At 29.8% G+C, this 67,321-nt stretch overlaps 1 protein-coding gene across 2 annotated transcripts; it reads left to right on the forward strand.

Moving 5' to 3' along the window:
- The first annotated feature begins 18,311 nt into the window (after positions 1–18,311).
- On the forward strand, positions 18,312–60,312 carry LOC129963873 (uncharacterized). Of its 2 annotated transcripts, none has more exons than XM_056078453.1 (2): positions 18,312–18,429; positions 59,391–60,312. In XM_056078453.1, the coding sequence occupies exons 1-2, from the start codon at positions 18,399–18,401 to the stop codon at positions 60,188–60,190; spliced, it is 831 nt and encodes a 276-aa protein (XP_055934428.1). In that variant the 5' UTR covers positions 18,312–18,398; the 3' UTR covers positions 60,191–60,312. The 2 variants fall into 2 exon arrangements, with proteins under 2 accessions (XP_055934428.1, XP_055934427.1); XM_056078452.1 differs by lacking the exon at positions 18,312–18,429 and adding an exon at positions 46,931–47,175.
- Positions 60,313–67,321: the final 7,009 nt, after the last annotated feature.

Here is a 67,321-nt window from a genome sequence, read left to right on the forward strand (position 1 = left end):
TAATTTTGGAGAACTTGCATTTTTTTAAAAAAATAAAACTAAATATATGCATTGAATAGTTACAATCAATAAATTTCCTTTAAATACGGTGTGTGTGTATGCGCCATCTCCACTTAAATGGTCTTTCGAAACTTATTGCCTGTCGCTCAATCACCTTGAAATGATAAAATATAAAAATATCTACTAAGGTTTAGAACTTCTCAGCTAGACAGTCAAGAAAAAGTTTTGTCTTCTCGGTTCACCTTCTTTGTACAAAAGAAAATCCCGTCTTCTCGCAAAATGAAACCCAGATGAAGACATACCGCCGCACAAATTCCAGCAAACTGAATATGTATAAGAATCCATCATTCCGTTGATATATATTTCAATTATGCGCGTCTAGTCCCAGCATGCTCAAACAATTCAGAGTGACTCCCATTAGAGCTCGTTGAAAATGTTAAGTACACACAGTTGTTCCTCAATAGAAATATGTTACGAAATCACAAACTGAATTTGTAATGAGGGTTCTCTTTTGGGGCATACGTAGGTGGTAAAAAGCAATGAAAAAAAAAAAAAAAAAAGAACATATTGACTTAGCGAGACCGGTTCCATTTTTTTTTTTTTTTTTCCTTAAATTCGAATTTAATGAAGCTTCCGGGACAGAGTAACGAAATTGTGGAAAGACGTAGTTTAATTTTGCAATAGTAGTGTAAAGTAATTCATCTTCTTTTGTTTTCAATGATAAAATTCTAAGAGTTTTCAAATGTGGCGAATATATTTAAGGTGGATGATCGGGCTAAAATTACTTTTCTATGTAGTGTTTTACTTTGACAAGCAGTGTATAAAGAAGTATTTTAGACGAAAAAGAGGAGAGATTTCGTTCGTAACTTTCGATTCCTACCCCTCAAAATTGTAATCAACACAAATTATAGAAGTGAAAAAATAATCAATATAAATTATATCAGTATGAAAATAATCAATATAAATTATATCAGTGTGAAAATAATCAATATAAATTATATCAGTGTGAAAATAATCAATATAAATTATATCAGTGTGAAAATAATCAATATAAATTATAGCAGTGTGAAAAACTCTCAATCCAAAAAAAGAATATTGTTCTTTATTTTCTGTTCATGAAAGGAGACTACCGTATTGTTAAAAAAATCGATTCCGATTTGCGATACTCTTTTACTATCAAAACTGCAGATCCGCACGAAATTTTAGATTAAATCTTTAAAATGCTTGACCAGTTGTCAATTTTTTATTTGTGTATATATAAATGTGAAAACTGAAAAAGATAATGAGCTAAATGAATAATTTTATATGATCTTAAAAATTGTAGGCATATAATTAATTCTAGGCTAGGTTTGTCAAAGAATAGTGTGTCTGTATATTTATTTGTGCCAAAAATTTTAAATGTAATGAGTTACGTAAGTGAAACTTGACATCAAATTATAATTTAATATCATATTTTGTATCCAGTCGGCAAAAGAAAGATATTCAAAAGGTATACCTGAAAATCAGTCCCACTTTTTTCTTTTATTAAGACAGAAAATAATAAGGCATTTAAATAAATTTCTATAATCATTTTGTTCAACATTTTTTTTTCAGTTGCATATGACCTTATGTGACCATTATAATATCACGAAGAGAAATCAATAATTAGTTTATTTCAAAATGTTCGTTTCAAAGATAAAAATAAAAAATATATTCAAGTGAACTATGATATTTTCTTAAATTTATACATCAAGTTTCTTTAAATTAATATATCAAAGAGAAGATTCTGGAGTTTTATAAAATAGATAACATACCAAAACATTATGAATAAATTTTTAATAGTTTATAGAAAACTAATTGAATAAAAGGGCAGAAACTTTTCGTTTATATGCATTTAATTTCGCAGTTGCAAAGTAAGAAAGTGGAGAAGTTTTATTCCATATAAACATGGGAATATTATTCGGTAAATTGATATAAAGATGCTATGTCAATATTGTTATGAAATTTCCGGGGTTCGTTTGGATAGTGGGGGGTTATATGGTGTGAAGAACGCTCAATCACCAAGCGGCAGTAGAAAATAAAACAACGACGTTTATTTACACGAAGACACACAGGACAGCACAAAGACGACAACTGTATACAGCACAGAAGACGATTATCTTCAGCCAAGACGTGCAGCATACAAAACTCTACTACAGACAGTAGCACACAGCTTAGTTCAGCACTAGCTTCACTCCGTCGCTGCTCCGCTTATCTCTGGAAGGCCAGTTCTTTATCGTCAGTTCCGACTACTCTTCGACTCCACTGGTCCACGAAGACTACTCAATTCACCACTACTCTCTCCGATCTGGTTCACCACGACGACTACTCTTTCGCTTCCGACTACTCTTCGACTCCACTGCTTAGCAACCCAATTCACCACCACTCCCCGGCAGCTGCAGCTCCTTTTATAGGTCTTAGGAGGCGGGGCTAAAAGCCTCTCAATCAATCAGGAACGTTCGCGGCGTATCTCCGTTCCTACTGGACGGATCGGGAAAATTCTCGATGTTTCGGGTATAATCTATTTTGGCTCCAAAGTCGCCAAATTCGTCGCCAAGCTCTGGGACCTCCCATGGAACCAGCTATGCTGGGAAGCCGCATCACAGGTTCGTAACAATATAATTTTTACTTCTGCATATGCTGCATCAGTACAAATATCGCTAAACTTGTGTAACTGAAACTAGCTTTTACTGCCATTAAAAGACATTTTCCATTTCATTCCACTTTGCTGTGTTGGTCGTTAGTATTCACATTCGCAGTATCATCTTTTGTAATCTAATCATCCGGTTTATAGTTTTGCTACTTCTTTTTAAACAATTCTTTTTTATATATAAAATAGTCAGCTAGATTTATATTAAAGAACGAAATTAACGAATAAAAACACATACTAAAGTTTCGTAGATAGAGGTAAAAGCCGAATCTGTAGTGACTCGCTTCCTCCTCGACATAGTGATTTTTTTAAAGAGAGAAACAGCGCACATTCCTCCAAAAAAAGTTTATTGGGACTAAAAAGTATTTTTGTGAAGACAAAACATTTTTTATGAACTATAATTTTACTTAAAATATTTCTAATGTATGACTTGATGAATATTTTAAACCCACATCAATATCTACAACAAGATAAACAACAACTACATCAACCCCACCACATTTTTGCAGATTTTGAAAAGATGCAAATACATTCAAGGTCTTCTCGTTCTTGGACCCTTTTTCTGATGGCTAGAAATGAGGAAAGGCATTTTCATATAACTCAAAATCATTGTAATGGATGAGATTATGGATGAGTCGAACTACTTTAAAAACAAAACAAAGAATTTTATTTTATTTTGACATGAGGAAACTAGTAACTGGAAGTTATTACCAATATTGGCTTTTATATATGCACAGATACATATTACAGTTACAGCTAAAGATATACGGTTACAGCTAATATATGGGTATGAAAGAGTTAATTGGAATGTTGATGGACCACAGATGGATAATCACTAAGATTTCAATTAAAGTTCGAATCTTATCCCCCCCCCACATCACATCCCCATGATCATCATCATTTATGTCAAAGTACATTTTTTTTTTCAATTCCATCTGGTATAAATCAGAATCATATACAAATTAGAACTTTGAAGGAAATGTTGGTAGTTAAAATGCAGAGTATCATCCATTATGAGGTAAAATTGAACGGTTGAGAAAACATTTTTCACTAAGCATCAAACAGGAGAAACTTGGATGATGCGATCAAATTTAGGTTTTCTTAATCGAGATATGTTGAAATTGAGTAGAATATAAAAAGCATTAGAAAAATTAGCATATTTTCAAAAAAAAATCCAGATTTTGTTATCTAATATAATAAAGGTCAATTTAACAATTTTTATTCAGCAGCGAACAATATAAATGTCATAAATCACTGGCACTCAGATCAATAATCGCTTGGGAATTATGAAATGTATAAATTCCATTCACATTAACAAACCTACTCATGTTGTTGTTGTTGTTTATAATGGCACTTGCCATGGACAAGCTCGCTAATAAAGTCAACGATTTTAAGCCAAAGGAGCGTCTCTTGTTTCAGTAGCTCCAACTAGTGTAAAGCAAACGTCTTTGCTACTCGCGCATCACATTCGCTTGCACAACCCCTTTTTACAGGGGGGTACATTCACACATGTCACAGATAGAACAGATGAAGAACAACCCTGCCCGAACGGGGACTCGAACCCAGTATGCCCAGATCACGGGGAAGACGCGCTACCCCTATGCCAGGTAGGTGGCAATTTACTTATGCCAAACATCTTGTCACAAAGATAAATGCAATGGTATGTTTCTAGAATTGTACGTTTCCTATTTATTTAATATTGAAAGTAAAAGCATGTGATGTGAACCTTTCGTAATATTCGTATGATTTTTAATAAATGAATTAATTCAATCCTCTGGATTTCTGAAATATATAATGCCTTATAGAATTTTGGTAAATGAAGATTGGGCATGGAAAATATAGCAAACAATATGTTGCAAACATTTTGTTTGATGTTAATTTTGTTACTTGCAGCGCTTTCCATGTTATTATGGTTTGCGGTAATTATTATGGCGTTTACTATGTTATGGTTATTACTATATTCGAGATACTTTTGCCACTTGCGATATCAACCAATGAATTCTTTCATTTATTAGTAAATTTTTCATAATTTCATTACTATGGTGTCCATTTTATTATGATTCGCGACGATGATAATGGAATTTGAATTCTCCAGGTATACTTATTATATCCCATATAATAGGGTCCGCGAGGAGAATTATAGCATTTTCTACATTCTCCAGGTTGTTCATCGCGATACGTACTCGATGCCAACTGCAATATCAGCTAGCACAGTTTTCGACTTTAAAAAAAATGTATTGGTTGCTTCGTTTTTCAGGTAAAAACAATGGCATTTACTACGTTTTGATGCTAAAACAAAATAATTTTTTATATATTTATTGCATTTTTTACATTCTATCTGGATTTGAAATAATGAATAATAGAAATATTTCAAATGTATAGTAGAGATAATTTCCCCAAAATAAAAATATGCATATGCGAAAGAGTTTGTTGTGAAGGATAAATAAATAATTCAGAAAAAAAAAATATTGCTTAAAATTTTTTTTTTAAATGTATAAAAAAATTTATAAAATATATACTTGCTTTTTTCTATTCAGGCCTTCCAAAAATAATATTTTGAAAGGTTTAAGAAAATGTTTAAGGATACAAAAAAGAAATGTATCTTAAATTTTATGAAAATTATTTTTCATTGACGTTTTGCGCAAAACCTTTAAAGGAATGTAGTAGTTATGAATAGAAAACACGTGTAGCAATCGTTGAAATTATTTTCAAAACAAACTTTTAGCAACTCATAAAAATAGAAGGAAGTAAACACGATGCATCATCGTCATTTATCTGTTATCGTACTTTTTATATGGGAAAGAATCCTTTTCCTAAAAAAACAAAATTATTTTTGTGAGACACAATCTATTAACAATAACAAATGAATTGACTACCGAATTATTTATATTTTAAAACAACTTTTCCCTCGTTCTTATTGCTTTTTCTTTTACTTTTTTCAGTTAAAAGTCAGCTAATATAGAATTTTTTTACTAAAGTGCGGGGCAAATATATCCAACTTAACATTTATTTCTATATAGATCTTTTTTCGATTTTTTTTTCTTTTAATTCTTTATATGTGTTCTTCTCTTTCTATAATTTATCTTCCTTCTTTTTTTATATACATATTAATATCTAATTTTATTTTAATTATCTTAATTATCTTAATTTTAGATCCTAGAGTAAAGTTTTTGTTTTATAAATATCAATCAGCTTCTGTCCATTTTTTTCTGACTATTTTGTAATTAAATGAGGAAAAGAACAAAAAGCAGTATAAATGGCACTAAATAGAACAGGATATAGAACCTGAAAGCGCGCCATCAGAAAGGAAAACGACGAACCATACTTCCAATATGAGCTGCGAATGTCTTTGTTTCCATAACAAACACTTTGCGGGGGCACCTCAGAAATAGGTATGAGATGCTGCTAATTTGGTGGTTGGTCCTGGTGGGCATAGTAACAATGTGGGGTCGACTTACCTCCAGCTAATGACGACACGTGCCTCCTATGAGAAAGTTTGTACTGTGCTTGGTGGACTCAGCCATAGATATCACTTACTACATTCTGTTCAATCAGTATTCCCTTAGTCCATCGGGTGGGGCGCGGGTAACGTATTTATGCCTTTGTTTTCGTTAAAAAAAATATTAAAAAAAAAACGGTGTAGTTTACAATAATTCGTAAGGAACTTACATAGTCAGTTATAGTCGTTACTATCTAAACATTGTTTGCAAAAAAAAAAAAAAAAAAAAAAGAAGTCCCTGCCCTCGAAAGAAAAAAATTCGTTCGAAATTAAAGCTTTAAAATGGGTCGATGTTCTGCAGAAATATTGCGAATGCATTTCTAAAATTGATTAAAACAAGATATTACGGAGGTCTTCGATGTATCTTCTAGTCATTTCAAAAACTGATGAAAACAGCTGTTACTTAGTCGTGTCGAAAGCAGGGTTTTCCAGATCACAAATTATTGTTTGATTTTCACCACTTGGTTTTTTTAAAAAAAATTAGATTTAAAAAAAAACATTTAGTAGGCAGAAGTTGAAATATTCAAGAAAATTTAATGGACCAAGAGAATTTGCACAGATAACAGGGCTGCTCATTAAAAAAATAATATGAATTCTTGGCTTATCAATCTTTTCAAATAAATTTAAAGAAAATAATGGGCCAAACCTCTAAAAGCACATCCTAACATTTTTAACAAGCCATTCTAATTACCGTCATCATAATTATTTTGCCATGAATCATGTCCTCCGGTTTCTATCCACCCGAAATTGTTTTGTTGAAAGTAGCAAACACTTATCAATATCGCCCAGGACCTCGACCTCAAAAAGCGAAGTAACGTGCATATTACCTAAGTGTAAAAGAGTTTAAATTGTGAGGGGGTCGAGAAGGGGGAGGGAGGGCAGACGAATAGCAGGTGTGAGGGTGCTTGAACCCTAACCGCACACCTGCATGGTCCTTCATTTACTTACTGTGTCAGTAGATGGAGAGGAATGTGGAGTCGCAGGCAACAAGGCGGAGACCTTAGCAGACACACTCGCCACTTACCTAAAATTCTTTTTCTTTTTTTCTTCTCTTTTCACTCGGTTTTCCTCATCTTATTATTGTTATTTTACTTCTTTCTTCTTTAATACTTTTTTTCGTTCATTTTTATCCTAAGTGTTCTGGAGTTCGAATGAGAAAATAGCTTCTTGATTATTTTATTTTCAATACTTCTTTTTTCCTCCTATTTCTTATTTGTCTGTCACAGGGTGGTTTGTGCAAGCGGATGGATTTAGATTAAAAATATCAACATCGATGAATTGATATTTCTTTCTAGTCCTTTCTCTCTCATTGTTTATGTCGTATGTTTTGGTTTGAACTTTTTTTTTCTTTTTAAATGTCGTTATATCTGTTATTTCGGAAGTTGCGCAACTGGTTGAAATCGAGAGTATTCTCAAGAAATATTTTACTTGTTGTAGAAGAAGATTAGTCAAATTTCTCAATATTGGTTTCACGTGCATTTTCTTTAATGTCAAGTTGTCCTATTTAAAATTATATATTATTTATTATTAAAGAATCAAGTTATTCCTATTTAAAATAATTAAAAATTGTGTATATTGAATATTTTAACGATGTTGAAAATGGTGTGGCAAGAATTAAAGTTGTGAGACAAGTTTTACTCTAAAAATTTATTAATTTAAAATTAAAATAAAATGAATGCATCTGAGAATAAAACACTTTTGAATGAAAGGGAGCAAATAACATGGTATGCATTTTTTTTTTCTCATATTGGTAAAAATGTTTAAAGTTTCATTTCCAAGAAAATGCATTCAGAAAATTACGTGTTGTTAAAAATTGTGAACATAATGGATTTGAATTTATTCCGTAGTGAAATATCATTTTTTCAAATTCTACTATTCTATTCTTTTGTCATTCTATGCAAAATGTATCAAGTTATAACATAATTCTTTCGGATTTAAAAAAAAATTATTGTATTATTAAATGATAATCTTATGAAAACGTAAGGACCCTATAACAAACGACAACAAAATGGCATTCACCCTATTCAAGCCGAGTTCTCTGGTAATATAACACAATTTGTTGTTTGTTTGTAATGTTTAGTAAATAAGAATTGTCCTTTTTAAACCAGTAAACTCACATAAACTGTAGCTGTTTACATACAGTTCATAGGTTCCTGTCAAAATATAATTTCATTTAAATACAATAATAAATTCTACTGAATATTATTTGCAAAAAAAAAAAAAAAAAAAAATCTTACTGTGGCAAACCAATTTTTTAACAGTTTTATCTCTCTTAGATAATTTGCCATTCTCTACATCATAATTTAATTCTTTGACATCGAATGATTGACTTTTAATCATTTTATGTTCTTCAAATTTATAAAATCAGTTTTTTTTTATTTATAAATCATTCGAAATAACGTTCCATTATTAAATTATTCACTGTGGGATGCTAATCTAAAAAATTACCTTCAATTTTTGTTCTTTATTCTGTTATTTCTCTCAATTGTCCTCATTTCGTTATAAATTATTCCTTTCATTCTTACTTCTTAACTGGCATTTTTTCTTTCATTATGACTTCAGTTTCCAGTAGATAGTATCTGAAGTTTCTACGTTATCGATTCTTAGTTGTTGTTTTTTTCGATGTCATTAAAGGATATGTTTAAGAGATTGCATTTAGATTACAGATATGGATATAATTCAGACTTTCCGTATCTACCTGCTTATGCTCTTTCACACTGTTTATGTCTTCTCCTTCCCTTCTTCTTCTTCTTCTTTGCCATAGCCGCCTGAAATAAAATGAATATGGTCAAAAACAATACTCGACATTTAATTTGAGTTTTAGAAAGTTAAGTTTCTATTCTTATGTCTTTTACTAAATAATAAAAGAATATGAGTAATCTTTTTTCTTGGCCAATGAAAATTTAAGTTTTAAATTGAATGAATATATTTAATGGTTCACAGATGTTAGCACTTTTTGTTTGTTTGCATTGTTTGTGAGTAATATTTCGTAATTCATTTTAGCGATTAAAATACACACATTTTGAAACAGAAAAAATGAACTTCCTTCCATGTTAATAATTTAAGCCTTATTATTTTGTTAAAGTTTTTATTTGTATTAAGTTTTTGTTTGTATTAAGTTTTTATTAATACAAACGAACATTTGTCATTCCCTATCTATTTGTATTTAACATCTACTTGACCGTTGTCAGTAGCAAGTTTTAGAATGCAGCTATAAACAAGAAAAAAAATGCCATTTTTTTTAATCTTAGTGAAAAAGAATTAATGAGAAAAGTTTATTATTCTATTATCTCTCTTTTTCTATGTAATGCATTCATTTCTTATATTATTTCTTGCATTACAACTAAGCTTAGGGATTAATTTTAATATAAGGTTTTTGCTTCAAAAATGTTTTGGTTTCAATATTTTTTTCAATGGTTTTTACTTTTTTCTTTTAACCATTGATTTTGAAACTTATTTTTAGAATCTAAAGCCATCTAGATGTATCTTGAACCATCAGTATAAATACATGGTACTGTATAAAACCCCAAAATATTCGCAAGACCGGAAAAATCTTATTCTCAAAAACCCCTTCATATAGAAATTGTTCTCCAAGTATTATTTTAAACTATAATCTTATTTAGGTTTGACGCCCGAAAATTGATTTACTGCTTTATCCTTTGAGTTAGAATATTGTAAGAAGTTGAAAGTTTTTTGTGACTCTCGAAACTGTCCAAAGAAATTTATAAGGCAAATCTTAATGAAAGAGTTCTACAATTAAAGTAGTTTATCGTGTGTAATACAATTCCCTGATTAATGTCTATTTATATTAGGAGAAAATTAATATAAAACAATCAGTAAAGTGAAACAGAGGGAGAAAATCAGATGTATCATCTCATAGATTCTCCCGTAAAGATTTACGTCATCGGACCGCGGTTCAAAATTACGAGGTCCGTCCCAAAATAGCCCTAGTGTTGCTTTACAACGAGACGTTAATATAACTAAACTCAACTAAAACTAAACTCGTAAAGATTTATCGCACAGTAAATCAATTTTTGTTGCCAAAAGGCTTCTTGTTATATTGACATTTATAATCGAATGAAGAATATACATGGGACCGAGTACATTTTATATAATGCAAATTTTCGATGGATCAGTGATTTTAATTATATGCTTGTATATATACAAGTATACAATTGAAAGCATTAATTATTATTTAAACTGCGTTCAGTTAAGTTACATTAACTTCCCATTTTTAAAGGAATTTTGGGACGGACCTCGTAATTTGGAACCGCGTTCAGATGACAAGAACGACGCCTGATCTGGCACCCCTCTCCAAACTTCCACACCACACCAGAGGGAGGACGTTGTATGTACGGCTAATTTACTATGAAGAGGTTAAAGATTCTTAATCACAAATACAAAAAAGTGCACGATCAGACAATTGCAAACACATTAAAATAAATATCTTTCTAAATACACTTCGGTTGACAAAAACTGGAATACCTGCTAGTGAACCTTTTTGGAGAAATTTATATAAAGATTTTTCTATAGCTTCTGTTTTACAACAAACAGCTAGAGATTTCTGGCAGTTATGTTGGGATGAAGAGAGTGGACTATTTTTCTCGCGAAAGAATATCTGTCTGATTAAGCTCCTGACTTCGTACCGGCGCATTCTTAACGCGAACTGCCTAACATGATGCTGTGTGCATAACCAACAATATCTGTGTTCTTTTCAGTGTTTATTAAATGTGCTGCCTTCAAGAACCGTGCAGATATTTATTGAAAATTAACATCAAATTATAATAATGCATCTGAAACAACAAATTATAATAATGCACTAGAATTACAGTAGTACTTTGATTTAAGCACTCTAAATATTTGATTTCAATAGATATAGTTTTGTTCAAGCTTGCAACTGCAACAGAAAAACTATGCGAAGTTTAAAATATTTGCATCCCAAAAGGGTGAAAATTTCTCATCATTTCTAGTAATAACATCAACGAATCCCGCAACACTTCATTCATTATAACGTCTCTATTTTCAACAGCAACAAACAGGCAATCTTAAATAATTATAAATAATATATGATAAACAGTCTAAGATTACAGAATGATATTTGCACACGTTTACTTTATTATTTATAGATTTGTAAATATGGGAAGAAAATAATTAAGTAATTTCGTTTGATTCATATATTACATCCATAGTCAGGATCCACAATAATGAAATTAAATTCATCAATTTTTAAAATTTTTCCATAATAGGATAAAATAATTAATCGCATGAATGCGTTGTGTATGGCCTTATAAATTTTTATGCATTTAGCGCTTCTCAAAAGATAACGTGTAAAGTAATGGCACGGCTTATGGTCTATTAGCATTATTTCAATTCAAATAAATAAACAAATGGTAATCTATGCATTTTATTAAAACCAGGGTGCTTTGTAAAACTGAGAAAATCAATATCAGAAATGTCGAAACGTATCCAGATTGATAGGTCATTTCAGGTAAAAGAGAAAATAAAATAATAAAACATTACGATAGTGTTGTAAAAGATTTGCAATATTGTCATGCCAATATTGATTAACACAGTTAAACATAGAATTTGTAATTTCGCAATATTCGATCAACGGCAATATTCGAATGCAGAATTTGGTACATATAACCCTGCTAATAAGCATTCAACCACCCACGTCAAATGTCCACTCGCTGATATATCAAGAAGAAGAGCTCAGATCTTGTCCTCATTATCTGGCTGCACTACAAAAAATTTCGAATTTTGATCTAAAGAGCAATTATGCGTTAATATAATCAAACTAAGCTTAAATAAACTATAAGAGGCATAATTCCAAAATAGATAAATCTACTTAAAGTACTGTTCTCATAAAAAGGAAAAAAAATTATAGCAAGCAATGTTATTAATAAGATATATGCCTGTATGTATATGTAAAAGTGGTTATTTGCAACGAAAAAAAATTGAATATCGAATTGAAAATAATCCTTCAGAAAACTGAAAAAGAACACCGGATTTTCGAAATCCAAACTAAAATAAACGAAAATATCAGTTAGAATAAAGGAATTCTAGAATTCGCCAAAAGCTAATTTCTCCTGAAGGGTTATTAATAATTTTTAAAGACTAACATAAAACGTAGTGAAGCATCAAAACAGGCAGTATGAAAACAAATAAATAAATCAATTTAAAATGATTGGGAATTTTCCTTCAATAACAAAAACTAAATGGAAAATAAAGATTTTTTTTTTAACTTTACAGAATGTTTTTTTTTTCTTTCGTTTACTTTTCTTTCTTTTGCTAAATGAATATCTTACAGACTATTTCACTTAGATTATATAAAATGTTTTCTTACAATTTATTATGTAAATGTTTTCTTTTATATAATGTTATACATGTAATGTATTTTATCCTGAAAAAACATTTTTGCATTATTAGCTAGATTAACAAATTTCTTCGCTAAGTTTAAATTGCCGTTTCGTCGCGAGCACCAGATTTATTGTTTATATCGCGCAAATGCGAGTTTTTTAACTAATACAAAATTTTATTTAATTAATTATTCCGAAACCTTAATTATATTCAATGCATTTGAGTGAAATTTGAACACAATTTTATTGAGTAGTTTGAATTTTTAGAGAGAACAATCAAATTGGTATTTCAATTTTATTTATATAAATTTTTGTGTAATTTTTCTCTGTAAGAAAATGTGCTGTGATTGGAATAAAAAAAGTAGAAATTCCCGCCCTTTCTGTAAACTTAGTGGAGAATAGATAGAAAGACGAACTTCATTGTGACAAAAAAACAACTAAAACTTAAAAATGTATGCAAATACACAATTTACAATCAAACAAGACAAATAGATAAGCCTAATCAGAAATAAAAGGAAAAATTTCACGAAATTTAAACGCAAAACAATTTTATTAAACTTACATTGACAGAAAATCCCAGATAGAGAAATATTACTATTATGGGTCTGAATTCTCAAATAAATGGATTCTACGTTTTCAATTAACTTAAACGGCCTTTTAGCTTCATGAAATATATGCTCGAAATCTTTCAATAATATCATGCTATGAATACATTTTCCAGTGATGGTACATCTTTAAAAGCATATTTAAAAGTATTCTTTTATAGCCAAGAAAATATTTTCGATTACTTTCATCCTTCAAGCCTTTAATATGAATAAATAATATAAATTTAATTAACAGTTCTTAGTTATTTTGCGATAAGTTTCCATTTTAGAATATACAGGGTTTTCATTAATTATTGTCGGGGTTTCCGTACCTCATAACTTTCGAATAAAAAATATTACGCAAACACCGATTACGTATTCGTAAATTACAACTCAAAGAATTTTATTAATGATATTAAAGTGTAAAGCAAATGCGCTAAGATCGCATTGTTGCCAAGTAAAATTCTTTGAGTTGTAATTTACGAATACATAATCGCCTTCAGCTGAATGCCTACATAGTGCAAATTGTGCAAGGTTACTTTAATATCATTAATAAAATTCTTTGAGTTGTAATTTACGAATACGTAATCGGTGTTTGCGTAATATTTTTTATTCGAAAGTTATGAGGTACGGAAACCCCGACAATAATTAATGAATACCCTGTATAGTCTTTACATACTCGTGTTTCTTCTTTTTTTTCATTATATAATTTTACACTTCAAATGCGATATATAAATTGCTTCTTTTATAAGATGATTCATATCAATTACAAATTATGCCAAATGATGCCAGTATGTATGAATGTTCTGGAATGTTCTACAAAAACGCATGTGGCCATCATTCTTGAAATATCTATGTCAATCGTTATCCTTTCTTTCTCTTACTGGCGCCATGATAACCATGCTATGGTATCAATACTGGCTCGTGTGTCATAAAATATGTGTCCTCTTTATCTTACAGATGTCACTTTTCAATACAATAGTTTCCACCGTGACTTACCCATTGTTTATTTAGAGTCGAAATGCTACGTTACTGGACATAGTCTTTATAAGAAATGTCTAGAATGTTAAAATCTGCCTCTGATCTCCACAACGCATCTTTTTGAAGTTCAAAATGAATCATATCCGCATTGGAATCATTCCAAATTGATGGTCAGTCACATGTCAGATAAACATCACAAAGTACCACGATTAAAGAATGTAGACAGTTTTTCATTAATCTTAGCAAAACTCATTCTCACAATTTTAGATGGAATCTAGGCTGTTTACTTAATACACACTAGTGACAAATTGTAATGGATATCAGACAGAAAGTAAACATTAAGTACAATGCGGAAGAATGTTGACTTCCAATTTATTGTTTACAGAACGATTGACTCTTTACTATAGTACTGGAGCCTTTCTATCAGCAAATTGACTTAAAAGAAAACAAAGAGACGATTATCTTTTAGTAAAAATGATTATAACTGAGAATTCCCACGATTCCTACGGCACCAAACTGCAATTATACAGATACAGCATTGTTTATAGAACAAGCGATGTCAGTGTGGGAATCAAGGGGGACAAATTATATCTGAAAACAAATACAAACTGCCTGACAGCTATGATACTAATTATGTGATATTTTTCTTCACTCTACTTCATAGTGAAAGGCTAGGCAGACAAGACATTTGTCTAGGGCTCTGGGTTAAAGGGGGCGAGGTTCAGCCATTTTATTAACCTAGTCATGCAATAAATAAAAATATAAAAAATGCAAATATTATTAATTATAAAATATTATAATAATATCAGTTCCTTCAAAAAACTTTTTTCTTTCTAAAAATTTATATCTATTCAAGTATATATTTATATATTTCAAAGCATTTATATATTAATTAAAAAAACTTATGTTTCATTAGAAGATTCTATCACTGGTCACAAATAGTAATATCTCGAAAATAAAAATTTTTATTTCGTTTTTTTAAACTTCAAAATCAATTCAACTCATTTCAAAACTCTATTCGCTATTTGAAAAATTATACTTTAGCCTTTTTTTACGGTAACGAGGCTTTTTTTTTTTTTTTTCAGATATGAAAGTAATTCCTATAATAGTAATTTCTAAGGTTCAGCCAAAAATTTTGTAATTCTTTCATGAAAAATAAAATTTTATAATGCAGTTTTCCCGTTCATTAATGGAAAAAAATAGCTTAATTAATTTTTCTAATAAGAGTGAGAAAAATTAAATCAATATTTGGACTGCAGTTTTTTATAAAACAATGCGTAACAAAATATACTGAAACAGGTGTTGTTGTTTTAAAGACTATATATTTATTTTTATTAATTAAAAATGGAAAATATTTTAAAAAACCATTCACATACATTGTTTTTTTATCTTTTCTAATCTAGAGAAGAAGCACATTCAGTAAAGCTATAAATAAATAAAAAAAAAATCTTTACATATTCCAGATATTTAAAGCCTTGTCAAATAAAGACATTTTCTATCAAGTAACGTGATTTCGTTGAGAGAAAGCGGTTTTACTGACTTTAATATTTGATTTCTTGGCATTAATTCATTTTAATATTGGTTTTCAAATTAACTAAAATATAATTAATAAAAATATGACTGATATTAACATCTATTCGATCTTTGAATTTACTTGTTACATACATTGCGATATGTCTTTTTAGGCAAATTGCGAAGAATGAGAATTTGATAATACTAATATATCAGCTGTTTACTTCTCCAAGCCTCAATCGGTTTAAATAAAATTTTACTTATGTTTTGACCTAAACCCCTGGGGGGGGGCACGTCGAAATGAGGATGAGATGCTTCCTATATGGTGGTTGGATCTCGCCACCTTGGAGGGTACACAAATAGGTGAGGAATATGACTCCTCCCATCGATGACGGGAAGTACTTCCTTCGGGGAGGGTTGTACCTTGGCAGGTGATGACCCTTAGGACTCAACCACAGTTCCCGCCAATATTGCTATTGCGGCGGTCCGATCATTCAGCCTTATGGTTTAAATCTGTGTGCCTTCGTGGCGGGTCGCAGAGTCAGTTGGTTAATTTAATGTTTTGACCTAAATGCAATTTTAAAAAAAGTAATAATTAAGAATTTAATTTTTTAAAATAATAAAAAACAATATTTAAGGGTATTAAAGCCATTCTATTTAAATAATCATCAGTATTTCTCAAAGATGTTATATTAGAGAGTAGCATAAGATTATCTTTCATTTAGTTGTTGTTTGAATTTTGAACTCATGGTTCGCACTAAAAAAAGTTGCTGTTAAATTTTCGGAATAAGGAATGTAAAATCTAATCCCAAAAATTTGAGACCGTATTTGTGGGGCTGATACATATTAAATCTGAATTCGAAAGTCAAACATCCACCTTCTGATACGGTGCGGAACTTTGAAAGTTCAATACAAATGATAGTTGTAAACTGTGGTTCAAAATGTCAGTCCTTAAATAATGTAAAGTTGCTTCTAAAAGAACTATTTAATTAACACTAAATCGCATGAATTGAGAATGCATTTATCAGATTATTAATTACACATTGCATAAAGTTTTTATTTCTCTTATTTTAACTTAAATAAAATTACATATTATAAGTTAAATCGTATTTCTAAAATTTTCAAAAGCAAAATGATTAAAATAAAAAGAACAATGCCCATAACAATAAATTATTTTTAAAAGCATATTTTGGCTTAGATTGTTAATACCGTTAAAGGTGGAATGCTTATTGTATATCTATGATTTTAACTAGCTGATTGCATCGAATTTGATAAAACTTCACAGAATTAAAATATTATTGTATTTTTTTAGCTAAGTATATTAACCTCTATTTAAAAATTTAAAAAATGTTTCTTAAATAAAATAACGAGCAAATACATAAGATGCACTTAATAAAGTAAAAAATAAGTAACTACTATGTGAAATCCTATGTTAGTGGTTATCATTTTCGAAGCAGAAATAGACCGATGAATTTTTACAAAATATTTCATAAATCTAATCATTTTGATTAGGTCTTTTGCACGCGCATGTTAACATTTAATTCGAAGTATATGCAGTAAAAAAGGGCTTTTATACACAAGAGGCTTGAATATGTTTTAAAAACTGGGCGGGATAGCTTGCATATAATAGCATATATATATATATATATATATATATATACATTAAAAAAAATTAAGAAGTTTTGGGTTGATAGAAAAATCTCGGTTTCAGGACATGATGTTCAAGATTTCAAGCTTTATACCACTAAAATTCCTCAAGTGTGTTGATTTTGTTCATATTAAGTCTCACGTCGAATCTTTAGGGTATTTTATAGGTTAGGTACTGAAATACAGAAATGGAGGTTCCTAAATATAAAAATATAGTATTGAAAATTTAATTCTTTGAGGAGGTTCTGGAAACAAACCTCGTCTTTCTTCAAAATTGAATGTTAATGCTACTAAACTAAAACTTTGATTATTTAGCTTCACAAAAAGAGAAATCAGAGTGTAATTTTTGGTTTACTGGAAATTTTACGGTTATTATCCAAAAAAAATTTAACTCTTAGTACAAGCTAAAAATATCTCGCAGAATTTCTATATTCAAACTGATGAGAAGACTTTAAAAGATTCAACTTAAGAGTACAATTTACTTCCTTTTCTAATTTAACTATCAATGTGATTTAACTTAAATGTGATTTGAACACAAATCCCATTTAAGTTAAATTTCGAAAAAATAACATGAAATAAACTGTTAAAAGTAAAAAAAAAATAATAATAAATAATAAAGGTATCAAACTCTATATTCCTTATCACGACTTACAAAGCTACAACTACCTAAAACTACCTATGAATTTTTTCCGGATATCCATTTATCCATGTGAACTCAAGTCTTGCAGGACCTTTCAACCATAAGAATTTTATCACCAACATTCTTCCTCGTGTCCCGAAATTTTCTAGATTAGTATCCCTAAAAAGGAGAAATTCCACATCTTTCACGTTATTGTGGGAAGTTACCAGCGTTACGCTTCGTAACCCCTTATCCTCTCTCTCCTCCGCCAGACACACACAAGCGAAGGAAATACAAGGAGCAAAAAAATGCCAAATCCCAACTTTATCGCGTCGTAGGATCTCGAAATGATTTACCAAGTTCTTTTCTTCGCCACAGGTGCGGGAACACCTGGGAACTGGAAGCTTGGCGAAGAAAAGAACCACAATAAAAATGCCTACATTTTATTAAAGCGCTGAGTATATATTCATAAAAGTTGAAAAGGAAGTTATGATTTGGTTGGCGTATTCCTCTTTTTGTACGCAGGCGGATGTCCGGGAAAGTGAACCTCGACCATGCGGGTATGTAGCCCATATTGGGGGTTTAGTCAAATTCACCGGCAAGGGTCCAGAATTTTAATTAGTTGCCGACATATAAGTTGAAATATAACAACGAGCAATCATTATTTAATAATTTTCACCAATAGGTATAAATAGCTGTTAGTAAAATATATTTGGAAGATTAAATAAAACTATAATATTTGTTTTATTTCAAATTTAGTTTATTGTATTTCCAGTATTGAAAAAATTTAACAAAACTATTACCAACTATAACTAACTAAAACTATAACTAACTATTTGCTTTTAATAAAATTTATAACAAGGGAAAAAATTCGAACAATTAAATGTTCTCTATCCAAAATCGAGATCGTTTATTCAATCGGAAAAGAGCAGCAAATTTTATACATTTTATTCACTGTATTCAAAGTCATACTAACATGTGATGAATTTGCTGAATAGAACTAACAAATAGCAATCCATTGTGTAGCTTTTTTAATAATAACATTACCAATTTTTGAAAAAAAAAATGCAGCATTTAAAATGTCTTGCAACTCTATTTTTATAGATGGAGGCATTTATATCTCAGTTTAATCTTGGATAATTTGGTTAAAATATTTTTGCGTGAATTTTGCGTTAAGTTTCTTTCTTTAAATTTCAACCAGTCGCAAATTTGGGAAGAACTAATATAAAATATTAGACATATTTATTACATTCATTGCATTGAATAGAAATGTTATAGTACTTAATAATATAATAGGCGATCGTATAAATTTGAAGCGAGAAAATTGACTAAACTATTGATCTAGTGAATTGAGTACTATTGATTGAACTAGTGATCTAATACTATAAATGTTCTAACTACTTGCCACCATTTTGCCCTGTCACATAGATGTAACAAAGAAGTGATTTTTTTTTTTTTTTTACCGTACCGGAAGCTTAATCCGGGAAAAGAGAGATTTATAAAGACAATAATGCATTTGTTAATCAGTAATTCTCCGAGTATGCTGGCAATCCATTCTTTATTTTTTTTTTTTTTTTTTTTTTTTTTGTGTGTGTGTGTGTGTGTGTGTGTGTGTGTGTGTGTGTGTGTGTGTGTGTGTGTGTGTGTGTGTGTGTGTGTGTGTGTTATAAAGCTTTTAACACAGCATCCTGTGTAAATTGACTAGCTCTTTTTTAAGTCACTAATAAATATAAAAGCTTAAGAAAAAAATATAAAAGCTTATACTAAAATAAACAAGTTGAAGACGATTCATAGAAAACTGTAACACATTCTGACAATGATATTTTTTTGCCTGTTGCAGATAGATATCTCCTTAGGTTGAATTAGCTTGGGAAAAAAAAAACAGGCTATTACTAAATAAAATTTAGAGTATGTTAAGAAAAGATTTTATTTTTCATTATCTACTTTTTCATTATTTTGTTTAAAATTATTCTTAAATTTCAGTCTAGTATTTTAATGCGTGGTATACAGCAACCCATCTTTCTAGAAAATGATCTGCAAATTATGTTTTTTGCTGTTCCAATTTGCTAAAATTTACTAAAAAAAACTATTTATATAAAGATTTAATTAAAATCAATAAACTATTTGCTTTCGAAAATCTGGAAGAGGGGGGGAGGAACTCCGAGATTTATGTTCCTAAGGATCTCTAGACGGTTTCATCAATTCCCGTCTACTGCTCGACATAATACTTATCTATGCAGAATTCTTGAAGATTAATTAAAAATAATATTAAAAGCTTTAATGAAAATTAAAATATACTCAAGTATCAATGTACTCGGATAAAGCATACCGTTTTTCTCGGTCTTGTTCTTTCTTAAATTGGACTTCAATAACTGCTGAATATAGGACATAGATTTATTTAAAACGTTTCAAAAGAATATACGAAAATGACTGAAAAAAAAAAACAGCACTGAATATTTCATTATAATTTTTTTTACAGAAAACTTATACTAAAATTTATTTATTAATATATTCATATAATTAATAATTTATAAAAGTGTAATAATAATCTACTGATCGACTACTACTGAAATAATAAGAAAGAATAATTATTCACAAAATTTTCTAAATATAGAATTGAATTTTTAAAAAAAGAAGAAGAAAAAGGTTCTTACCTTTCATCAAACACATATAGGCATGACATGTTTAAATTTCGTTCTATCTATAATTCATTTTGAGAATTTATTTTTGGCTATTTAGCAACGACAATGTGTAAGCAAAAGAATGTGTTTCGTATCGCAACACTCATGAGCATAAGTTCGATAACCAAAACAATGAAAAGTATTGTAAAATTTAATTAGAAATTTTTTTAAAGTTTTATTAAAACTAGAGATAAAAACTGTATGAAAATAAAAAAAAAATCAATCAAATTGATATCTTTTATATATTATTATTGATATCTTATAACATCACTAAAGGTTTTTAAAGGTGCAAATTTGTTAATAAGAAAAAAGTTTACATTTTTCCGTTTTAATTAAAATTCCAGAAACTTCTCAAAAATGCTTTTCCTTGTCATTATCTACTACCTAAACGTAACATTATATCAAATTTGAAAGCTCTAAGCCCAACATTTTGTCATATAAAGCAAATTTTTCATCGTGCATGTTGCTTAACGATAGATCCAAATTACAGATATAAACATTTTCAAATTAAAACAAAAAGGAAATAATATATATATATAAATCAAATGATGGAAACAAGAAGCATAGAGGGAAAATTTTAGTAGTTTCAAGACATTAAAAAAGGCACCTAGAGTCTTTCCTCATTCCTCATCCTTTCATCGTAAGTGGCTTTAAAAAATTATTTAAACGTTCTAACATTTAGTTTCTGGCGTCACCAACATTAGTTTCTGGAAAACCATCCACAAACCAATATCGGAGAATTGAACCAATATATCCAGAAACCAATGTTGGAGATATTGAATCAATATATACCCTTCCTACGCCACTGGAAATTCCCTTACTTATTACATTCTAAATTCAAGATGTCAGAGGAAACAGTTGAAGAGCAGTCTCGCATTTTCTGATACAATATTCATTTTCCGTTATTACAAGAATTTGCATGCCACAAAGTAAATATGAAAGCATGTTAAATCACGTTTTGAAGAGGTGGTCGAAAAGGCGTGACGCAGTAGTAGGAGTGTCTTTCAGAATCCCGATTGACTTCCAGTTCGTAGAATTGACAACAACGGCGAGTGTCAATGGGCAGCCAGACAAACTATGTTAAGTGATCGTGTCGTTCGGGCATCTTGAAAGAGGTTTAACGGATCTTCAGGCGTCAGTCGCGCTGTTTGTCCACGCTGTGAATGGGGACCCTCCGTGTGTCATAATTACCGTGTCGTGCCATCGGAAATCAACCAGACGGCTTCGGTCCCCCGCAGTGTGGTCGCTCCATTTACAGGGCTGGGCAGTGAGAAGAGGAAAGCAGGATTGCCGGAGTACTAATTCATTATCTGTGATGGGAGTTTTTAAACTCTTCAGAAATGATATTTCTAGCAAAAGTTAAATATATAACATGAATTGTTATTTAGGCGGCATCATTTTTTAAACAATAATTCTGAAGATCTTAATTTATTTTCTATAATAATTTTTGACTTAAAAAATTGTATTTAGTCTTTAAATAATGTCATTTTATGCTTAAAATTTGTCATATGATGTCAAATGGCATATGTGAAATGAATTGCATCAATTTAAATTTAACATTCAATGATCAACTAATAGGAGGAAAAAGAATATCATATCATAGCACAGCGTAAGGTTTAGGTTTTAAATACCATTTGTTGTTAGACAGATTACTTTCGTGTCATGTCCCACAAAATTCACATATTAATAAAATAACTAGCCATCTCCAGTGGCCAACCGCTCGTCCACAATATTAATAGCGTTCATGCAGTAATGTTAGCCAACTTCGAATTTCATTTTGACAGATAAAACAAAAGAAATATTTTAAATTACAGTTTCACCATAAACATAGAACATTCTGACTGGCTTTATATGTACGCAAAGAGATGAAATTAATTGAAAAGCATAAGTAACGAAATTGGTTAGCTTGTTCAGATTTTACTTCGCGATATATATCAGAAATGAAGAGTGAAAAAAGCAAGTGGTCATTGATGACTATTTAGACTGCTTTCATGTGGGGAAAAAGAAAACTTTCATATCAGGAATTTTCATATGAAAAAAGGCGAAATTGAAGGAGCGGAAAGGAATGAATATTTGCTCTTCGATTTTTCTAATTGTTTTAATCGCATATATAGATGAAATTGGACCAGTTATTAAAGTTGATGATCTCTTCTTTGATTCTTTAATTATTTTTTATAATATATATCAGCAAAATTGAACTAGCTGTTAAGTTTTAGGGTAGAGGGTTATGAAAAAACTTTATTTTGTAATATATCTCAAAACTTAGGAACGGTATTTGAATATAAATTAACACGATAATTACAAATTAAGGAGAGCTACATAGATAAGATTCTATACAGAAATTTAACATCTATACTATAGACATCCGTCAAATTTTGAGCCAAATCCAACAACGGTTTGATTGCCTGCCGGTCTATACTTTCCCAAGAATGTAACGGAAGATTAAAAGATTAAAAACTGAATTATTTAAATATATAAAATTTGATGAGTGATTTTGTGAATGCACTTGTAATTCTGTGTTAAATTTTGGTTTCAAACGGTTGGAAAAAACGCATCTAAAACACAAATTCGATTTTTGAATGCTATTAATCGCCTCTTGGCGATTAATCCCCGGCATACGATTAATCTGTCGTGTCATTCTTATGACACGACAGATTTCAACAAAACTACAAAAAGTTCAAATTTTGCCAAAATTTCATATTTCTTGAATATTGTGCGCCAGTGCCAGTGACGTACAATATTTACGAAATTCAGTAAGGCGTTCTCTATATGACACGTTTATTAGATTTGCCAGAAAGTTTTGGGGTGACAACTGCCGCCGGTTTATAAAATGTTCGTTATATTTGGGGTTACGAAAATTTAAAATGCCTAGTTATTGCAAATTTATGTAAATATTCATTTGCAACATCAATACCTGAAGTTGAAAACAGTGTAATTGATTGACTAATTTATAATTTTTTTTTTCTAAACCACTTGGCATAAAAATTATTTACATGAATTAATATTTTCTCTATTGCTTTTAATTTCATACAAAAGTGTAAATAAAGATTTAATCCGAAAGTTCTCCGGTGTAAAAGTATCCCAATTAATTTTTAAAATTAAACAACGAAAATATTTATATTTTAAAAAAAAAAAAAATCCTTTACATTTTAGCATTCTGAAACTAAGTTAAATATTCTATTAGTTGGGTATTTTATGTAAACAAAAAAAAAAATCTCCAAAATGAAGTTTTCTTGCATTGCGGATCATAAATCATGAGGAACTTCAAGAATTTTGGAACCACTTTAATCTGTCGCTATATATATATATATGAAATTTTATTATTCAGTGGATTTCTCAGTAAGAAATAAAATACAGCTGACTAGATATTAAAAATAGATTATATTGCTGAAAAATGGAAAGTATAATCAATAAAAAAATAAAAATTGAACTGTCGAAGCAATATTTTCTTCGCTGTTGTCTAAAATCAAGAAAAATTAATCTTATAGTTGAAGATGGTTGCAACTACGAAAGAAAGATCTAGACTATCTTTATATGCAAATTCTACAGCTATAATTTTAAAATTTCATTTCCATCCATCAAAAAGAAAAAGTATAATCTAGAACGAACAGACGAATAATCTAACGAATGAACGAATGCTATATGTATGCGTTTCAAATGTTTTTCACTGGCAGTTGTGAATCCGTTTTTCCAGCAGATGATGGAATGCATTAAAAATATATTCATCTCACATTCTCTTCAGTGAAGAAAATGACTAATCTGAATCTCATATTATTACATTATTGGAATCGTTAAAACAAGAGTTAATAATCTAACCTTGGGAGAATCTTACTTTTCTGTTTAATGCAGTCTTTTTAACTATTATTTACATGCAATGCTTACTAATAAGCCGAAATAGTTTAGCATTGAAGTAAAATACTATATATGTGGAAAGATAATGTAGCTGCAATCTTCACAGATATTGTAGCTATATTTAAAATGTGAATTTAATTTTATCCAAGGTAGAAAGTATTAATAATAGTTGAAATATTTGCTGAAAACACAAACTGAAAAAAAATGAGATTATAGCTGAAAAGGGCATGAAAGTAATTACTACTGTTTATATGTACAGAGAGAAATGAAAATTTATTTACCAAAATTCCACTTATGATTTTTGCATTGAATTATATCCATAATAGAGGTAAAAGAAATATATTTATCATTTTTCGTGCATTATATGTCAGACATTAATTCAAATTTTAAAGCGGAAAAAATTGATATTTAATTTTAATACGATGTAGCAGTTGCATTACTCTGTCTTCTGTTTTGGATAATAGACGGTGGTGCCTGATTAGGTACGCATCCCATGCTGCACTGCGATTGTAATTAAAATGATATGAGATGCTGTTCTGTTGAGGTGCGCGCGTTAATATCTTGTCTTATCTTTCTTGTTTGTGTTTGTTTTTTGTGAAATGTAATCATTAAAGAAATGTTTCCTAAAACATACGGCCTCTTGCTTCGACTGTATGGATCATAATGATCTTCCTTCCACCACATTGGAGACCGACACGGTTTTACAACAAAATAGTTTGCTTTACCTATACAGACACTAACAAAGTATCCTTTGTATCGTATATATATGCATTAAAAATACTTGAAAAGTACGGTAGTAGTAGGAAAAGGCCTCCATGGTATTGCATTAATAAGTTTTTAATGCATTTAATTAATTAAAATGTCTTTTATATTTATATTTAGCTTGATATCTGACTTTAAAAAGAAGCATAAATACCTTATTATAGATATTTTATTTATAGATCTCTAAATACTGACACAGAATAGCTCCAAATCATTATGCCACAATGTTTGAATGCTCTCAAAATTTTTTAAAGTTTTACTTTTATGATGTCTACTTATTATAGTAGTTCTTGACATCACACAAGTGGAAACAGGGGAGACGTTCGGGTGGTAAAATAGACACAATATTGAAAATTGACCCAACTAGTTGAATAACACTTTTAGAAGAAAATTTTCAGCAAATTCGATCAAACAGAAAAGTACTTATTGACATTTTTCAACGCCCATTTTTTTTTTTTTTTTTTTTAATAAAGCTAGAAAAATTATTTCGATGTCTAGCTTTTTAAAAAAAAATGATGCAGATTGGGATGAAAATATGTCTGTAAACAACGCACATAGGGACCTGAATATTTTTTTATTAATCATTCCTTTCCTTATATATTACATAATTCAGATTTTTTCAGAGTAATACAATTTATTTACTTTCCCGAAATAATTAAACACTTTTTTATATTCCCTGCTACAATTTATATTGGTTTTTAATAACTGTAATTTTCCTATTTTAACTTTCCCTTTCAGAATAATAGAATAATAGCCTTCTATTCAAACATGAAAAACTGATGTTTCAATTTTCAGATCTCCTCCCTCATCTGGTACTTTACATGGGAGCAAATATAATGACCAGTATAGATGAACAATTTAGTGGTTTAAAGCAATAAAATTAAATAAATATTTTAATTCAATTTTTATGATAATTCGATGGAAAAAAAGCATATGGAATAGCAAAGAGAATTTTTAGTGATATGTTTAAATAAATTTCCATTTGAAAATATCCTTCTGGCAATAGTAATTGTATTATTGATGCCATATTAACCTCTTTCCCAAAATTTATTAAAAATGCTTAGTTCTTCTTTTAAGTACCATAATTGATTGCAAAATATCTTTAAAGCGACTGCCAAAATTCTCTTCTTTGTGCTTTAATATTTTTAACATTTTTGAAACTTTAAATAATTAAATAGAATGTCAACGACACATTAACATTTTAACCATATTTTAACATACATCGTCATTCGAAACGAAATAATAGTTCTCAGAGCATTCATTTCTGATACTTTTAAAGCCAACTGCTGCCTAAATTTTTTTTAAAAGTAAAGAATTAAATTGATTTTCCATATATATATATATATATATATATATAATTGAAGTATGATTATTGGAAATCATTAAATAATGTATTTCTATTGTGCTATCTATTACATTATTCTCCCAATAATCGTGTTTAAATTTTTTTTTTCAGAACATTAAAAAAATGCATCACATTACTCTGCATTTTGCTCTCATTACAAATTTTTCCTTCAAATTTTATGCCCGTTCATTAAATTTCTCTTACAAGAACAAATTTGACTGAGATTTTAAAAGAAAATAGCTTTTTAATTATTAGTCAGGTGAGGGAAACAAAGAAGAACAAATTCGTAAATATAATGCCCATATGAGTAATGTGTCAGATATCAATCTTAACGACGGCTCTAGAAATGCAATCTCTGTAATAATATATGTGTAGATATACCGACACATATATTTAATAATTTCAATTTATACATTTAATTTCTATTGGGAATGTTTCATCATAACATTTGAGTTGTGCGGGCTATTATTTTCCTACGTTGAATCTACACGTGTCGAAATTAAAAGAATGTCTCAGCTAAACAAGTGCTAAAACTATATAAGTTCTAGATGCTTTCTCGAGGACATCTTTTCTTTTCTGACTGGCATGATTCTTAAAAAAATTTCTAACATTATAATGAAATTTGTTCTAATGGGGTGCGGACTGAATGGCTCAGTGGTAGAATGCTATGAACGAAAAGCCACAGTTCGTTTTTCACATCCGGCAAGTTATCTAAAAATTGCTTTGTTATTGATTTACTTTCTGTTATTCCTAGTTTGTTCTAGAATGTTCTCATGATTTCTGTATCTTGCTAAATCTGGAAGCTTCGAGTCGTTTCGTCTTATGGATAAAAACAGATGTAAGGTATAGTTCCTTGAATAAAGTCTCGAGTTGAGATTAGAAAGTTGACTTCAGTTAACACACGGTTCATCTACGCAACAATGTTTAAAAATTGAATTATTGGTTTCCATAATTATCTCTCTCCATATATATGTGTGTATATATACATATACAAAATTAAATGTGTGTTTGTTTGCTGGTTTGACCTTATACAATTCCATATGCCCTTGACAGAGTTAACTGAGATTTAAAATATATGTCCCTTAGCATCTTGAAGAATTAACTAAGCCATTAGAAAGTATCCACGCCTTTTAAGAGAAATAAAGTGAGAGTTAAATATTTTAGATTTTCCCACTATAACTTCCAAAGAAATCACCGCACAAATATTACTTTGAAACTTTTTGCTTCTTAATGATACCAATTTCATTAACATTTAATTCTTCTATCAAATTCTTAATTATTTTCCCAAAATTAACGTAAACATGATTTTGATCCCATTTTTTAACTTTTTTTTTTCGTTTTTAAAATTATAAACTGTACGACTTACTGGCATATGTGTTTTGTTTTTTCTAAAAGAACTAATGCAGGGCAAGCCTGCGTTAGTTTTTTTTAAAAAAACACCTTTTAGAACCAAACAGGCATATGTAAGAGTTACTGAAAAAATAAAAGAAAGTTTTAAAAAATCCCATACCTGCATTCCTTTCTCGGTAAAAACACACTTCACGCCGACCGATATTCCCTAAAATATATTTAATAAATCTTACATCTGAATAATGCCTCCTATTCGTTTACTTTGATTTCTGACACTGAAAATTTTTTATTAAGAAGGATATAAATGCTGATAAATTCTAGGACTTATCATAATTGCACGATAAAATATATATTTCTTTAAAAGCATGACGTAATTTTTTTAAAAGTAAAATTACTTTTTATGTGTATGCATGCATTAGGATACGTTTCTACTGTACTGCATTTATTTAAATTTAGAAAAGAAAATTTTAATTTTTTTTTCTAAATTTTAGAATAAATGAAAACCTTTCATTGACAAAGGTTGCATAATTTGGCTTATTTTCAATGGATTACATAGAAAAGTACAATCGTCTCAGCTGAAATAAAAAAAAATCTATCGACCAAAAGTTCTCAGGTTTTAATTAATTGAAAAGCTTTTGTTGGAGGCATTGTATTATAATTATTTAGCAGATCGCAAAAAATATTTCTTCTAATATCTAAGAAAAATGTGGAAGTGCCTTTTGACACATTTTAGGAAAAATTGTTTAGCCTACAAATTAGAAACAAGCGGGCTTTTCTGAGTCAGAGTGGATTCTCATCCTGGTTTCATTAAAAAAAAATAAAGTTAATAGAATTTTAACTACACAAACATTAAACAAGATTTTTCCACAATGATAATATCCAAAAATCGTTTTTACATTATTTAGAAATTCAACAAAGTATTTTTTTTATTGATATCAATTTCATCTCCTTATAGTTCTAATTTGAATAAATTTCCAACAATACTTTTAATAGTTGAAATGAAATTCAGCCGATTTTATTGTTTTACCGTATATTTGATCATAGATTTTTTTTTTACATTTTTAAACTCCAAGAAATGCTTTTCGTATTTTCATAATAATTACCAAAGTTGTAATGAATTTTTGCTTTCTTTTTATTTTACTGAAATTGTCCTAAATCAGTAGAAATTACCTACTAAGTTATTAAAGAATATTAAGTATACTAGGAAATACATCTGTAACACAAAATTACTTTTCTTGCCATTCTTTAATTTTTTACCAAAAATTTATTACAACGACAATTTATAACACCCACCAATTACGTTTCATTTATTTAGTGTTAGCATTTATAACGTATAAAGAATAAGAACTTGAAGTTAAAGCATCGCTTAAGGCAATGTGCAACTAGATATTAAATGATTCAAAAAGTTGCTATTTTCAAGTGATGTTAATGTTTGGCACGATTCTCTGAATAATGCAATTAAAATAAAGCTTCTTAAATATCTGTTCTTAATTGGAAGTTTCAAAAACACATTGCTGAAGAAACTATGAATGCCAAAATACGTTAAAAGATTTTATTGAATTCAAACACAATATTGAAAACCATCCTGCGGGTAGTATAAAATGGCTATATCGTAATAAATTTGATTAATAATGTTTTGAATTGTATCAATACATCGCTAAATTAAGCTGATATGAAAATATGATAAATCTAAGAAATAATACGATGAATAATAAATGAAAAAAGATTAATTTTAAGCAATATTTAATAAATTACAACAGAATCAATTATAATATTATCATTTATTTTATTAATTTCACTAATAAAAGGGGGGATCTCCGTTACTGTTGTTAAAGCTCCGCGTCTAAATTTGTTTAATACATTAAAAAAAAGGAAGGATCCTAAAATAATACTTGCAGACCGCTCATAATAATAAGAAATAAAATAATGATTATACAAAAGCAGTTACAAGATAACAGACCTTCTTCACATAAATGCTATAGCGACTGAAAGGCAAGGGACTTACAGGAGCCCTGGCGCCATGGACATAGCATTAGTATGTTTTTTGTCATTTTTTTAAACCCAAATATGAAAAGTGAGAAAAACTAATTCTATGGCTGGCCATTATTTACTTTTACTAAACAATTATTGACGCCAAGGAGCGAAAATATTATGTTATGCCAACGGCGCCATTTTCCTTTTCTACACCAGTGATAAGATTTCACATGTTTTAATCCATTGGCACGAAAGTAATGTAAATTATGTCCCGACAGTTTTAATACTTTAAATTGGTTCATTAAAAAGAAACACTCAACGGTTTTACCAGCCAATTTCATTTTGTTTATTCCAATCACTTAGCAAATAATAATTTAAAAAAAAATCTTACTAATAATTATTTTTACAAGTGATAGTGGAGATAATGAATTATTTCGGATCCCCCCCCCCCTTTCATGAATTATTTTTGAATGGCATAAAGATCCATTGCAAAATCAAATAAAAAAATATTTAAATATGATGAATATGATATTATTTAATTAAATGTATATGATAATATTAATTTTCTGAAACACTAATGTTTACTAAGTCTGTTAATTTAGACCTGGAGTCTTACGAATGACTCTTTTCTAAACGAATATTTTCAATTCATCAAGTGTTTTATGGAATTAAAAATTCTGTGTATATTTTTCTTCAATATTGCATTCGACAATATTGATTTGCATCGAAATTCCGATATGTTATTTAATGCGGCATTATCTAATGTAAAACCATGAATATATTTGTAGAATATGAGCAAAATCAGACAGGTTCTCCTGTCAAGTGAGCTGTTTTATTCATGACTATGCAAGGTCTTGAAAAAAAGTAATATAAATAAATACATAGTTAAAAGGTTAATACTTAATATTAATATATATGGAAATGAGATATTTTTGAATTTGTTCAAAATATATAAAAAACAAGAAGACTTGACTGAAAAAAAAATATTCTTGCTAATAAAAAATATGATTCGTTTCAATCTTCATGTTTTTTATCTTCAGTAGTAAAAATATAAATATTAGATTAAATTACTGTATAGTTATTTGTTTTGGTCATTTTGGAAGAAAAATTGGCAGACACGTGCATGATATTATTATTTAAATTAAAAAGACTCCTATTATTGTTTTTTAGCCACGTGAAGATTTCATAAACTAATTTACTATATCATTTTTTTATATCATCGTATTTTATTTCCTTTTAATCTACATATTCGAAATAAAAGAAAAAAATAAAGCAAAAAATTGCGTTGTTTTATTTTTATATTATACAACTTCCAGTTAGGATTAAAGTACGAAACAGGACGAAATTTGCAATCATTAACCAAAGGCTTGTATTATTCTTTCAAAGAAAGCAGTTGTAAAGATAAGTTATGATGTTTTACTCGAAAACTAGTTATTTATGATGGTGTTATTTTTCGCCACAGATGTAGAAATTGGCTTAAATTCGCCAAGAAAGGGTTTGTTTTGATGTTGCAATGAAGATTTTCTATTTATGGTCTGTTATTTGAAAAATATATTTATATAATAGGCTTATTTTCTGTATTTCTCATGTCCAATAACGTCTGCAATGTATTCTTTATGTACTTGCATAAAGCATACTTCATTCGCAATTGAAGAAGGGGCTGTAGCTAATTTTCTCAGCCTTGAAGGCAATCGTTTTAACGTAATCAGCTTGTAAATAATGATATTATATAAATTATGTAGCATCATGCAAATGTTATTATATAATTCACATATGCAAAACGATCGTTTCTTAAAAATGGAAACAAATTAAGTGTTGTACAAAATTTATCATTAAAATAGGATATAGTTTTCATCATCAAAATTACTAGATTTTTTTAACGTTACTCCAAGACATTCTAGAATTCGAGCCTACAATCTAAAATTTAATCAAAAGGATTGCTCGACAAAATTTGAAATATAAGTGTAATAAAATCATTTCAAAAGTTGAAAAATAATACAATACTTAATAATTAAGAAATTTTAAAAACAGGAAAATATATTTACTATTTTTATATCAGCTTGATTCAGCCACATTTGTTGTATTAAGTGACTACATCTTACAAAGAATGAAGTGGGTATGATAATTCTACAAAGGTTGGATAATTTTTGTATTAAACAAAAATTAATTTTTAAATTATTAAAATTATAAAATTAATAAAGGTTTTTTTTTGTATTGTATTATTTAACTTAAAAAATTAGCTACTCACAATAAATACAAAAAGGGACAGTCCGGTACATTTAATAGAATTTTGGTACAAATCCAAAGGCAAAAAGTAGAAATTTGGGATTATCCTTGCAAATGCAGCACATCTGATCACTTAAAAAACTCTAATATGTTTTATATTCCATTTAAATAATATTTCAATCGAAAGGGAAGAGTACAGAAAATGTACCGAAATAAGATGCAATTTTGATTCCGTTCCCTTTTTTCCAATCGAACTAAAAATTAATATAGATATGTAGTATTTGACTCGATTAGAACTAATATTTATTAAGTGACAAGATATGTAATCCAAGTTTTCCATATCTCTTGTACTGGAAATTGGACTCCTTGCAGTGACGGATTTAGGCAATTTGCAGCCCTACACAATGCAAATTACGCTATCCTTCTTTCAATAAGCTGGACAATTTAGTTTCGCATTTCAATACACTTTTCAATTAATAATGTTTTATTTTATATTAAGCTTTTTTTTTTTTACTTTATTAACTTACGTATATCTTGCCTTTATTTATCTGTCATGACACCACACTATCTGACATTCAGGCATGCATGCAATATTATTGTAGCTGACACTAGGTGTTAGTAAATGAGTAAGTTTATCATGATGAACGTAATGAAACATACGACCCTGACCAGTTATATTTGATAAAATGCCAATATTAATCCCAATATTTAATAATTGATCGAATTTTTATATTTTAAAAATGTATTTATTTGGCAACGAGAAATATAAATTTTTAAAAGCCTCTACTTGCGGGTCCCTCTGTGCCAAACGCTTGTTCTTGGCAGCTACCTAATCGATAATCCGCCACTAATAGAACTAGATCAGTTATAATAAAATGTTAATATTTATTCTGATTATTTTATAATCGATTGAATTTGCATAATTTAATATTTTACTTATTTGGTAATTAGAAATACAAATTTTTAAACCCATCTACTTGCGCTTCGTTTGAACCTAGTTCCAATTCTAGACAAGTGCCTATTTAGTAATCCGCCACTAATCGGAACCTGATACTTGATAGAATGTTAATATTAATCCCAATATTTTGTAATCGAATCAATTTGTATGTTTATTTGTTTGGCAATGAGGAATATAAATTTTTAAATCGATCTACATGCAACTCCTTCTGTATCTAGCGCCCATAATAGGCAGCTGCCTCGTCAGTATTCCGCCGCTAACTGTTTTGTAAAAAAAATACCTCACATTTATTCGGATATTGAATGAAAGTGCCCAAATTCTCTCGGGTAGAGATTTACGACAACTGATTTTTTTTTAAGATTTTTTTTCTAAGCCATTGCTGCGCAAAAATTGATTGTGGGCAACTTATTCTAATGAATTATGGTAATTATGTAAAGGAGTGTTAATGGAGAAACTGCTAGATTCAGGATAGATTAGAAAAGTCACTTTTTCCAAGTTTGAATTTTATCATGTTATTCATGCAATTCTACAGTAAGTATTATTCCACCCTCAGTAGTTTTATTTCCATCATATATCAAAACCTAAACCTTTTTCTCATTCGGAAAATCATCTTAACATCTTCTTGTGTGTTCAGGTATCGTTGCTTGGTATGAACCGGTTAAATGTTCTTTTTCTCTCATTATATCTGGCACTAAGCGAAAATTGTGCCAGACATAAAATTTCAGTTGCATAAGTGAAATTTTTTTAGAATATTTCTTGAATTAACTTTCACTTACAGCATAGAAATTTAGAATGTGCTGTTCAAAGCATTATTGTTAATTCCCAGATATAGAAACTGCTCCCTGCAAGAATCCTATTATAGTATTTTTGGACAATTTATCTACTCAAAAGGGTGATATGGAAGTAAGATGTGCACGCTTCCAAAATTCTTTGTTGCTTCCATTCAGTTAAATTAATTTTCTCCCATATTACCCCTATTTTGAAGAAATAAACATTTCTTGGAGTATGCTTCAAAGCGCGGAGGTTTTTCCATATCTGAGAATTGAAGTAGAGTATATGGGAAAGAAGCAAAATTACAGGAATTTAATGTTTTTGATATTCAATTCCAAGATTCAAGATTCATTTCGTTTAATTTCTTTTTTAAGATATATTAAATCTTTGTTTCTGATTTTATAAACAAAAGAAAAATAATTAAAAATAAGAATATCTCACTACTTAATTCCTCTCCATAGGCAAATGTTTCTGTCACTTATAGAAAGTTAAATTAGTTGGGAAATGAGTATAATAAAAGAAATTTGAAAAAGACGTTTAGTTTGGTTTTAATTTGAATAGATCTTTTCATATAAAAATGATTATATCTTAAAATCTGATCTCTCTAAATATGATGTGTTCTACCAAAAGTGGTGGGAAGAACTGAAGTGATTTAATTAATATAAATGGATTTCGAACACTGATAAAAAAAATCTTAACTTGGATTTTTAATTTTATTGCAAACTTATCTTTCAAAATTTAAAAATTTTACTATTTAAACATTTTTTAATGATTGCTTTCAAGTTCGAAGAAAAAATTACGAATTCATCTAACTCGACTAAAAGGAACGTTTTGTCGTTATTTCTTTTTTAAATCCCTAGGCCTCGACAGGGATTTTCTCAAATTGTCAAAGAATTGAAAACGCTAAAAATATTACTGTTAGAAAGCAAGAGCATATAGATTTGAATTAATTAAATTAATATCTTCGTTAATTAAAAGAACTACTCATTTTCTTGTGGAGGAATTTAGATATGAAAAATACGGCTGCCATGCCTCTCGAAACATAATCCCCATTATTAATATATGTAAAAATCTAAGAATATTAACATACTTTAATATAAATGTATATTATAAAAAATTGCTTAATTTAGAAAAATCAAACTGTTTTTTTTTTTATTTGCTGTAGTTGAAAATTGGTACAAATATAATCAAAGTCAAAAATATGTTTCGCAATTTTTTTAAATGCATGACGACCCCCCCCCCCCTAATTCCTTTTTGATGTAAAAATAAAAACACTGCGATTATATTTTTGCACTAAAACTTTAAAACCCATGCATGCAATGGAAAATGGAAAAATATCCGTGTTTATATTCTGTGCAGTAGCAAATCGAAAGAAAGGGATCTGTAGATGGCTCAGACATCAGTTATTAAGAGCACAAAAAACTAATAATACGTTTATATTTTTTGCTAAAGTCTTATATGATGAAGAGGTGAAAATGCAATGCTATATTGTGGATGATATTTATGCTTGATGACTTTTGAAAATAGTTTTATGCTCCAGTTGCCATTTAACCTCGCAACGCCACTCCAAATATTCTCCCCATATTTCTTCCTCATATAATTTCTACCTATTTCCTCCATATATATTTTCATATCTAAATTGACATAACAACATCGAAACTCAACCATCAACATCGAACCATCGAAAACTCAAATAAAATAATTTCAACCTCAACATCGAACCATCGAAAACTCAAATAAAATAATTTCAACCTCAACATCGAACCATCGAAAACTCAAATAAAATAATTTCAACCTCAACATCGAACCATCGAAAACTCAAAAAAAAATAATTTCTCATACAAAAAAAAACTAACTTTTGCATTGGTGTCTAAATGATTTAAAATTTCTGGCAATACGTATTATTCTAAAAGTTAGATCTAGGTACTGAGCTATCTTTTTCTCAATACGGGGATGGTTAATCAATCCCCTTCCTTTCTGAGAAGGGGGTGTTTTTATAGCCTCGAGTCTGCGACCTACCTGAAAGTTGGCCATTTATTCTTCAGAGGGTGAGGTGCTAGGGGGAAAATCGTCAGGTAGCGGTGTCTTTTGATGGTTACTAAAAGGTTTTTAAAAATCGGATTTTTTAAAAAATAATGATTTTAAAGGAAATTGCAGAAAATGTGTACCTTAAGCTTTACTTGGAATACCTACTTTTCATAAGTTCATGGAAGACAAACTCCTGAGCGACCAGGAACATGAATAATGCCTTCGTTCGTAATAGAAGTTTTTACGTAAATTATATATATATATATATATATATTGAAATTCATCTTATCTTTTACTAAACATTTTATAGTGTGACATAGAAACTACATGAGGAGCATTTTAGGACATTAGCGATAATTTTTAACCATGGTTAAATGATGAATATCCATTATAAATTCTGCAATCAAATTTAATAAATGAAGCGGTAAATAAATACCATTATGTCAACCCTTTGATTTGCTTGATTAATATCCAGTTTTAAAGTTTAGGACAGAAACAGTAGAAATATCTCATAATTTGGAACAATGGTCACATTACGTAGATAACCCCAGAGTGCACTATCATCATATATTCACTTCAGCAGGGAACCGATTGTTTTCGACATATACTAATCCTGCTTACAAGGCGCTCCTTTGTGAAAATTGAATTTCTTACTCGCGATATTCTGGGATTGAAACCGAAACTTTGCCATTATTTTCCTTTTCACAGCACATCAAATTTAAATTCATTGTACACATAATTTTTATCTAGATAAGATTTTATTTATCTGGATAAGATAATAAAATTTGTCTTTTAATATTTGAGTATGTATTTTCATATTTTTCTTCAGCTATTTTCAGAACTGGAGCTGAATCCTTTGGAAATGAAAGAAAGTAGAATCAGTGAGATTCCGATTCCGCTGCGAAATTCGGTCAGATAAATGTGTCCGAATTTTCCTAAAATTTTTCATTCAAGCACTTTGGATCAAGCATTCCTGAAATCATTCCAATTACTTTCATTTTAAGATATATATTGCATTGAAAGATGTGTAACATATGACCACATGTTTCTAATTTTGAAAATTATTACCCTAGGTGTCCGAGAACAAAACCCGAACTGTCGGGCGTAATAGAAGTTTATAGATGCCTTAGGGATAAAATATGCTAAAATTATTCTAATATTAAAATGTGACCTTAATTAATTAATTAACTTAAATTAATAATTAAAATTAATTTAATGATTTAAAAATATGCTAATTCATTTAAATTTATAATTTCAAATATAATGACAATTAATTGTTACTCAGTCACAACTGAAATAAGCTACGCCAATTATGGGGTAAGGGGAGGATAAATGAAAAAAAACTAAGCTAAAACAAATTATTGATATAAATTAATAATTTCAAAGCAGCAAAATGCGATTACTATTAAGAGCATACATTGAAATACATGTGAAAAAAAAAAAACTAAGCAAAACATTATTTCCAAATTAAAAGTAAAAATGTGACCCTTTTGGGGTGGGATGGGGGCACAATTCTGTGGCAATTCTTGTCATTTTGTCAATAGTTTTTAATAAAAGCTATTGAATTCCTTCCCATTTATCACAAAGCTGTTACTTTACCTCATATCGAAATTCATAGTAAAGCCCTCATGTAAAATCTAAAGTTGTTAAAGGAGTTTTAGTATTACTTTGAATTTATTACGAAAGTTCTATATTCATCTCATGTTATATATAATGCCTGATTGATTATTTCGTCAATTTTTGTACACAACAAGGACCACAAACAAAAAAATGTGAAAAATCTTTCCAACAATAAATTTTTTTGTGATTCTGATTTCATGATTTGAGTTTTCATACAAGTAATCCCACATTTTACATGGCAAACAGTCGACTTAAGTTTTTAACAGGGATTAAGGGCGACATGTTTAAAATAGCAACTCGAAATCAAAACATGTGCACATTCTTCTAGACACCGCAAACAACAACAAACATCTTCAAAGGAATTTCTAATAGCTTTTTCAAACTGACCTGAGCAAGATATAAATAAACAACATATTTTCTAAGAAAGCATGTTACAACTAGCAGATGAAAGAGAGATCTGCAATTATCTGAATATCTGTGGTAACAATATATCTATGGCTATATATGGTCAACAGATGGTGTCCAGAAAACCAATGCAATGCGGAAGGGTAGAAAGGATGTAATAAATTTAGGCAGCGCCGACTCCATAACTATTTATTTATAAGTTCATGTTTGATTGTTACAAAGGTGCTATTTTCAAAAATGGAGAATAGGTCAAATATCAAAAAAAGTCTATGGTCTTTTAAATATTTCATTAAATAAATATTTTATAAAATTCTATATATATTAGTCTCTTAAATATTTTATCAATAATTAAATATTTTATTAAATTCTTAACTGCAGGTAATAATTTGTAAGGAAATGCCTTTTATTATAGATATGAATTCTGCTCCTCTATTATTTAATAAAGCTTCTTTTGAGCTTGTTAAAGAGATTGCTGCTAGATAATGTACATTACTTTTTCATTTTTAATGTAATAAATTACTTACTTTAACCATACAATATAGGGAAAGCAATATATTTTTAATAAGATTCCATAATCATTTTATTATATTTTTATATTCACATGACTCATAAAATATTAATAGATATTAAAATATTTAAAATTTAAAAAAATATTTGAATAATAGTTTGATATTTGCAATAACCTTTCTTAAATAAATTGTAAATATTTTTCTCCTTTCTTGAATTTTAAAGAGAATGCAATAACATAATTCTTATTATTAGATATATTGCGATGTTTTTTATTCCATCAATTTGTCAAATTCAGCTTCATCTGTCAATCGAATTAAAAATTGTGTATATACTACAAAATAAAAGCGAAGCTGAAAATTCTATTTCAGAATTGATGTCCAAATAAAGCAATTTTTTTTCTATCTTAATTTTAACATTGTCAAGAACACTTGATTGGTTTTTGCTAATGCTTTGATGAATTTAAATTTCAACATAACATTAATAATAATAACAGATTATGTATCAAATGATATTTTAAAAAGTATTAAAAATAAAGAAAAAGTTATTTAAAAATAAAATTGATACCATTAAACGACTTTTAATCTGATGCAAAAACGAATTTTGTGAAATTAACAATTTTGGAACATGCGGTTATCGATTTCCATAGGTAAGTCATAATGATTACCATCTGACGATGATGAAACCTATTTTCGCTCTCAATTAAAATTTCTGTTTAATATATAAAATATATTTATCTCCTCGAGCTCTTTGAAGAACTCGAAAGTTGATTAAAAAATTTTCTAACATTTCCTTTCATTTTTTTTCTTACATAACTGTTTCTATTACGTTCATGAATTAGTAATTTAGTTCTGGATCATACCAAGTTTCAAAATTTCTTTAAGTTGAGTGAAATTTTTTCGAAACAATTTCTGTTTTTTTTAAGGAAGCAGTTTCTGGCGGGAATATCATGCTTTAGTCCACAGATAGTAGGAATTTCTTTTCTGTTGATAATAACATCAAAAGTTCCCGATCCATCTTTAAAATCCTCTATCTTCAACAAATATTCTTCTTTGTTTCATTAGAAAACAAGGATGTGACATTAAAAAAAAAATCCCTTTGTATCTTAGATTTTTTAATGACAAGTATATCATTAACGCTTATATGTAGCAATGTTATCACGCAATCTTAGAACTTTTTTTTTGGTCATCCTAAAATAACATAATTCAGATATAAGTTCATAAAATATAACGACTATTTCATTAACTTTAACTATTTTAAATATTTCACACGCATCCATGTTGAATGGTCATTTCTGCGTTCATTTGTTCCTATCCTCATTTGGAATTGTTTTTGATTCCCTTCTAATTGTATATGTATTATCATCAAATGTTTGGAGCGACCCAGATGAAGCAAGTTTATTTCTTCGCATACAAATTCAAAATGGTTTCCTATAATTTTTTTTTCAGTTTACATTCGTATACAAATATCATTGGGTGAAATATTTGAAATGCGGAGTGAATGCAAAACTTTAATAAAATATTCACAAACCATGTGAAATGCTTTCGGTGTATTTCAACAACTTTTCAAAATTGTTCTGCCATAAGAAAATGTAATTTTTGCCATTACATTTCATTTTTTTATGGGTCGAAATTCTCTTTGATATTTTCACCAAATTATATGTCTTTTTTTTTTGCCATTTTAGTTTTTGTCGTTATTGGTTTATTTACGATAATGCTCTTCCATTTAACGATATTTTGCTAGTGAGTTAGAAAGATACACGAGTAGTAAATGCATATCTGTTATAATGTTTTAACTCTGAGGCAGCTGAAAATGAGTAGTCTTTAAAGAAATAGAGGAATCTTTCCCATATAATGATGACACCATCAAAGGACTTCTGATAATGACGAAGAAGAAAATACATTAGATTTTCTTTATCGCAAATAGACTGATAACTATACAAAAGAACCCTGATATCTAGATATTATTATTTACCATATATACAATGTTTACCATAACCCTGATATATATATTTATTATTTACCATCATGATATCTAGTATATATTTACCATTGCCAAACATTTCTGCATTAACAATGTATAAAACATTCTATGCAAGGCTAAGAAGGCCACGAATCTCCTGATATGAAATACTATACTAAGGCAGATTCGATTTCTCCGGAAAAAAATTTTTACCATTTTCATTAAACATAATGTTAGATTGAATAAGAAAACATTTCTGCATTAACAATATATAAAACATTCTATGCAAGGCTAAAAAGGCCACGAATCTCCTGATATGAAATACTATACTAAGGCAGATTCGATTTCTCCGGAAAATTTTTTTTACCATTTTCATTAAACATAATGTTAGATTGAATAAGAAATAATCGGCATAGGATAAAATAACATATTTAAGACCATAGCATAAAGAGGTTGCAATGTAGAAATTAAGAATTTTATTAAATAAAATATCAATACATCTCAAAGATCATGTATATTGACACAAATATAATAGATATGAATTATTTAACAATTTCATTAGGTAAAAAAAGATTATTGTGAATGGAAATATTTTTGAAGTATTATACATTCAGAGAAATATGTGTGTGTGTGTGTAGGTTGGCACGTTACTGAACAATCAGTTTCACTTAAAGCTACCAAATTTGGAATAGATTTACTTTGAGGTATCGAAATGCGAACCTTAGAGAATTTTTTCAAATTTTATTTAGAATTTGAAATAATTAAAAATGAAGCGAAGTTCCTGCTTTTTCCGCAATAAGTCCAGAAAATATTACACAAAATTAATTTTGATATCATTTTAAAATTTTAAAAAACTATCTTTTTAATGATATTAATTAAAGAAACCGTACAATTTTAAAGGAAACTGATGTTACAATGATCATGATACTTTAATTTGTCCGATTACTGCAGTAAACCAGCATCCGTCCACAATGTGGAATGACCGCTTGGAGCATGACTTTTTTTAAGCCTAAATTTTTAATTAAAATAACGCTTTCACATAAAGTGAAAATGCTGTCTGAAATCTTGAGGGGGGGGGGGGCCTCAGCGCTGATACCTTATTTATTGCTGTAGGTTTTGCTAAGTTCATGCGTTGGTACCTCGCATTTCAAAGCCAAAAAGGAATTCATACGCCTCCTATTAGAGCGTATTTGTGCAATTACAAGATTAATCAAATATGAAAAAATTGTAAGAATATGTAAACTTGATATAAAAAATAGCTGATTCTTTTTTTAATTAACAAAAATTTTTCGGAAAAAAGGAAAATAGAAATAATTTAAATTGGCGGCCAAGAGTATTCTAAAGACCTCAACCCTCGCTCTGCTGTCGTTCCTCCAGGGTTTAAAAATGGTAATAACCGATAAGAAAAAAAAAAAAAAAAAAAAAAAAAAAAAGAGGAATGAAAAGATAAAGAAAAAAAAAATAACAATTCGCTGAAGGGCTCTAGAGCGTCGTACTTGCTAAGAAAATTTGGAGGCAGAATGTAGGCTCAGATGTTGTTCTGAAAATTTAACCATAGTTCAAAGTAAGATATTTAGAAAAAACCCTAGTATAACGACTAAATAGAGCATTAATTTATGAATAGCCTCATTCTTTCAGAAGCTATATTTCAGTCATAGGAGCTTCACAGTCAATAAACTTATAGTAAACTCAATAGCGCATTACATTTAAATTTAAACGCAAACCTTTAATTAAAATTAAGATTTAAAAATAAAATCAAAAAATTAATTAAAAATTTAAATTGGAATTAGAAATTAATTAAAATTGAAGTTAAATATAATTAAATTTTAAATTAATTTAATTTTAATTTCACGTCCAATTAGCAACTAGACAATCACTAGTGTTACCTGTTGGTGAAAAAAAAAGATTCTATATTAATTCTATTCAAATTTCATTTCTGGCTTATGAAGTTTGAATTTTCATGACACAAAAAGCAAACTGGACCATGCTGTGTCAAGACAAAAGTATGTGTATATACCCCACAAAAATAATTAATAAGTATTAAAGGGAAAAAAAGCAGAAATAATATTCGATCACCGAAGTTAAGTAGCATCGAGCGTAAACAATTCTATTGTTTTTCTTTTAACTTAAATTTTAATCAACCGTTTGTTAAAACGAAAACTGAGTATGCTATGTCCTATCTATTGATCATTTATTGCTATAATGCCTTTTTTGTTTGATAAAAACGGATGTTGATAACAGAAATAATGCATACTTAATGTTTTTATTTTTTCTTAAGTGTTTTGCCACACCTTCTGGGGAAATTATTAATCACAATTAATTAAAAAAAATTTACAATGCCTTTAACAAAAAATAAATAATTAAATCATAGACAATTAAGCATGAAATAATAAAACTGCCACAAGTGAACAAATAATTTTTTACTCTTTAAGTTAGCGTAAATTTTTTTCTAAAATAATGGTTTCTGAGATTATTATTGGAAAACTTTTTTTTAATAAAACAAATGTCAAACATCATTAAATAACAATTCCTTTAATCATCGAATGTTTTAATTTATTCTAATCGTGAATAATGCATTATATAACAGAAAATCACATAAAAATTTTTTATCTCTCTTTAACAACATCATTCTTATGCCAAAGTATACCAAAATATATCGTAATAAAGATTAAATATGTCCTCATTTTTTTAAACGGAAAAGTTTTTAAAAAATCGGAAAAACTAAAAGTCTTTTCAAAATCGGAAAAATTTCGTTGCTATAAAATTACCAATTGAAAATTAGTTATAACTTTTCTTACTTTATACTTTCTACTATACGAAATATGCAATAAAAAAAAATCCAAGCTGAAGAATTTTCGAAAAATTTGGACTTATCAAAAATTTGAAATCGATATTTTAACGAATCTCCAAGTTTCCATTCCCTAAATCGGCAGAATTTTTTTTTTTTTTTTTTTTCAAATTATATCTCCCTGTCTGTCGTTCTTGTCAATTTGTCTGTGAGCGTGACAAATCATAAAAACTTTAAGATAGAAAGAAGAAATTTGATAAGTGGTCTTTACATCAAATTTGTAAATTTCCGTCAAATTTTGAACGAAATTCACATGCAGGAAGTCTGTCTGGTTATCTAAGTTAAAATGAACACTCTGATTACTATTATAACATTCCCCGTTTCCCAGTACGGATAAGACATTTACAGCCAGCTGTGTCGTCACAGCTAGATAAGACATTTACAGCCAGCTGTGTGTTACTTACTAAACTCCTTGAGATAGCCAGATGGTGGATCTTTTCACCTGGGTGGTCTAGCATCTGTTCATTTGCGACTACAGTGAAAGACCACATGTGGAATTCCTCGTCCAAGAGGTATTGATAGTACCTTCAAAGAGAACGGGGTGTCTAAACATCTGGATGCTAGATGTTTCTTATTGTGAAAGGACCTTCCCACGACCCACTGGCGCCACTGAGGGAGCATATTGCTGAACCCCGATTGGCCCAAAGACAGCTCAAATGACCAATGTAAATTAAGAGGCGGAAATTGTCGCCGAAATAAGGTGCGGAGATTTTTTTTTAGGGAGAGAGAAGAAAGAATTGCAGGCAGACTGTTGGACTACGCCCACGAGTTCAGAGTCCGAGAACCAAATGAGTTTCAAGAAAATAATTTGACTTCGACTGTTGTATCTCCTACTACAAGTGTAAATAACTATTTATTTAACCAAGATTAGAACAAGTTGTTCTTTTGTATATATAGGGCTGTAAAATAAAGTTGTCTGAAAATTCTGCTTCGTTCTTTGATCAGTCTAGATCAAGACATTATACATAAAGAGATAAATAGATAAAATTTAAAATATAACTTTATCACCTAGATAACAGATACGTATCAAATGTTGAAAATTCGTCAATCCATCGACCCATCTGTCCGTCTTTCTGTATTTCACGTACATATAAATATAATAATTCAAAAACTCAAACTTAAATAAATGAAATTTGAAGTTTGATTTTGTGACTAAAACTGCAGTTCCGTATCAAATTTTGGTTTTAATCAAGCTACAAAACGCAAAACTGAAAATAAAAATATGAGCACTCATAGCTTTCATGGCCTTGCTAAAGTCCACAATTTTGTACGAGAATAATAAAGAGAAATAACACCTTTCAGTTTGCGGATATAGAGCGCTATGGCGCGAGAAAATTCGCGAGATGGCGAGAAAATTCTGGCGAGCACAATCACTGGTGCATATGACGAGAGAATTCTGCGGAGAGCACAATCACTGGTTCATCAAGGTTTTCATTGATCCTTCTAATATTCATAATTATGCGCTTTAAAAAAAAAACTTGCATTTCAATATCACATGATTCGAGTTAAAACATAATAACTGTATTTTTAGTTTCACTGCCATATGTTTTTTGTTTTTTGTTGTCAAAAAGCTATCTTTATCACAAATTAAATTTATTTTTATTTAATGTTCTGAAGTGTTTGATGCTTCAAATTTTCCATCATTGATAGATTAAAGAATTTTGTTAATCCGAATTGAACATTGCAAATCAAAATGGCATTTAGTTTTTCTTATTCTTCAATGTAAACGAAAGAACAGACACCAATTAATTTCCCATTATTTTTTAATCGAAAATAATATTTAGTAGCAAAATAATACACTTGATATGCAGAATAAAGCAAAGTTTTTAATGCAACAAATTATAAGATGATTTCTTATGAAGAAATAAATAAATAAGTATTAGATAAAATTAATACATAACATACGGTTTAAGCTGGTTCTCCGAAAATACAGTTCAAATAAGACAGAAATAGAAAAGTGAAAAGGAATTTCACTTGAATAAATTGCAAATTCTCCGATATTGCAATATTTTTTTCTTCGTTTCCTTTTTTTGTTTACTTTCTCGTGTGTTAAAAACTGTAATCGTCAAAAAACTCAAATTGAGATTTTGACGAATCTCCATATTTCAAAACCCTTCTGAGTTTCGAAAACGCATTTTTGGTTTGTAGAACTCGCACATTATATCTGGTTGTCTCTATGCGAGCACGATGATATAAAAACACTTTGAGCTAGACTGATGAAATTTGGTATAAGGACTAAAGTCTAAATTGTAAATCTCTATCGAAATCTGAATGAAATCCATTTAGAAAAAATCTCTCTGTGTGTGTGGCTCTTTCAGTACAAGTTCACTCAATAACTACAAAATGTAGAAAAAAAAAAGAAAAAAAAAACTATTACATAAATGCAATCAGGTTTAGCATCTGAAATGTAGAATTGAGCCAAATCTTCCAAAAGCCGTCTGAGCCGTCTCTCGATCTGTATATTCGCATGCATGTAAACACAATAACCTAATTCGATATGGTATCTTGTGACTATAATTTAATTCCATATGAAATTCTGATTTCAATCGATCTGTAAAAAGACGTCCAAAATACATATTCGCGCAACAGGTTCAGTAAAATTGCTAGATTTACGTCAAAGATCTATATTTCGTAACTGTTGTTCGCTAATGTCATGCATAGTATTCCCGACCTTACTCAAAGCTCCCAATTAGAGTGTGAGGGGATAGAACAGATCTTTACTGAGTATATTTCGGACTCCCATTGGTTTTAATGATGTAAATGGGAAATTCAAGAACCATATAAATCGAATGCTTGATTTATACTTATTTTATGAAATCGTATGTCCCTAAGTTGAGAGCATTAAGTATTTGTATCCATCTCTTAGTCTTTTGGCTTTCCCATGTATGACTTTCTCTTTCTTATTGTATGAAATTGTATGTCCCCTAAACTGCGAGTATCAAGTATTTGTACCTATCTCTTCACTTGACTTCCCCATGAAAATTATATTTCGCCGGATGATAAAGAAGATTTAAGTAGCTTATGAGTAACTTGATGTAAAATATTTAATTTATTTTCTATCGTTATCATTGGTAACTGCAGACATTTGAATTACAATACCTCCAACATCTTTTGGATGATTTAATTTTGAAATAACTTCTTCTCTAATCAAATGCATTCATTCCCGAACAACGAGTCATTGAATGCGTGTTTGTGGAAAAATTTTGCTTTAGACGACAATATGCAAATGAATGAAGACGCCTTTCGGCACCTTAAAGTCTGTTTCAGCCGACTATCGAATAGTTTTTTTATTCAGCATTTTGTTAAAATTACAATGCCGATTCGTTACAAATCGAGATAAGGATAACTCATATCTTTTTCATTCAAATTGTGAATTTTTCTTCTAAATAATCTTTTCGGGTATGGTTTGGCTCCTTAATGGAGAAAGTTTTACTGGAGCCGAAATAAATCATGATAGTTTTCAAACTAAAATTAAAATCAATGCAAAAGGATTGAGAATACATTTTAAACCGTAAGCTAAATTTCATTATAAGTCAGGCATATCTTTGGTACCTAGACTTAAATAGAAGCTCTCTACCAATCCTTACATCAAAGTGTCTCTTATGGAAGCCGCTGTATTTGTAAACAATATAAGTTTTGTCTTGGAACTAAGATAGCGATGTCTGCCAAATAAAATGTCTAACTCAGATAACTATAATGTCGTAACTACGTTGAAGATAAAATGTGCTTTAAAAAGCCATCGAATATTTACATGCCTTCAGTTTCGCTGCATTTGTTTAGCCTCGAAGGATTTGAACATTTATGTCTCTTCCGCAAACATGAAAACAATTTCGAGTGTTTTGGTGGCATTTTTTGTCTTAATCTGGTCAATCTCTATTGAATGCACAACAGTGGAAAGTCGTTCTGAAAATGACAAGTGGAAATATAACATGCCATCTTTCTTTAAAAGGACATACAAAGAATGGTCTAAAAACAATACGTGTAACTATGAAAGAATGAAAAGCCTTGCACTTGACCGTAAGTCCAACTAATTTTACTTATAAATAATGTAAATTGATATTACTATTAATTCTTTTTTCCTTATTTAATTATTTATATTTGAATTTGAAATAAAATAAGTTTGGTTTATTGATTTTGACTTTGGATACATATTTATCAATATAAAAGGAATCCCAATTTCTTTTCATATAAACTGCTAAATAACAGCCCTATATTCATCTTCATTTTAAAATAAATACAGATAAATTCTTTAGATTGTAGGAGTAAACTGATATTCCTGTATTTCTCATATCTGATTCTCGAAGTAGCATGTTTGAATATTATAAAAAATTTACTTTGATACAAAATCAGTGAAACTGATGTTTAATTAGTGTGTGCATGTGTACTTTGATAAAAGAGTTAATATAAAGTTTATTGTTTCCTATGAAGTGTATTCTCTGTTGGTAATAATGATGTGTGTATAGGTGCTCGTGCGCGTGAGAGAGTCGTCAACGGCTTAGACAAAGAGCTATAAAATTTGGAATGTACATACGTTTAAAAAACTATGTACGTTTTGAAATGATATTTTTGTCATTTTGATTATATTACACATTTAGTATTCCACAACGGTCGCTACATTTTTTTGTTAATTATCTTTAATAGAATCAATTCTTCACCATTATTTTGAACTATTTAAATTCTTTAACAACATTTAAAATTTATATTACTATAATTTGATTGATTCTTTTTAAATGAATATAAAATAAAAAATTCCTTAAAAATTTTTTAAGTATAATTAGGAACAATACTTTCTGTAATTTTAAAATTCAAATCATTTTTATTATTTCATATTTTTTATAACAAATTGTTTTGAATGTTTGAATGAATGTCTTATTTTTGCTCTTTGCATATTTCTTTGCCTATTTTGGTTAAACAAAGAATTGACTTGAATTAGTGGTAGATATAGCAACGTTAATACATGTCTATTAATTGTTAACATTTTCTAACATCAATCTGCATCAAAAGAATTTTAAAAATTGAAAAAGTATTTCTTTTATTTTTCTTATACTTTTTTTAACATACGCGTAATATGTTTTGAAAATCTCTCTGCCGTCAAAATTTGTCTAGCATAATAATTTTGATTGTCTGCCAATAAAACCTTCATTTATCTGCGTTGAGAATTTTTTCATTTCATTACATTAATTAGCTGATAATTGGGGCAAACGTAAACTTTTTTCATATGCCTTCTTTTTTTTTTTTTTTTTTTTTCTTCTACAAATATTATCACTATCTTTCCAAAAAACAGAAACTTTTTTGAATTCCTTCCGATATTTAACTAAACATTTCAAGTCTTGCTTCACATTTTCAAAAAAGTTCAGCAGATGATTCTAGAAGCAGAGACGCATCTTCCTCCTCCAACTTTACAACACATTTTATTGACTATCCATGCTTTTTTGCCATTATAATTTGAACAAAAAGTCGATATCGATCCTATACCTCTTTATAGCAAAATAATTATTTTAATTTTCGTAATGAGCACTCGTACTTCTTTTCATTGCATTCAAGGCACAATATTTTCTGTTTTTTTTTTTTTTTTTGTCTTTAATTTGTATATTACGCGGACTTTAGATTTTCTTGGTCTTCGATCAACTGTCCCTTCAATATTCTATTGAAGTCTGTGTTCTCGCTCTTCTTTAGATACCCGTTCTTTTCTAATATCCTGCTTTTCTTTAGTACTTGTTTGCAACCTGATTCGTCTGTCTTGGATAGCTTCTCATTGTTTTTGACCTGTCTTTCCTTACAGTACCTTTCTGATTACTTTCTTGTTCTTTCGTTTCGGTTTAAATTCTTTTCGCAGCTGTAAATTTACCAAAGAATACATACTACTTTGGAGGTGTAATTCAAAATTTTATAAATTTTATTTTCCTTAGTTGGAACAGATGATAATAGCATGAAGAAGGCAGCTAGATTGATCTGAGAAAAATATAAACTTAAAAATCTTTAGAATGAACGATATTTTCCCCAAGAAATTGTATTATAACTTAAACTATTGCATACATAACATTAAAAGATAAAATTAATGTAAAGAATAGTAAATTAAAACAACAAAATATACTGTTGGGAAGGTTGCTAAGAACGGATCATAAACAATTATACAACGCATGAAAAAAAAAGCGTGGTTGGATACAAAATGAAATAAGATAATGCCATAATACTAGGATATTACTAACGATAATTTATTGTGCTCTGAAATTTAAAAAAAAAAAAAAAAAAAAAAAAAAAAAAGAGTTCGAAAAGAGTTCAAAGGACACATTTTGAGCCGAATACGTAAAAGAGAATAAAATGCAAATAACATTTACCGGTATTCTAGCGGAAGACATCAAAATGGGATATGCTCACCATGAAAGACAATGCAAAATTCCATACAATCGTGGCAACGTTATTCAGCAGCTGTTTAAAGTAATTTATTCAATTCCTTTGTCAGTGCACGATGAAGGTATCTTTGTTTATTTGAGGGCATTGTCGATCAGTGAGGCTATTATCCAAAGCATCCCAAATATTTTCAAAGTGATTCAAATTTGGAGAACACGGTGGCCATTCGAGACGTTGAACAGCACTCTCCAGATTAGTCCTAAACATCGATTCTTCGATGATATGTTTCGTTGTCATCCATGAAAATAAATTTATCACCAATAGCAGCACGGAACGGGCGAACACGAGACAGCAGAACGCCAGTTATACTTCCAAATGGAAGTACAGCAAGGAATATAAGGCAAATGAGCCTGATACTAGCCTATACCGTGACACTTTCTTTAAGATATTGGTGTCTTTCCTAAAGGTGTGCCTGACTATATTCACTAGGTCAGTTTTCGTCGACAATCAGACAAGTCTGATCCTACTTTCATCTGAGAAGAGTATGCAAGCTCAGTCCTATTCCCTTCAACTGCAGTACCAACGGCATAATTATAAGCGGACGGTACGGTCAAGTTTGAAAATAGGGTGTACGCAACAGGATGGTGGGTATTAGGGATTGCAATACCGGACCAAAATTACAATACCGGTATACGGTATTTTTTAGATTTTAATACCGGGATACCGGTTTTAATACCGGTATTAGAAATTTTAGAAAAAAAAAAGAGAACACATATGTTTCTTTGTTTTATTTGCCAGTTTTATTAGAAAGGGTAAATACCACAAAAAATAATTTGTAACTTATAAATTATAAAAGTATATAAAGAATCACAAAAAAGTAAAGGAACAACTTATTTATTTAAATCACAAAAAATTGTAAATATCACTATTCAGTCTGTGGTACTAATACAAATTTTTGAAATGTGATCTTAAGAAACATAATGCATCAATTGTGCTGTCATTAAGCCTGAACAGTAATTTTGTGCAAAAATTACTCAAGCTGTCGAAAACACTCTTTCGGCATCTATGATAGTTAGTGGTACTGTTAGCAATGCGCGATATACTTTTTCCAAGTATTTACCTCTAAATCCCTCATCTTCAAATAAATCGATTTCTTATCGGATGGTTTTGGATATAGCTGATATCTGTATTGTATTTTGGTTCGTTGCAATTTTCTTATTTATCGCTAATTCTAAGTTTTGTTCAAGAGACAATTCCTTTTCACTATCGACATTACTGTCATCATAATCTTCGATAACTGAACATAATTCTTTTGAATGTGGATAGGTTTGTGAGTAAAAAATTTTAAGAAAATTTACTATAAACTTAATCAGATTTGAATTGGTTATTTTCTTTTCTTCTTTTTCATTTTCATTTTTAAAATCATTATAATTATGTAAATACCATAAGACTTTTTCTATTTCGATATGCCTTTCTTCTGTGCGATTTTTGAATGTAATATATAATCTTCAGATAGTGATGTGCGCTGTTCTAGAGTGTTGTGTGCTGTTAGGAATAAACGGTGCCAACGTGTTTTAAAATCTAATATTAACATATATTCTGTTTTATTTTCAGTTAGTATGTATTTTAATAATATGTCATCTTTTATAGAGGAACGTTTGAATATCTTAACAATTTTTCAAACTTTATAAATTATAGGAAGCAATTCTTGATGGGTTAATATTTCATCATTAGCAATAACTTCTTCAACAATTACATTGTTATTATCTTCATTGTCAATATCACTCTCACTCTTACTCTCTTCATAGTTGGAATCTGAAGTTTCTATATCCACAGTATTTGGATTCTTCTGTTCTTTATTTTTTTGGTATAATACATCTATTACTCCTAATTGAATTCCATGTGCATAGCACAACTGCTGATTTGCACCAATCAACTTTCCAACTTTTTTCATAATCGTTGATCCATCAGTCGTTATGGATACAATATTTTCTTTCAGGGATAATCCATGTTTCGCTAATTTAGATTTAAGCATTTAATTAAGCCATCAATTAGCTAATTAATTTCGCCCGTTAGGGAGACATAAAAACAAAAACGTATACTATTTTGCTATGTTGGCGATCCCTGAACATATAGTGGAGACAATTTAAAAAATTTCTAGTAAATACCGAAAAACCGGTATTTAAACTTGTGAATACCGGTATTACAAAATTGTACAAATGGCTCAAAATACCGGTATTCGGTATCCCGGTATTGCAATCCCTAGTGGGTATATATCCCTTTCTATAGCAAATGCCGTCAGTTATCGGGAGCTCCACTTGTCAGCAGCAGCAAGAAACTTACATGTTATCTAACTATATGTGCTGCGCTTGTTCCTTTTTCTCAATAACACTACATATATAGTTTCTGGAGACATCATACTGCAAACTTACCTTCACCATGACGTTTCTTACAGGTTCCATTTGTTTGCCTAGAAAGAATAATGAAAATGACATCATACTCCTTGGCAACATCTTTTTTTTTTTTTTTTTTTTTTTTTTTGCCCTACTTTAATTTTCCCAATAATACGGTTCAACGTAAAATCAACTAAATAATACAGGGAAAGCATACCAAAAATTGAAAATTCACGAAATAAATCTTTCCGGTTAAACTTTGCGTTTCAACGACTACGGTTGATATGTCTCATTTCCTTTATATCTCCTATTAGCGCTATTATGTGAAAAACAAATCCGGCTATTTGAAATTTGCATACACGTCTCACAGTGGCGTAGCATGATCAAGTATGGTTCTTGCGCCAAAAAACCCTAACGAACCAACCACGTCTCACAGAATCACATAGTTATATTAATTTCCACATTTGACTGCCTTCCATTTTATGGTTACTATCATTGTTATTGTTGTCCATTCTTAGCAATTGCCCACCAATGTATAACCTTTTGTCTTGGTGACGAAAATCCTCATGAAACTAAAGTTTCTTCTTCCAAAAAAAAAAAAAAATGCTAACTTTTAGCAATGGGCAAAATTTTAAAAAAATGTTAAAAATCAAGGTTGTTATGTAGAAATTTAAAATTATTTTCATCCGAAAGAGGACTTTTTATATTTCACAATGAGATCAAAATTACAATTTTTGAAAATTTATACAAAAAATTTGCGAGAATGCACAGAAAGTACCTAGAATTTTTCTTTCATATTAATTAAATAAAAACTAATTCATATTTTAAAATATTTTTAGGATGTTATCCAGCACTTTTGGAAAACTATTGTTGCGCCATAAGAACGATTAAAACGAAATTCACATAGATCAGCTATTTTATCGATATTGATTACACATTCAGTGCTTCTTACCCTATTTTTAACATTGATATTTTGAAATCATAGACACAGAGAATTATTTGTTTTAATATTTTATTTTCATCGTTGGGTCTTATCTTCAGTTTAAATTAGTGTTTTTTCTCTATGAGTCAGTTGCAGAAGTTTACTTTTTTAAGTAAAAATATAGTGAATTTTTCATTTTATGGATTTTAAAGATTGGAACTGTTTCTTCTTCTCCGAAATGAATAATTTTTTCTTTGTTTTAATGTAATTTCTGCTGATTTAGTGTCTTTTATTTTGAATCCTTATCACGAGGCTCTTTCATTCAAGAAAGAATTGACAAATACAAATACTTTCCACGCTTTTAGTTTATCATTCTTTGAGTTTTTATTTTTATCAAGAGGCGAGCATAGATAGTTAATCTTTATATTTACCTCTCATTAATCTTGAAATTTAGTCTTAAATAAATTTCTTCTTTGAATCATGTTTATTATTGTCATTATCATCATTATTATTTTCTTTCTCATAAATTTTATTTTGTATTCATAGAAAACTTTCAGGGAATTCAAATTTAACAATTAAATACAATTAGAGATTGGTTAACTAACAATGTGTCTTATTCGAGTTGGCTTAAAAGCAAATTTTTTTTAACACATCGATTGTCATGGGATTCACCTGTGGTTCATACCTAACAAATAACGCTTTCTGTACAATATTTGAAAGAGCGTAATTCTATAACTATACAGACGATTCGAAATCAGGCGTGATCCGTGAAAGTTAGCATAGGACACCAAGCTTCAAGAAAGCATCAGGAAATAGCGATATGTGAATATAAATTGAAAATTATAGAAATTTTGTTATTTTATTTCAGCATAAATTTCTATATTTTATTCTATTCGCAAAAAAAAAAAAAAAAAAAAAATGATTATCAAAATAAGTATTTTTCCAGGTCTGTTGAAACTATCAACCTTTCGCGGACATTAAGAGTTAATAGCGTTTCTTGATTAGTGTCATTATGTTTGAATTTATTACATACTGAAAATTTGTTGATACCCTGCTTCCCGTTTATAATTCATTCAGTCAAAACTCTGAAATATTTATTGCCTTATCACACATGGATTTCTATTCCAAGTGCCTGTATGAAGCACATGCCTATCGCCATTTTTATATCAAAATATAGCGTATAAAAAATGTCACATAAAGCAATGTAAATGAAATTTTGATGCAGCATCTAGAACCACTGTAGTGTATGGCATTTTGAGACAGCACACAACAATAATTTATTATACACAATAATTTAGAGGGGATGTAGTTCATTTACAAGAGTATTTTGCATGAATAAAATATTTTGGTAGATTTCACATATGTCATGCAAATGCTCATCTTTAGTATGAATAATTAAAATAATTCATCAGAATAATAAGAAATACTATTTTTTCCACATCTATAATCACAAAAATGTCATAGAAAGTTGATAGAAAATTCTTAACTGATAAGTAAAAAAATGCATCTCGCAGTGAATTTTTGGATAATGGTGCTATATTTTTTAATGGATTTAAATGCATAATGGATTTTTCAAGCCGTTATATGTTTGAAATGTTTTGTATGTTGTACGCAATGTGACAAATAATATTTAATCTGGGCTTGGAATGGGCTCCGAAAGCAGTGTTACGTCATGGCATGCAAGAACGCCACCTACAACAATTGTTGTAGGCGGCGCTCTTGCATGAGATGTCGTAACATTATTTATAAACTGTCTACAGTAATCTATAGAACAGTTTCTGCACCATTTTTGGCTACCAGGACCAAATGTTACGTCATGGCATGCAAGAGCGCCACCTAGAAAAAAGATAAAAGCTCTAAATGAAAAGAAAGCTTAGTTCAGATTAGATTGATTAAACTGTGGATTATATTTAACATAAATGAGAATAAAAAATTTAATAGAAGAAATGAGTCATAACCATAGTGATAAATGGACTTAAGATTGTGCTACTGAGAAAGTCTAATAATAAATTTAACTGTTTTCTCACATTTTTTTGAAGATTTTTTAAAGTTTATTTTTAACCAATTTAGAGTTTTATTTTAAAAATTATAAAGTACTTGAATTGTTTTTATCTTGTGTATATTAAAAAGCGAAGTAATAGAAAAAAAAATTAAACCTATTAAAATCTATGTTGGAATTTTAACATTTAAAGATGAGATTTCTTACTCTGGCGTTTAAAAAAATAGATTTTTATTCAATGTTTATAATGTTTTACTATTTTAAGCTTTTTTTAGTAGTTAGTAGTGCTCGAAACATTTTTTAAGCAAATATCTTAATTTTTGCAATGCAAAACAGATATTCTGGTACTTAACATCTAACAGTCAACTGATATTGCAATTTTCGAAGTATTTATATTTTGTTATTACGTAATTATATCGGAAATAATCAAAAGGTCCCTAACAAAATAATCAGGTGTCGTTAGAAACTATAAAAGCAATTTTCCAAAAGTATTAACTACTTTACATTCTTTTCAATTAGCGACAAATTCTGCTGTTACGAAGACAGCGATTTTAAGCCGGCGGGGGAGTATCTCTTGTTTTTTCAGTAGCGGCAACTAGGGCCAAGAGTATGACTTAGCTATTCATGCATCACATTCGCTTGCACAATCCCTTTTTACAGGGAGGCACATTCGCACATCTCACAAATAGAACAGATGAAGAACAACCACGCCCGAACCGGGACTCGAACCCAGGACGCCCAGATCATGGTGAAGACGCGCTACCCCTATACCAGTACGCCAGCACAAATTCGTATTATTGGGGTTTATGAGAAAATGATGTTTTTCTACTGATCGATTACTGATCTGGAAGTCAAGATCGCCTCTAATCGAGATCTGATATCATAAAAATTTTCATAATGTGATACCCATATAGGTAAACAAAATATATAAATAAATAAGAATTAAAAAAATAAACTTTAAAAAAATTTCTTTAGCAGCTGTTTAAAATTGAAATATCTGGGAGACTGAGCTTCATTCGGCAGTTTTATTTTTTATTTTACTTTTTTATTTATTTATTTTTGCAAAATCGAGTTTTTTCGGGTGAAATATTTAGATACGAACATTATATAACTAATGATATTTGAATATTTTTCCATCTTACCTCATCTCACATCCATCAGCGCCATCTCACAAAATTTTGAGGTACCAGTAGGTTATTATCCTATAGCAACAATGCAAGTACCACAAAAATTTACGAGATGGCGCTATATGACATTATCAGCATGAGGGCAGATAGAAAAAAGACTCTAAAAGTTAGTTATAATTTTATTTTTGTATATAAAAGCAAAACCTTCCAAATCGTTAGAGCCATTTCTGAGATACACGAAATAAATTTATACTAAATATACAAAAACTGCTCGTTTAAAGTTATAAGATAAGAGAAATCTATTTAAATTGCAAATGCCGGATCAAAGATTAGAAAAAATGAATAGGAGTCTGAAGCTCTAATTACTACACAATCCCTTATATCAAGTTTGTCCCTTATAAAAGCTAAATATAAAGTTTGATTCAAACTGTAAGAGCCATTTCCGAGATTCACTAAATAAATAAATTTATATACATACAAGAATCGTTCGAAGTTTAAGATATCTTTTTATCCGCCATCAGCAATTTTTATATTTATAAATGCAGTATCCAGTTATTCACATTCCGAGGATAAAAGTGTAATTCGATACAAAGATAGAGAAATTCTGGATGAAGTCATTCCATGACGACTGCGAATGAATAGAGAGGAATTTTCATGACTAACAGATATTTACTTAACATTTCATTTTCTTTGATAGAAGACCATTAGCAAAGTTGAGAAAAACAACAACTGTAGAATATTGGTTTTTCTTTCTCCTTCTTTCTCCTCCCACTCTTGCACTTTTAAGGCACATGTCACTAAAACGGAATTGAATTGCTCTGCCACAAGACCAATCAGAAATTGCCGTTAGTGGACGATTGTATTACAGTGCTGACTATCACAAACGCCCCCCAAATAACAGATTTGGTCTTTTGAGGTTCTATCAGGATTCATCATCTCGTCCACCGACTCGCACACTGTAATTTTTTATTCTGACACATATTCCGGCAGTGCAGCTCTTGATGGCCAGGTGAGGCGGTCTAACGATATCCTTAAGTATCATCAGATTGGTCGTATTCTTAACCTCGACAGAGGTTAATCTGTTTGCCTTTTGAACCTCTTGGAATGTCTGCAGATGTGGAAGGAATTTTATAATGTGTTGCGCAGATCGGCATGTGTCTGCTCGGCAAGGTCTTTAGAAAAACCACACATGTAACGTAATGGAAAAAGAGAAAGTCTTCTTCAATACTGATAGATTTTTTTCACTTTCACAAATTTTTTCAACCAAAACTTTTATTTTCTCCTTTTTTACATTTATTTACGAAAAAAACTCATATCAATAAATCTTAAATCTAGAAAATAAAGAGACATACATGTACATGTAACAGACATACAGAAAATGAAATTATTTACTGCATGTCTGCTATTAATTTCTTGCATCATTTCATTGGAAAAAATATCATTTAGCGTCCACTTAAAAAAATATGCACCATATATATTTTTAAAAAAATACTCCAAAGAGAAAATGTAATGTATGTAATAAAACCAGCAGGAGTTGTCTCCTCGAAACTTTCTCCGATTTTCTCCAATAAATTTTTTATTCCTTTTCTCACGAATAAAATTGTGGTCCTTGAATAAGATCGTGAATATTTTGCATAGCATTAGTGAAAGATAGTTACGAAATAAATATCCTTGGCATGAATTTAGCACTTTTATTGTATCTATCATGAGAATATGTATTTGGACATGTTTCTACCGTTCGATTGACTCCAAAATTTGGCACGGTAATTACATATCGAATTCCATCAAGTTAAATACATTTACTAATATGAGTTATAAATAGTTATAACTCATAAACTCATATAGTTAATATGAGTTTATGAGTTATGCGTTTATGAGTGAGAAAATAAAGACCGACGGATGGTCAAATGCTTATCAAGTTTGATAAGCATGTTTATCAAGACATATCATGACACATCAAGTTTGATTTTAAACTTGATAAAATTCTAAATTCTACATGTTTGATGGCAAACTTGTGTTCTAAATTTTATCTGCCCATCTCTTTGCATTTTTTTTTATCTATAATGTTAACTCATATTTTGATAACCGGACAGATAGAGTTCCTCGGAATGAATTGGTATTAATTTCCAAATTTAGTCTAAAGTTCATTCACCAATCATCATTTATCAATCTCGAAGCACTTTTGAGTTATCGAGTTCATATACAGACATAATGTCAAAAATGTGTTTTTTGGATTCAGTGAGGTTTGAAACACGAAGATTCGACGATCGTTTTTGAAGATTACAATATTTCCTCTATACTTTGTATACGAAAAAGTAAAAATTGCATATATTATGAGGTATGTTACTGAGATCAAAATAGGCACTTTATCAACCTTGAAAGCGGTATATATTTTCAACGGGTCGAGAAGACCTTGGTGATCCGTGTGTCACACCTACGTCGATTTGTCATAATTTTCGTTTCAAAAATGACTAATAATTGCTAAATTAAGTCTTACATAGATTTGAATAGCTTGGATATAAAAATTATTAATGATTCCTAAACATGTCAAGCATTTCGTTCGCTCTTAGTTCAATCAAACTGGAAACATCTTTTTGAAAACAGAATGAGTCATATAATTTGACCGCAAAGAAAATTGAGCTGTCAGGTGGTAAAAAAATAAGTGCACTACGTGCTCGGTAGGAAAACTGGGTCCAATCAAACATCGGAATTGAATGAAACTTTCCTAAACTTTTTTTGGGTTTATCATATAATTTTATATAATATTAGAAGAATTTAAAGAATACTTTTTTCATTTGTATCACTACAAAATTATATCAGTGCAACAATTTTAGAGGAAGACGTTTTGGTGTTTTAGAAGTAGTGGTATCAAATAACTTATTCGTCCCTTATAATTCATTGCAAAATATTATTATACACACATACATTTTAGAAATATCGAATCGCAGAATTGTATTGCTTATTAAACATGATTTATTTCATATAAGAAGAGAAGTTTATTCTCATATTATTTTGATTTAACCACTTGCACTGACAAAAGATTCACAAATGTGGGTGTGAAAGCATCCATTGTAAATTGCAAAGAGGCTACACAAATTATCCGATATCTTACAGAAATCTGAAAAGTATTTATATCTTCTAAGTGAATTTATTTATTTTTTTCATCTAAGACTGTGCTTCTGTAAACAAAGTTCCGTCAAACAATATCAGTCGACGAATCGCGAATATCATTTTTACTTTTGTGATAATTGTTGCCAACTTGTACAAAACATCATTGGCGATTTTGTGACAAATGATTGCGTGGTCTTTCCAACACAAGTGGTTTAAAATTTAATAAAAATTGTTGCCCTTTACTAAAATTATATGTATCTATTCATATTATTTTAAAACATTACTTAAAATTCACTTTTTGTAATATTTTCTTTTGTTTCCAATTTCAGTGACTCCGTTAAAAAGTCATCGGCATAGGATGACAACTCAAATGGCTCAAGGTGGATTCCCTCTTATAAAGGCTGAATTGCGGATAGAGTTGTACGACATTTCGAATAAAATGGCAATGCAGAACAAAACTTTTTTTGCTGATATCGATCCCATAGACATAAAGCTAGATCTCTCCCCTATAAAGTCATCATCTTCTCCTTATATAGATGAAGATCTTGTTGAAATGACATTTGATGTCACAAAGCTTTATAATGCATCGAAAAATGAAGGCTTGGATACTTTGAAATTCAAGATCAGACTCTTGCGAGGAAATAGGAGAGTAGTAAAGGCATTGAGCAGGGCTTCTATCAAAGCTTTCATAATCATTTACGAAAAACTGAAATCCTGTGGTTTCCAAGACGCATTCCAGAAAGATGCACGTGCAAAGCGATCGCGAGATATTCATTTAGAAAACGAAAATGTTCAAGAAGGAAATTCATCCCTAGGGCTAAACACGAATGAAGAAGAGCATTGCCACAAAAGGGACTCTTTTGTAACTTTTGCAGAAAAAGGCATGAATTTTGTGATTTATCCCAGCTATTACAGGACTTCTGACTGTGTACTCGACCTTGCAACACCTCCCAGTCCTATTCAAACTGATTTGAGAAAAGAAAGAAGAAGAGGCCGATTTGCTTGTTGTGTACCTACGGATTATGATTCGCTGACTATGGTTTTTGAAGATGTCAAACATGATGGCAGGCCTGTTATGTCAAAATTCAATGATATAGCTGCCAAACATTGTGGCTGTAGATTAGTTTAAAGCAATTTTCTTACTGCATCGCACTACTTTATGGATTCAAAATAAAACAATGTGCCCTTAAATGGCTATTTTTCAATTTGTTATTTCAAGTTTTACCCAATTTTTTTATGTTTTTTAATATGTTATGCTATGTAATTATCTATATTCCAATAAAATTTAATAAAAAAGTTTTAAAGTAAATTAAAATAAGCATTACAATTACTTTCCCTTTTATATTAAAGATGCCTGATTTTTTTCCAGAAAAACATGCTTATTCTTACAAAACATATTTTTATAAACATATATAAAAAATTACTAAAACTACAATTGTAGCTAATTGTCCAATTTAAAAAGCAGAAAGGTAGAATAATAAGATATATAAAAATTATTCAAATGTGCTGCTTAATTGATTGTATCCAATGAATTAGCAACAAAACAAGTGACAAAGAAGCTAGGCCCACAGATTATTCGAACTTTTAAAGACTACTGAAATTCAAAAAGTCTTGATGTAAGGCTTTCAGAAATCCAAATCTTCATACTGATCCAAAGTAAGTGGAAGGTTAAAACTTCCATAAAAGGATAAAAAAAAGGCCTATTTTTTTTGTACACTATAAGAACTAAATTTACCAAATACAGTTTTTTTTTATTTTATTCATAAACAGATTTTAGAAAGAAAGATTTTACATCCAAGAGAGGTTTTAAAGAAAATTTCATGACAATTAATTAAATATATTTTTTATTAATAAAAATATACTTTCACTGTTCATGCAGTGTTTAAGTTCTTTCACTGATGTACATTGGTGGCTAAACAACAACTCATTAAAAATGAAACTTATGACTAGTTTTCATGCAGAAGGTGTTGCATGAAAATTCTATAGAAATACAAGCCATTAAATAAGTTTTCATCAAATTTTGTTCACAAATATTATGAAATGTGTATGTAAATAAAATTTAAACACAAAAGATTTTTATATGCTATCCAAACTTGATTGTGAATCCACTTTTCATATTGAACAGAAAGCAAAGGCATCGGCCAACAGTATCTCCGATTCATTGGGGAAGTATCTCCATTCATTCAATTAATAGCTCCCCTTTTAAAAGAAGATGTTAAGTTCTCAAAGATTCTTTACTTTTACAACCAATAAGAGTAATATCTCAAAAATTGCCTATATTCTCTTAATAAAGGCGCTACCCCCCTATGCCTGCATAAAATTGTACATTTTAAACAACTGGAGCTCTAAAGCGTATTCCTCTTCTAGGAACATTTCCAAGAAATATGCTGGTGAGGTCTAAAGTTTCTTATAATCATCTCGAGTCCGAGACCGTTCAAATTGAATTTGGGCACTCTCAATTATATTTGAGACACTGTTATTTGGCAGTATGAAAATCACCAAGCTTCAAGAACTCTTAAATCGTTTAAATGTCAGAATGTCACGCCCTATTGAAAACCCAATTGTTATAGCTTGCAAATACAATCATTTTTGTTTTGTTTTGTTTTGCATTTCCAAACAGATTTTAGAATTGGAAATGACCGAAGAGCGCGTTAAAAGTCACATGCCTTGGCATGTGATATTCGAAACAACTCGGAGATGTATCTCACATTTTGTTGGTTTCTCATTCGGCATTCTATAAAATAGGAAATGTGTGAAATATGAGTCGTTTCATACAATGCCGGATAGTTTTAGGTATTATATGAATGTCTCGGCATTCTATAGAATGCCAGATTTCATACTTGGCCGATAACATATAAATGATTTACTTTTAAATAATAATACACAAATAGGTTTATACAAATGTAGCATAATTTAAGGAATTTGTATATAAATAATATGCAAGTTTTCATAACTTCAATGATTATCATCTTAAATATTTGTAAGCAAATATGTTGTGTTTGATGAAATATCAAAATTTAATATATTTTAGATTAATTTTATTATTATAACATGATACAAAAAAAACCCAATAAGAATGAAATTTTTTTTTCAAATTTTTGTAAGATTGAAATTCTAGCTTTTTGACATTAATTCCTTTCTACTTGCTTCAAAACGAATGGATGGCGATAGCCTTCAAATTTTCCAACAATAAAGAAATATGTATGAATATGTATGAAGGTCGAAACCCCAGAAATAAAAAATAACCCTGGAAGAAAAGTTGAAAAGAGAAAGTTTTTCTATTTAAAAGAAAAATGGAAGAAGATACTTATGAAAAACACTATTCCAAAGACTGAAAGATTAAAATAATTGTGATAAAGATTCCAGATCGTATAAAATAATCATCAAGAATATTACAATTTTGGTCAAAATGTTTAAAACTGTATTGTTATATTTTCTCGAGGTTTATTTTTCTTTTATTATCGAATTGGTGACAACAAATAGATAATGTATACATGCTTCATAAATCTATGTAAATACAGAATTCGCATGGTTCCTCAGATATTCATGTTTCCATTTTGTCATCTAGTAGATTTTTAAAGCCACTCTATCAGAATCAACCGAAATGATTCGAGTATTACATCCAAATTGAATTCGTCTTTGATTTTAAGCCGGCAATTCATATTTTAAGATGCCGTCATTCACATTTTAAGAAATTCCTATTTTAAGATTTTAACACAACTCAAGATGATTTTAGATAGATTAGACAAGGAATCAAATTCAAAAGATCAACAACGAAAACCTGGTAAATTTCATATTATAGTCAACTTGAAAGGATCTCATATCTATTACAATTATAAAGAATTTCAAATATCAATATTAATAAAGGGTTAGTATCTAAATTGGATATCTATGCTTTTATTCTGTATTTATCTTGCCATTTACATTAGAGCACATTATTTTAAATCCATTGCTTTGTTAAATTTATAATTTCAACGATCATTAAAATTGATAAAATACGCTGGAGGAAATCTGAAAAATTATCCTTAAACACAATTCGATGTTCTTTATTTTGTGCATAATTCGCATAATTCATTAGTGATATATATGAAATGAATTATTTTTAAATTTCGATACTCGAAATCCTGTAATAGCTATCAATATTTAAAATGAGTTCCTTAATTTTATAAATCTTCTCATTAATCCTAAGACAATCAGAAACTAGTATAACATTATTCTTTAATTTCTATATGCTGCAATGATTACGAGCCTTAATAATTTGATCGTTATATGAAGCATGAGTACTTTTAGATTAAACTGGAAAGTTTGAGTATATAACGTCAAAATGAAATAATAAGAATTTAATATATTTTTAGCTTAAATTATAATAATTATTAACTTGAAAATAACTTTTGATTTTTCAAATTATGATATGTTTGAAAGATTTGTTATTAAAGAAAGTATTGCTAAAAAAATAAACTCCTGAAAAAATTCTTTATGAGCCTTTAATAACGTAGAATATTAAAAAGAATGACTTTTCTTGATAATCCGTATCAAATAAGCAAGAAAGATAAATAAATGCTTCAGTTGGAAAATATCGGGTGCGGCATAAATTCGTGCAAACTTCAAAAAATCATAATAAAAAAAGTAATGCTCGAAAAAAATTGCGGTTTGCGGGAATATGTTCAGAGAGCCTTTGGATTTCGTTATTTCCATTAAAAAAAATTTATTTAAAAATGACCTATAGATGGCGCTCATACGGCCGTACAGAGATGGCTTGTGCAAATCAGGAAAACAGAGCACAGTAATATTATAGTACATTTTATTTAAAAGCAAAAGAGGCTCAACATTACCGCCACCACAAGGTACTAAGCAAGTGAGGCGCATAACTACGCCTATTACAGCTGCGTGTAACATGTCGGCATCGATGCCACTAACGGCTAATTGAATGGCATCTTTCAGTTCCATCAAAGTGGCAGGAGAGCCCCGGTAGACACGAGACTTCAGGTATCCCCACAACCGAAAGTCCGCTGGAGAAAGATCTGGCGATCGTGAGGGCCACTCATTCTTACATCCTCTGCTTATCACTCTGTTCTCAGTGAATGTGTCTAGGAGGAACGTCTTAACGGAACTAGCAACGTGGGGCGAGGCACCATCCTGCATTAAGGTGACGAGAGATAACGCACGTCTTTGCTGCAAAGCATTCATAACGGGATCTCTCAAAAGCCTAAGATAGCGTTCTGCAGGGACGGAACAGGTTTTCCAGTACAACGCTCTTCAAAAAAGAAAAGGCCTAGAATGAAGGACGCAGTGAAACCGCATCAAACAGTCACATGTGGAGAACGTAGTGATTTGGTCTTTGACGCACGAGGGTTTGATGCTGCCCAAATACGACTGTTTTGCGTATTAACGTCACCATGCAATGAAAAGTGGGCTTCATCTGTCCACATGATGTTCCGTAACCATTGTGGGTCACGTTCTATTTGTGCGAGCACCCATTTTGCAAAGGCTTGTCTTTTCTTGCAATTTGCTGGCAACAACTGGTGAAATGCTTCTATCGTGTACGGATGCAGTTTCAAGATTTCGTGCAGAATGCGTCGGATCGGATCGACCTTTTAGGAATTCCTGTTATTTTACCTGCTTCACGTGCACTGGAACTCCCCGTTGAAGTCTCGGCTGCCACATTTCTCATGATCCTTTGGACGAAAGGGACGCGGTCAGCGCTGACGGATGGTTTGCCACTTCGTGGACGATCCTCTAATCTTCCCGTTTCCTCAAAACGACGAACTAAATTCAATATCCCATTCAATGAAATTGAGTTTTTCTTCTCCTTAATTCCTTTCACTGTCCGTAATTGTCGCAATGCTTTACTCGCGGACTCACCGTTCTTATAGAACAGTTTAACCACGAATGCTCGATCCGGTAGTGATAGCATGCTACTGGCGGTGAATGACAGATCCATTTCCAGCCTTGTGTTTTATAGCTATACTGATTTGCATAAACAAACTCGGTATGACGTGTAAGAGCCATCTATCAGTCATTTTTAAATACATTTTTTTAATGGAAATAACAAAATCTAAAGGCTTTCTGAACATATTCCCGCAAACCGCAATTTGTTTCGAGCATTACTTTTTTTATTTTGATTTTTTGAAGTTTGCGCAAATTTATGCCGCACCCGGTATATGAGTTTCGATGAACATAGGAAGAAATATTATCTTGACAGCAGAAAAAATAATCGCATAAAAATTTATTGAATGTATAAAGACATAAATCACCTGACAATGTTTTAATCAATAATTATTTTTCCCAACATTACAGAAACATAAAAACTAAAAATAGTTGTCTTGTAATTAAGATAATCAGAACGATACGCATATAATACGGCATCAAGCAAAAGTCATACGTCAAAATACGATTCTACAAGATATGCTTCGCTGACGGATTCACATTTATATAAAAATAACTGATTTTTTAAAAAATCTTTTTGGGTAGGGTGAAGGCGAACTACTAAATGTTCTTCAATAAAAAATGTGCCCTCTATTAATAAATGAAATATCTAGTCTCTGGATTCTTTACGTCAGTCTTAAGCTGGTGATATTCTCCCATATCATACCAATCGACGAACGACACTCCACAGAAGCTTCAGCATCCTCTATGACCGTTTTGCCAGATTTAAGCTTCCCATTTTAAATGGCACATTGGCAATGGAGTAATGAAAATAAGGATGAGTTAGAATCAAAGCCTATAATTCCACGCCATGCCATTTCTGACGGGTATCCCCGTTCACAATACGTTTTGCTACAAAGTTATTGTATTCGGGTAGCGTAAAGTGACAGAAAAAGATTCTTCTTAAATAATTCCGCCAATGACTGTTTGTCATAAGAAGACTAGCGGAAATGCAATTTTTAGAGGATGAGAGTTGTTGCTTGGTTCTTCATTTGTTCTTTCGGTCGGGTGATCGTCCATTTGTGTTACTTTCCTCTTGCAGTTATCGCCAATTTCGTTCAATGCTGCATTCTTGTTTTGGGAAACTTTTCAGGTAGAGACGACCATATTCCAGTACATGTATAATTATTTACAACGCTTTGCACATCAGAAAGCCATTTTCGCCTAATCATAAAACGTAGAATTCCGGATTAAGGAATCACTAGTTCAACTCCCTATTTATCTATTTAAGGTAAATAGATCAATCAAATAACTATAAAAATTCCAGCTATAATGTCGCACGACACAAAATAGATGTCAATGAAATAAAAAAAAAAAAATGCTGTAAACAACCTTACAAACATTAAAGAACAAGTATTTAAATGATAAAGGAAATTAGTTTTAAATGCTGAATATTAAAAATATATTTATAATTGAAATATTCCAAATAATTTATCTTAATAAAATTTAGCTGCATCATAAAAATATCAAGCTGCCAAGATTTGATTTGTAGGGATAAGAAGACTGCTATATATTAAATCTGACACAGAGAATCACACTTGAAAATTGAATTCTGATTCAAATATCGTTCCAAAATTATTTTCATATTGCTTCCACATTTTCTTCAACAATGCTTCCGCATTTCCTTTCATAACAACAAACATTTTCAAATGTGCAGCGCAAAATTCAGATGCAAAAGTCCGATGTAGTAATTTTATGTTTTCATGTGACTTGTGTCATCATATTTCCACTGTCTATATATAAGTCATCAATCTGACTTGTGTCATCATCACACTAATTACAAAAAAATTTATATCTTTAATTGTGTGACTATCTGCTTGAATTTATATATTACTCCTTTTTAAAAAAAAATTGGCAGCAGAATTTAAATATTGGGATTCCGATAGATTCTTGTTTAAGAAAGTTACTGAATGCACATTAAAGAGAGCAGAAATTACTTCATAAGTATAATTATGCGTAATGCCTCGAATTGTATACACATTTTTTTTATAATTATTACATAACTGCTTAATAAAGTATATCAAAAATTCATTGCTTTATACAGTGTTAAGTTTCGGCATTTATCCAAAGAGCTCAAATTGTTGCCACTTAATCTCTAGACACTGGTAGCAAAGCAAAATTTTGAAATTGGAAACCGATCTCAGCATGTCATCACCTGGCGTTTTGCGCATTCTCTTTAGATGAGTGCGCTCCATTTGGTGATCGTAATTGGTCTGGAGCTTTAAGAAATATGTTTAATAGATATTTAATATTATTTATTTAATATGCATATTAAATTTAATGTATAGATATATCCATTAGTATAAGACGACAGTTGTCTTTATTCATGCGACTC

This window comes from Argiope bruennichi, chromosome 3, assembly GCF_947563725.1.
Source record: "Argiope bruennichi chromosome 3, qqArgBrue1.1, whole genome shotgun sequence".
NCBI classification, from domain to species: Eukaryota; Metazoa; Arthropoda; class Arachnida; order Araneae; family Araneidae; genus Argiope; species Argiope bruennichi.

What these genes read in the sequence shown, in the direction of transcription:
- LOC129963873 (XM_056078452.1), top strand. Translation starts at nt 46,977, where the DNA reads ATGAAAACAATTTCGAGTGTTTTGGTGGCATTTTTTGTCTTAATCTGG. An exon ending in GAAAAGCCTTGCACTTGACC is followed by an intron (nt 47,176 to 59,390) that starts GTAAGTCCAACT and finishes TTCCAATTTCAG; the next exon opens with TGACTCCGTTAAAAAGTCAT.